Consider the following 72089-nt stretch of genomic DNA (forward strand, 5'->3'; position numbering starts at 1 on the left):
TCAGTTGGCAGTGAAGAAGAGGCAATCGTTTATTAACAAAAAAGGTTCTGCGCACAGGAGCCCCCTCGTCCACACCCAATCAGTGCGCCGAGAAGACTGCCGATTTACACATGAGACCAATGCTTTATACCCTAGTTACATTACATGAAATAACCATATTTGGCAACCTACCAATAGATCCGATATCTCAAGGAAGCACCATGTATGGCATACAAAGCCTGCTCTGAAGTCTGTTTATGCTATTATGGGGAAGGTCAGAAAGGGTAACTCCCTTTCGTCTCTGTACAGGGGAGTAACAGCCCAGCACCGGCAAGAATGTGCTTATCACCTTTAAAGCCAGATGCGACCTTGGGCCTTAGAGCAGAGAGAACATTATGAATTCAGCTGTTTTGCAACTCAACTAATTGGGGCTTGCTTTGTAACAGGAAAACAACACGTGATCACTACCCAGGCCAGAGACGACAAATATAAAATGGCGTTAGTGTGGTTTCTCTAACTACTGTGCAACTTTACCTACATGTGAATAACAAAAACTACTTTCCGTTTCTAACATCAAATGATATATAAACTAGGACTATACGTGTATGCAGCTACATCATGCTAACAATTATCATGTTAGCAATTCCGGTAAAAGGAATTCTGTTCCACAACCTCAACTGGCCAGGAATGTCCCAGAAGGTGAATGAGTTTTGCATCTCATGTGCTACCTGTCAGGCCATTGGCAAGACAGATAGCCACCTGAAGGCTCTCTTAATTCCACTTTGAGTGGTTGGAGTACTCTTTGGAAAGGTAGGAACTAACATTGCTGGTTTCCTTGACCCTCCAATAGCATCAGGGAATATATTTATTCAGGTGGTAGTGCATCATGCCACCAGGTACCATGAGGCAATTCCTCTAAGGACCACTAATACACCTGCCATTTCCAAGGCCCTCTATGCTATTTTTGCTAGGTTGGCTTTCGTAAGGAGGTAGTATCAGACAGAGGTACAAACCCATGTAATATGCAAGAAGCACACCTCGGTCCCAATTGGGATAAATCATGCCACATTTTATGTGGGTGAGAGCCATATATTTCTCATAGGTTGCTCTGTTTGAGTTGCGATGATATTGGTCCTGAGAAAACGTAGATTTTGATGTGTGATGTATAGTTTTGTGTTTTGAGGGGTTAATGGCTATGCATTTCTTTCTCCTCTGCTCAGTTGTGAGGTACTAAAAATACCCACATGCAAAAGAGTAAGCAAATTGCAGTCTACAAGCTACATTTCTGATGTTACTAGAGCCCTAAAGGTGACAGTAATTTACTAAATCTCAACCTTGGAGAATGTCAAGCACCACACAGGGCCACTCATGGATACTGCAAAACCTCTATGGAAATTAAAAGTCAGGAATTGAAAATAACACCCAAAGTAAATAATGTCAGCTAAATAAAGTTTAAAAATACCTTAACAAAATCTAAATACATATTACATTAAAAAAGATATTGCTACTCTATGTGGGATTTTGTAAAGAAATTGTTTTAGAAATTGTATTTAATAATTAAATAAATATATATTCAAATGAATGAATTATTAAATACACATCTAATTCAATGAAACGGTGTGCTGTAACATTTCTTTTCTTAGGTCTATGTTGATAATACCTATTTTAATTCTTTTAAGAATAATAAACTTCGACAATTTTCTATACTTATGCCATCGAGAGACCTCCAATACAGGGGTCCAGATGTCCACAACTTTACTCTAGTAAATTCATTCGTAGTTGTCTCTAAACCCTGAAGACAGGATATGGAGACTTATAAGACAAATTCTAGGTATAAATTTACACAAGGACATGATGAATGGAATAAAGAATTACAGCTAAGTCCAAGAGTAAATTTACATGTGAGTAAATCTACAGATTTGAATTTACATTTGTGAAGAGGGCCATAACTAAGTACCTTTTTATAAAGTCTGTACCAAAATCTTCCTTGGCTCTCAACAACTATAAAATAGTCATTTATTCTTTATGATTTCAATAGATATTCTTGATTCAGCCAGTCTACCAATAACTATAGACTGTGTCTTTGGAAATGTATACCCAGTAACACAAATGTGGCAGCATGTGTTGCTCTTGATATTGTTTGATGAGTTAAGTTGTGGACAATCGTAGATTTCAAAGAACCACAAATACAGCTTACACATGTTTCATTATATCTGTGTTTTTCATGCCTCTAAAGACAATAAGTTTTATATGTTACAATGAGAAAGGAATAGAAAGAAAGAGATATGTAATGTCAAAGAAAGAAATAATGGCAAAGTTGACATGCGTGTTCATGCACAAAAGCTTTTCAGGTTGTGTAAAAAAACATTTGTGGGTACACATCATCACATATAATGTATTAGAATTCATTTTTGGGAAACAATGTATTCATACCAATAAAGAGTATTTACTGTCTTATGATTAATAATAGACATTTAAAATAAAAATGTCATATTGTTGGAGCAACAACGTATACTATACTAACATGATTGTTATCTAGGCACTTGGCTTATATGTACAATTAAATGGTTAGCAGGCAACTTGCAGATTGTGATGCAAGGTATTTATTTAGTGTTAAAAGACAGAGAATTAAAAAATTAAATATGTGTAGATCTATTGATATTTTACAGATTATATAACTATTGTTGGCTTAAACAAATAACAAGTAAGATTGTAGTACTTTCTGTACTATACAGACACAAATTGTGTTCCCGACATTTATTAATATGTCTGATTGGTGATGCTCCTGCAATCACCCATAGTATACTTTCAGGTAGGAAACGTGTAGGAGGTTGCAGAAACAGCTCAATCCTGTAATACTTGGTACTATCTATAAACCAAACACTGACATTTAAGGATGTGTGGTTAATAGAACCACTGCGATCATAATAATAGTGTTAATAATGTGAGGTATTCATTATATTAATGCAACACACTCAACAAAAACTCACTGTATAGGTTTCAAAGATCAGAAGAGAGTAGTATAAAACACCTCTCTGGTGAGTGCACAAATGATTGAACTAAAGATATAGTTCTCTTTTATGTTAAATAAGTACTAGATAAAGATAACTTTTGCTTTCACTGGTACAGAAATTCAGATTTGTAAGCAGTGTATTAAGTGGACTGCCATTCCTAAAAATGCAAACCGTAGGGAGATCTCCACCTGAGTGGCAGAGATCTAGCTATTGTAAAGTATATTGAAAAATAATTAAAAAAATTAAAATGTTTTTGGGTGTTAAATATTAGTGTAAAATTGTTTTATATGTTTACTCCAAACGAGGAACAAAGTAAAAACAGCTAAAATACTAACTTTAAGTTAAATTTAATATTTAGGTTAAATATACTAAATTTAAATATTTTTTTTGAAGAGCTATTTAAAAAATCCCAACTAAACTAAAAGGTTTTTTACTTACTTATTATGTAGTAAGCATGGCAAAACATTATTCACAGAATTAATTTAATTTAAATTAATTTTTTAACAAAAAACACACTTTTTTATTGAAAAAGGTTATTAAGATATTTTCTGTGGGAGAGTGTTGCAGTGCAAGTTGTTTTTAATTTTTTTAAATTGTTTGTCCTGATTTTTCATCATATGGGGCCAGGGAACTCTAGGACTATGTCTGCGGCCCCAGTCATAAAGTCGATAGATGGGAGATTTAGCCATAAACGCCAACCTGGCTCACTCTTAACCAAGGTTGCGTTGGTGTTTAATCATTGGACGGGTAGATTTTACACACAAGACAATAGTTAAAGTTTCCTGCTAGAAGGCCGTGGTTCATGGCAGTCTTCCCAAATATCGCAGAATTTTGTTCTTTTGGTACCGGGCACTCTGATTTAAGTTGCATACCCTTTGTGCTGTGCTTAGCCATTCCCACACCATGGGGGGACTGGGGAGAAACCACTTTAGGCATAAGTCTTCGTGCAAGCAAGAACATTACAAAGATTAGTGATTTTTCTGTTTTCAGCAGTTTCAGTGAGTCCCCTACCTCATTGACAACCCAGAAAATAACCAATGATAGGCTTACATTAATCTCTTGGCCCATTATCTCTGAGACCACCTTACCCACTTCTTGCCAGAGATCTCAATTGAAGGGCACTGCAGTAACCTATGGACATCATCTGATTTTTCCTCACCACACTTGGAGCACTTCATTCCCTCCCAGGTTCCCAGCTTCGGCAGCTGCCTTGGCGTCCAGTAAGTATTTTGGACAATAAACAGATGATTTTTCCTGAGAGACACAGATTTTGGATATAACCACAAAGAAGATATGGATACTTGCCAGAGGGATTCAACATCTTGGTTTGCAGGTCCCTCTTCCAGATCTCAGTGGGCAGGGTAAACTCTTCCTCTCCAGCCTGGACTAACATCCAGTATCACTCTGAGATTTATTTTTGCTGGAGTGGTCTTTTCTGTATCCTTACCTCCCAACATTGGTTGCCATTGCTGTTTCTAATTAACCCCTTTGCCCAAATTGATAGCAACTTTCGCGTAAACACACGCTGATCACTGTGCCCTTTGTGACATTGTAAGATGGTAGCAATAATTTTTGAAACTTCATATTGAGTGGATTGTTCACTTTTTATGTCTATTTGGGAGCGCACTCATAGCGCGACCAGTGTTGCGAAATCGGGCTATTTCCTGCACAAATGGACAACATTTTACCCATTTGTGCGGGGAAAACCCATACCTGGTTAGGGCTACTTTTTGGGTGGATATAAGCCCAATGTGTGCAAAATACTGGCTGGAATGACGCTGACCATAACGAGTCCGTGGCCATGCTGTGGCATGCCTATCACTGTGGTGCACTGTGTTGCCAAGGTGCAGACTGGCAAATGAGCGCGAAGCGCGCTGAGATCACGGAGGTATAATTGGAGGAGGATGCCCGACTGGGCCATCCTGTGCGCACAGCACTGTGCATGACTGACCCTGTCGATCCTACACACACGGCAGGCCCCTAGCCCCAACCCCCTCCATAAACACACGTGAGGTGGGCCGAGGCCTAGGGGCAGCAGCACACGGGTATATGTAAGTACAAGCACACCTGCTTGCACATGCCCAGCACTGCACACCCACCCTAGCTTACTAGTACTGTAGAGCGGCCGGGGTGGCGCATGTGGGTCCCCAGGGCGGTCAATCTTGTAGCACGCTCAAAAGCGCTTCCAATGGGCATCATTTTCGGCCCGCCGGGGACTGTCAGACAGGACTCTCACTGTGTGATGTTGTGGCCCGGGGCCACAGGCAGACTTGCTCTTCTGGTGGGCCCTGCATTTGCCTCTCTTGCCGCGGGCGCACAGTAGACTAGGAGTGCTGTGGTCTGGACCAGAGCTCGAGAGAGGAAGTGTCACGACAAAGAGTGTCAAGGCAGGGCTGATTGGCCAATCCTGCCGCCTGCTTCTGTTGCACGTTGAAGTCCTTAGGTGCCAGCCGGAGTAAATCACAACAGTGATACCTCGGCACTCAATTATGTATAGATCATGGGAACAAGTGCTACCATGAAAAAATTATGTAAACATGACCTTTGTTATAGAATCAAGAATAGATCACAACTGTAATGTAACATTCAACAAAAAAGAACATAAGGAGAACATCCAAGACAATTAGATGGCTTGCTTAATTTAATGTCAAGTTTTAGTTTTTGTATTCAATCAAACATAGTCCATCCCGTGAAGTTTATTGATACAATTTACAGAATTTGGGCAGTAGGAGTTCTTCAATACATATGTCCAAGTCAGAAATGCAGTGGGCAGCCGACACGTGTTTCGTTACTCAAAAGTAACTTTCTCAAGGCTGCAAACAAAAGACATACAATAATCAACAATCCAATTTCTGTCATCCTTGGAGTAAATCGATTTGGTGAAATGTGGCTGAGAAAACTAGTTTATTAATACCAAATGAAAGAAGCCCAGTAGTGATGTTCTCAAAGAAGTGAAAAGGTTTTCGTGAGACATTGGCCCATGAACAGGAATCCGAATGGGTGTTAGAAAAAAGAAGAAAAGGAAGGGAAAAGGCAGAAGAAGAATTCAAATGAAAAGCTTCTCAAGCGGAACAGAAAATATTTATGCATGCATAACGAAAGACTAGTGATAAAAGAAGAGAGGTTTGTGCCCCCTTCTCCAGCCAGCCACATTCTAAGTGAAAAGGGGAGGGAAAGAGAGTATCTGTTTATACCTTTCTTACTACGAACACATTAGAGTAGAATCTATTCGGCTTGTGAATTGATGAGAAATAATATAGCATGTGGATAAAGAGAAATTTCTTTAAATCTAGGATCTGATGTTGGCATAGCTTTTAATAAAAGCACAAAGTTATCACAATATTGATACCTTGTCATGTGACGAGACAGAAGATTTTATAAGATCAAAAAGTCACCAAGGTCACGAATTTGGACTCCGAAATTTCTCAGTCTGAAAATCTGAAGGAATAATTTATAAAAATCAATATAATAAACTGTGAGTTCGTTAAGTGAGCGCAACAAATGCTAAGATAGAGACATACAAGATAATTACCCAAAAATTGTGTACTAAGTGGATAATTTAAACTTGATATATGTTGAAAATCGGTCTCAATGATTGGATCCACAATCAAAATATAAGTCCAACGGACCTATATTAAAAAGCAAAATAAGAACAAACATAGGTAGTTGATTTTATAAGTAGACAGCATAATGACTATATAGCATTAATACTAGAAGACACTAGTAGCCAGGTGGTACCTCAAAAGTAAAACAGGTAGTACTCATTATGATTTCCAGACTAAAACATTCTAATAGAAGCTTCGACTTGTCCTTGATAAGTATTGGAAGCCTTATCTGTGTATGAAAAAACAGAAATTCATTCATTAAGAGTTATTCTAACCAAAAAATTAAACATGATGGCACCATATTCTGTGTGTGACATTAAAAAAGGTGTGCATCACATAGTTTGGAACTCATATTGCTATACTAGCACCTTTAAAAATCCCCTTGCAAAGGTTTGGAAATGGTCCTATTCTTCTCGTAATGTAGATCAGGGTAAGGGAACGTGAGCTATGATGTGCTCCTGAGAAAAATGAGATAAGAAAAACGAAATCTCTGAATCGGTCCCAGCTCGATATGTCTCAAGAAATGATTTATTTTATAGGCCTTAACAGTCGGTTCAAGCATGGGATGAAGAGAGGACAGTGGGCAACAGAAAATGGCCGCAGTTCAAAGAGTAATAGTAACAGCCATGCTGTACCCTAAAAAGAAAACTTTAAAAGGTCAGGTTCACTATCTTAACCAGATAATTGCCAGTGTCTTTGACTGATTTATTAGTAACTAAAAAACAATGCTGGGATAAGCATATAATCCATTAAGGTGGTGAGCTAAAAATGCCCTGGTACATTGATTTACTTTAATATCTGTGTTACTCTTGGCTTAGACACAGAAACCCGTGAAAGCACACAGTTGAGTAATCAATTGAGGTGGTAAGCTAAGCATGCCCTGGTACATCGACTTGCCTTGATATCTGTGTTACTCTTAGCCTAAACACAGAAGCCCATAAAAGCACACAGTTAAATAGTGTGTCGTATCATAAAGTGGCTCCATTAAAAGTCCTCATATTAAAGTAGAAGTAAATGGCATGATCACATTGGCCCATACACTTGTTATGCTACATCCTTATTTCCGGACCAAAATTGAAAATGAAATAAAATAAAAAGCGTCAAGTTTTCCAAGGATATGTTACCATAATTCCGTGATGAGAGAAGGCGTTGTGAGCTCTGATATGCTCCTAGGATAAGTAAAAAGAAAACGACATATAAATTCCATTCGTAACAATATGTCTATTTTAATTTGCCTCCAAACGATATTAAAGAAGTTGTCACTTGATTGGGCTTACAAGATATATGCAAAATGAGCCAATGATTTTGTAACCTCAGTCATGTAGTATTGGCTACAATTTTTTACCACAACACAGTGAGTTAAGGAGAACAGACACTAAAAGGTACGAGGTTTTGCCGATAAGCTGAAAAAGAACAACGAGCCAGTGATGGCGTTCGTGTTTGACCAACAACTGCTTGTGTAATCAACAATGGCGTGTGCATTTCTTTGCCGATAAATTCGAGGTACGGAGCAAAGCTTAGTCTACTCTAGACATTAAACCAATAATTTCGAGATACAGAGATTGAAAACCTACATCAGTACTTACTTAAATAAGTGGAAGCATTATTTCTCAAATGCCGAAGCGTCTCCGCAAATATGTTGGCGTGAAGAGACGCCCGTCAAACAGCGTGCATTTTTAAGCTAATTACGCTAGTGAAAACATAAAGGAAGGACTGGAAAAAGGGACAGAGCAGCATGGTACATGAGCGGACATTTTGGAGTGGAGTATCCTTATCCGGTTATGTGTCATAATCAAAGTTAAAATACGAGTGTGTGAAAGTTAGTAAAAGAAAAGGAAAGAAGAACAGTTAAAAAGGCGGAAAGAAATAGATCAATTCCGCTTCCAGTATATAAAGCCAAATATCACTTTCAATAGTACATATTTTTTTTACATTGAGAGCAAGAGGAGGAACAGTAGCAGCATACAATATTACCTAATACTTGAGCATGTGAAAGGACAATTATGAACAGTAATATGTTAAGAACAAAAATCATATTTGTATACATGGCTAAAGAATATCACACAGTTGTATGTGTGGAGAAATAACGACATGGAAAACAGCAAATGATACGAATAGGCCCATTAATCCTCAAAGTCATGATGGTAAGTGTTGTATTGGTAAGATGACCAGTATGACTCTCATATCTAATCCCTGAGGAAAACATGTAATTCCTTGTCAAAATTAGGACCCAACTCAACCGCCCGTAAGCAAATGATCCATTCTGCTTCCAATTTTCTAAGAGATGCAGTGCGGTTCCCTCCCCTGGGATAATTTTAGGCCTGGGCTATTGCATGAAATCTAATTTTTGTTATGCTAGTGCTCTGGTGTGTTCCATTAAAATGCACTGCAGAATGGATCATTCGCTTACGGGCGGTTGAGTTGGGTCTTAATTTTGACAAGGAATTACATGTTTTCCTCAGGGATTAGATATGAGAATCATACTGGTCATCTTACCAATACAACACTTACCATCATGACTTTGAGTATTTTAGGGGGGCCTATTCGTATCATTTGCTGTTTTCCATGTCGTTATTTCTCCATATATACAACTGTGTGAGATTATTTAGCCATGTATAGAAATATGTTTTTTGTTCTTAACATATTACCGTTCATAATTGTCCTTTCACATGCTCAAGTATTAGGTAATATCGTATGCTGCTACTGTTCCTCCTCTTGCTCTCAATGTAAAAAGAATATGTACTATTGAAAGTGACATTTGGCTTTATATACTGGAAGCGGAATTGATCTATTTCTTTCCGCCTTTTTAACTGTTCTTCTTTCCTTTTCTTTTACTAACTTTCACACACTCTCATTTTAACTTTGATTATGACACATATCCGGATAAGGATACTCCACTCCAAAATGTCCGCTCATGTACCATGCTGCTCTGTCCCTTTTTCCAGCCCTTTCTTTATGTTTTCACTAGCGTAATTAGCTTAAAAATGCACGCTGTTTGACGGGCGTCTCTTCACGCCAACATATTTGCGGAGACGCTTCGGCATTTGAGAAATAATGCTTTCACTTATTTAAGTAAGTACTGATGTCAGTTTTCAATCTCTGTATCTCGAAATTATTGGTTTAATGTCTAGAGTAGACTAAGCTTTGCTCCCTACCTCGAATTTATCGGCAAAGAAATGCACATGCCATTGTTGATTATACAAGCAGTTGTTGGTCAAACACGAACGCAATTACTGGCTCGTTGTTCTTTTTCAGCTTATCGGCAAAACATCGTACCTTTTAGTGGCTGTTCTCCTTAACTCACTGTGTTGTGGTACAAAATTGTAGCCAACACTATATGACTGAGGTTACAAAATCATTGGCTCATTTTGCATATATCTTGTAAGCCCAACAAAGTCACAACTTCTTTAATATCGTTTGGAGGCAAATTAAAATAGACATACTGTTACGAATGGAATTTATATGTTGTTTTCTTTTTACTTATCCTATGAGCATATCAGAGCTCACAACGCCTTCTCTCATCATGGAATTATGGTGACATATCCTTGGGAAACTTGACGCTTTTTATTTTATTCCATTTTCAATTTTGGTCCGGAAATAAGGATGTAGCATAACAAGTGTTTAGGCCAATGTGATCATGCCATTTACTTCTACTTTAATATGAGGTCTTTTAATGGGGTCACTTTAGGATATGACACACTATTTAACTGTGTGCTTTTATGGGCTTCTGTGTTTAGGCTAAGAGTAACACAGATATCAAGGCAAGTCGATGTACCAGGGCATGCTTAGCTTACCACGTCAATGGATTACTCAACTGTGTGCTTTCACGGGTTTCTGTGTCTAGGCCAAGAGTAACACAGATATTAAAGTAAATCAATGTACCAGGGCATTTTTAGCTCACCACCTTAATGGATTATATGCTTATCCCAGCATTGTTTTTTAGTTACTAATAAATCAGTTGTAGACACTGGCAATTATCTGGTTAACATAGTGAACCGGACCTTTTAAAGTTTTCTTTTAAGGGCACAGCATGGCTGTTACTATTACTCTTTGAACTGCGGCAATTTTCTGTTGCGCACTGTCCTCTCTTCATCCCGTGCTTGAACCGACTGTTGAGGCCTATTAAATAAATCATTTCTTGAGACACATCGAACTGGAACCAATACAGAGATTTTGTTTTTCTTATCTCATTTTTCACAGGAGCACATCATAGCTCACGTCTCCTTACCCTGATCTACATTACGAGAAGAATAGGACCATTTCCAAACCTTTGCAAGAGGATTTTTAAAGGTGCTAGTATAGCAATATGAGTTCCAAACTATGTGATGCACACCTTTTTTAATGTCACGCACAGAATATGGTTTCATCATGTTTAATTTTTTGGTTAGAATAAATCTTAATGAATTAATTTCTGCTTTTTCATACACAGATAAAGCTTCCAATACTTATCAAGGACAAGTCGAAGCTTCTATTAGAATGTTTTAGTCTGGAAATCATAACGAGTACTACCTGTTTTACTTTGGAGGTACCACCTGGCTACTAGTGTCTTCTAATATTAATACTATATAGTCAATATGCTGTCTACTCATAAAATCAACTACCTATATTTGTTCCTATTTTGCTCTTTATTGGACTTATATTTTGATTTTGATTTTGATTGTGGATCCAATCATTGAGACCGATTTTCAACATATATCAAGTTTAAATTATCCACTTAGTACACAATTTTTGGGTAATTATCTTGTATGTCTCTATCTGAGCATTTTTTGCTCTCACTTAACAAACTCACAGTTTATTATATTGATTTGTATATATTATTCCTTCAGATTTTCAGACTTAGAAATTTCGGAGTCCAAATTCGTGACCTTGGTGACTTTTTGATCTTATAACATCTTCTGTCTCGTCACATGACAAGGTACCAATATTGTGATAACTTTGTGCTTTATTTGACTTCTTGGATATTCATACCAAGAATGATTAAAAGCTATGCCAGTATCAGATCCTAGATTTAAAGAAATTTCTCTTTATCCACAGGCTATATAATTTCTCATCAATTAACAAGCCGAATAGATCATGTGTTCATAGTAAGAAAGGTATAAACAGATACTCTCTTTCCCTCCCTTTTTCACTTAGACTGTGGCTGGATGGGGAATGGGGCACAAACCTCTCTTCTTTTATCACTAGTCTTTCGTTATGCATGCAAAAATATTTTTTGTTCCACTTGAGAAGCTTTTCATTTGAATTCTTCTTCTGCCTTTTCCCTTCCTTTTCTTCTTTTTTCTAACACCCATTCGGATTCCTGTCCATGGACCAATGTCTCCCGAAACCCTTTTCACTTCTTTGAGAACATCACTACTGGGCTTCTTTCTTGGTGATTTGGTATTAATAAACTAGTTTTTCACCAAATCGAATTACTCCAAGGATGACAGAAATTGGATTGTTGATTATTGTATGTCTTTTGTTTGCAGCCTTGAGAAAGTTACTTTTGAGTAACGAAACACGTGTCAGCTGCCCACTGCATTTCTGACTTGGACATATGTACTGAAGAACTCCTACTGCCCAAATTCTGTAAACTGTATCAAAAAACTTCACGGGATGGACTATGTTTGGTTGAATACAAAAACTAAAACTTGACATTAAATTAAGCAAGCCATCTAATTGTCTAGGATGTTCTCCTTATGTTCTTTTTTGTTGAATGTTACATTACAGTTGTTATCTATTCATGATTCTATAACAAAGGTCATGTTTACATAATTTTTTCATGGTAGCACTTGTTCCCATGATCTATACATAATTGAGTGCAGAGGTATCACTGTTGTGATTTACTTATTTTGTCTAATTCTTTGGGATTTTGACATTTGCTGACATCTGCGGTAGTGGGATGTTATTGTTACCTCTATTGGCACCACTCTATTTCAAATAGAAACAATTTTTAGGACTGAAATTAAAGCACTTGGGAAATCACAATCTCACACATTGAATGGTGTTGCAACTCTCTATGCCATCGCTACTGTCTTGCCTCTATTGTGCCAGTCGGAGTATTAAGGTAAGATTACTGGTCGAAGTCTCCACTTTTCCTGCTTTGCTGCTGTCAGCTGTCAGCTGCACCCCTCTCTTTCTTCCTCTTATTCTCTTCCTTTCTGTCTCTCTCTCACTGCTCTTCACTTGATGAAAACCGTGCTTCATTAAATGTCACTTACCCTCTGTTTCCTCTACTTTTCTTCATTTGTTCACCTGTGAAATGGATCCAAAGAAGAAAGAAAAACTTTTGTTGGAAATGTCCTCTTTTTCTTACATTTTTCATTTCCCAAATTGCAGCCTCAGGACCGAGATAAAAATAGGTGCAAAATACAAAAAATAAGTAACTAAATAAAGCATTACAGAGCGGTCGCAAAGTTGCCAGTTTGGTTTTATTCACACCCAAACACCTTAATGCCACTTTACAGAGTTTGCCAGTGAAGCACTACTTTCTTTTTCTCGTCATTCTTTGAACAGCATTGTTTTTCCTGGGTGTGAAAGTGCACCAGTTCTGGACGTTCTGCAATACCTGGTTGATGACTGGAGTGGAAAACATTTAATGTGATCCTTATCAGCTGTTTTCCGTATTTTAGTTTATAAAATGTGTACTGCTGCTCTGTGTTCAGGGATGTTGTCTTTTTAAACTATACTTCTTATGTTTTGTAAGGATTTAAGCAATGGGCATTGAAACAGATCTCTTCTGGGCTCTGTAGTCATGTGCGTAACGTTTCTGCCAAAAAAACTCATTGATTTCTGAATTATGAGAGCAAAAGTGTTATGGTAATCATGTTCTGCTTACATTACACATGCTTTACTTAATCTTGAAATCCCTATGAGGGTTTGCATTTTCAAGGATGTTGTTAATTTTTTTTCAGGCAGCATATTACTCTTGTCCATAATTTGAATTGAGTTGCATGGCGGTGCTAATAGCGGGACACAATTGGGTTATACTTGAAGGCAGTGCTAGTTTCTCTCACTGGCACAGTTAGGTGTTCAGTGGGAAAGGATGTAGTACTATGGCCAGAGCCGTCAAAATTGGTAATGGGGAACCAGTTTCAACCTTCATAACCAGTTCACCAGACCATTCTCCTGATGGAGCACCTTCCCAGGCTAGTCCTTAGAAACCATAGCTAGACCTTAGAAGTCCTTTGTGCCTTAGCACCTTGAAGGTTTGTCAACCACAATCCATACTGAAAATTTCCCCCAAACTTGCAGACAAGCATACGAGGCAGCACACCTTAGAGCAAAGGTGACTCTGTCACTGAGGTCACAGGTCCCTTGAGGCCAGTCCGCCTCAAGACTGGTACCTCCATTGGCCTTGTTTCAGCAGGAGTAGTGCAACTCACTAGGGATCGGCAATGCAGGATTTGCATGCACACCAAACTAAGAGGCATATTTGCAAGGGAATGGCGAAGAGTGGCGTTGGGCAAACAATCTAATACCATGCTCCGCCAATCTGAAACCACAAGGATGCGCTGTATTTACAATGATGCAGCACATCCCTGCATTTTCCCTAGTGCTGGCGCTAAACTTAGCTGCATAGCGCCAAAGCAGGACCCCTTGCACCCTTGCAAGGGTGCCAGCATTAAGGGAATGATTGTTTATGTGCGGAAAGTTGTCCATTCCTGCACATAAACAATCAAGAATGGTGAATTGTAACTTTATATGTGTGCTGCTTTGAGCAGCACATACAGAAGTTGCAAATCATCATTTTTTAAATGATTGTTTATATGCAGGAAAGAATACCTTCCTGCACATGAGCAATCATTCATGGCGCTTAGCTGTTTCTGTGTGTGCTGCACAATGCAGAACACATAGAAACAGCAAAAACAAGAAGAAATTAAGCATTTTAACCCTCGTTTCGCCATGTAAAGACCAGGTTTTCCCTGGTCTTAATTTTGGCAATGCCTCATGTTTACACCGCCCTTGTAAATAGGGGGCAGCATCAAATTCAGTGGGTGTTTCAGAAGAACAAAGGCAAGCCTGACAGACACTCTTATCAAATCTAAAGAAACATGGACTGCTTTGCTGGCATGGATTATCTTAGGGTGTTTACAGCCTTTGCTGAGAATTTAAAGTTAAGAGCACGAATAATTTAAAGCCCTGGCTGGGTGCTAGGAGTAAAGGAGCTTCATGAGAGGGCCCAAGCCAATGGTGGTATGAGAGTGGGACAGTGCTAATGATGAAGGGGAATGGAGTGGGATGGAACGCAACCGGTATGACAGTATCAGTAGAGTTGAGGGAGTGTCAGTGTTCAGGGTGTCACCAAAAGTTCTAGGAAATTGGTATAGTTTCCTTTTTTGCTTCTACAGCCTTGCTTTCATCTGTACAGCAAACAAACCCATCTGCTGCTTGCCAAGACTAGGAGCTTTAGTCAAGCTCTTGCTGCAACACAATGAAAACAACAATGTTCTCTATACGTTTTAGTGCCAGAGTAAGTGGTCACGGGGAAGGACTTTAGAACAGAGGGCAGGGAATCGGTCAAAATACATGACTGTGTCTGTTTCAGGCCTGTCCTTATATTATAACTGGAAAAGTGTGGCACTCTCTTCTTACTGTAGCAGCCCTTAGTTTTCACACTTTTGCTTCATATTTCCGTACACTTGTTTTGCACAAAAACTGTTTCAGATTTGTCTGCTGCGGTTTACTTTTGCTGTTTTCCCATACTGTAATTGAGAAAGAGTTTTTTGTTGTTGAATATCTTCAGACGAGTACATAGAATGGTAAGCCATGCCAAACCAGCTGTGTTGTCATTACTTTATTACAAGGGGATTTGCGGGAAAATTAAAGAGTGGGCGGGCTGCTTCAGCCATTGGACATGCGCAGCATCAGCGAGGAAGTGCTTGTGTCAGAGAACGGGTTAATATGTAGATCATTGTGTGGTGTTAATTCTTCATAACCTTTGCAGCATTTGTTTGGGGAGCCACATTGTTGAAATACTATTGAAATCCCATTTCATAGTCAAAAAGTTGTTTATAATCTGCTTTTATCGAGGTGATTAATGAATGCAAGGTTTGGGTTTGGTTCTATGGTGACAGAACTACAAGGTGAAAAGTCAAAGTGGTGAATGGTCTTGCAAATGAATATTTATTAACAACAAGTGCCCAGTTAACCTCCTCCCACTATCTATATATTGAATAGATTCTAGATTCAAACTTCAAATGTTTTCTGAAGACCACTTTTGCAAAATTTGGGAGTTTCGACTTCGTGCTCGTATTTGGGCTGACAATGGTCTGAGTTGAGCTGAATTTTGACATACCCTTGAACGTCTTTGGGCTTGGGAGGGGTCTCAAAATCTGACGACACAGAGCATGTCTAGCCACCTAGTTCTGTCATGTATTATGAAGTATGGAGGATATCCAGTCTATTAAATACTTTTGTTGCATTGACTTTCTAGCACATACATTTTGATTGTTCCGATATATAGTACATAAATATCACAATTACAGTTACTTTTTGGTAAACACATCCTGGTTACTGCATTTGATCATTGATACAGTATAAGATGGGCACACTAGTTTCATAACTTTTTGTTGAAAGGGAGTTCTGCTGTCTATTTTGATTTGGGAACACACTTATATCGTGACTTGCAGCTCAGTCCGACTCCGTTGGATTTTGGACCCGGCATATGCTGACGGCATTCACATGATTTTTAGAGGTAGGATTTTTCTATATGAACGCCTCATACCCTAATGTATAATGTACTGGTAGGGTATTGAGCGACTCCCCTTTCTATATATATATTTTTTGTTGTTGCAGGAGCTTGTCAAGTCTACTTCATGAGAAGTGCCTTATATTAATTTGCCCTCACTTACTATAAACTACTAACATGGACATTGCTTAGTGGTATGACATGTTGGCATGAATGTTCTATTTTATGTTATAATTTGGAAGAATATTGCGGTACCGTCCTTTCTCTATACAGGCTCTCTTTTTGTTGTTACAGCGGCCTACCTGATCTCCCAAAGAGAGGTACAAACTATTTATTGACTCTCATTAAATTTAAACTGGTGTTTCCCTTACTGCAGGCACAACTTTATCTGGAAATGTGCGACTGATGGAAATGTTTGAGGATGGGCTGCAGAATTTAAAAAGCTTTACTACGTTCAAAGTAAAAGTAATATTATATGAGTGAACCAATGATACTTACAGTTTCATATGTTTTCTCGGGAGTGTCTTACACATACTTTGGTTCCTGTAGACCCTATCAGCATACTTCACTGATGGTGTCAGGTGAATGCATGGCTACATTTAGGTGACTACCTCACTACTGGGCTTTATGTAATGATATGTACAAATTCCGAACATCTTTCGAAACTGTATAAACGTGGGGCGCTACTGTCTATACAAGATTGTGGATGTTTTTCTCACTTTTGTCCATCACTCTAAGTGGGTTCAATGGGGTTCGCACTGCATTATGTACCCTAATGAAGGTCTAACAGCAGTGTCTCATTATTTACGTTCCAATTTGACTTTTTATCATGTGCACACTTGGCGGACACTTGTCCACATTTCGTACAACTTGAGCTTTTGTTGGTTTCATTTGGGCATTGACCTCACCTTATTTATTGACAACCATTGACTGGCCACTTTTTTATCAATGTAAGCCTTATATAACTTCAGGGCTTGGAATTCCTTTTCATATATGATGTGACTGAACACTTTGGTTACTACCGTATTGCTTACATATTTTTTCTTGAAACTTCCAGAGACTTTTCTTTGACACTCCATCGTATACAGAACAAATGAACCTATAGACCTTAAATATCCTTTGTTGTCTGGACTACATCTTCACATTCAAGAGGTGTGGGTTGTTGTTTATAGGCTGTCACCATACTTAGTTGATGAATGCACAATATATTATCTTTTGTTACCCAATCTAAATGTTATTACTTGGTGATCAGTGGGCACATCTTCCTAAAGGATATATTAGTGATTTTCAAATACTAATTTAAGCCAGCTCCCCCTACTATCCATCCATCATCCTTCTACTTTATACTGTGTATTTGTTACACTAGTGAGTTGAATCATTCTTTTTATGTATCTTGGCTTTCTTGTATTTTCTGTTCCCTGTTTTTCTCATCTTTTTTGTTCTGTTTCATCTGCACAGTCGAGTGACATTTTCTTAGGCACCTCTCCTCATGTACTTACTCATAGGAGACCCTTAGAAAGGAGCCACTGCGGGAGCTCACAGCCATGAAAAAGGTCGCAGTGAGGAAGCTCGTAATATGCTTGGTGCACCGCTGTGGCACCACCAGCATATTACAACCTCATACCACTGCACCACCACTGCAGGATCAGGGATCCCCAACAGTTGTGGTGGTCCTTTGGCGGTCCCACCATCGTAGTTGTTATATGGTGGATGACCACTAGTCTGGCGGTCCAGTGACCACTACCACAGACTCGGCGGTCACAGTCGTAATTTAGCCCTTAGTCATTTGTACTAAGCTTTGGGAATGATTCTGATTTTACATTATAACTTTTTGCAGCATTGAAGAAGTCACTTGCATTGCCAAACAAATGTTGGCTTTGTATTACAACATGACATATTCTTTGCAGTGTTGAAGGGTTTATCTCTATACAGTAAACAAAGGAGAAGTATTTTCCTGTTGCCGGTGTGCAGTTCTTTTGAGTGGGAGTTTGCAGCGAGTGAAGGACGGAACAATTAAAAGCGCCGTAGCCGCCTCAGTGCATCTGATTGAAAAAGCGCACTTTGGCAGCGCTCTCTGAAAATCCCTGGCAGCGCATTTTGGCAGCGCTATCTTCAAACTACAGCTCGCGTTTCCCGCTTCGCGGGAAACACTCGCCTTGGTGTGCCAGTGAAAGGCAGGTCTGCACCAAACTACACTGACCAGAAGCCTCGACGGACAGGACCAGTCCCTGCCACGCCCCCCTCACCTGGCTTCATTAACTCCAGAAGCCGCCATAGAGGTGGAGAAGTATTTTCCTGTTGCCGGTGTGCAGTTCTTTTGAGTGGGAGTTTGCAGCGAGTGAAGGACGGAACAATTAAAAGCGCCGTAGCCGCCTCAGTGCATCTGATTGAAAAAGCGCACTTTGGCAGCGCTCTCTGAAAATCCCTGGCAGCGCATTTTGGCAGCGCTATCTTCAAACTACAGCTCGCGTTTCCCGCTTCGCGGGAAACACTCGCCTTGGTGTGCCAGTGAAAGGCAGGTCTGCACCAAACTACACTGACCAGAAGCCTCGACGGACAGGACCAGTCCCTGCCACGCCCCCCTCACCTGGCTTCATTAACTCCAGAAGCCGCCATAGATGTGGAGAAGTATTTTCCTGTTGCCGGTGTGCAGTTCTTTTGAGTGGGAGTTTGCAGCGAGTGAAGGACGGAACAATTAAAAGCGCCGTAGCCGCCTCAGTGCATCTGATTGAAAAAGCGCACTTTGGCAGCGCTCTCTGAAAATCCCTGGCAGCGCATTTTGGCAGCGCTATCTTCAAACTACAGCTCGCGTTTCCCGCTTCGCGGGAAACACTCGCCTTGGTGTGCCAGTGAAAGGCAGGTCTGCACCAAACTACACTGACCAGAAGCCTCGACGGACAGGACCAGTCCCTGCCACGCCCCCCTCACCTGGCTTCATTAACTCCAGAAGCCGCCATAGAGGTGGAGAAGTATTTTCCTGTTGCCGGTGTGCAGTTCTTTTGAGTGGGAGTTTGCAGCGAGTGAAGGACGGAACAATTAAAAGCGCCGTAGCCGCCTCAGTGCATCTGATTGAAAAAGCGCACTTTGGCAGCGCTCTCTGAAAATCCCTGGCAGCACATTTTGGCAGCGCTATCTTCAAACTACAGCTCGCGTTTCCCGCTTCGCGGGAAACACTCGCCTTGGTGTGCCAGTGAAAGGCAGGTCTGCACCAAACTACACTGACCAGAAGCCTCGACGGACAGGACCAGTCCCTGCCACGCCCCCCTCACCTGGCTTCATTAACTCCAGAAGATCCCGCATCGCGGGACGCGCGCGGGCGACGCCGGGCTAAGCCTGGGCAAAGGGCGGGCCCTCTGTGGCCCTCAGTGGCCGAGGTAGGCTGGGCTGGGCCCGGTTACTTACATTGACTGCGCTATTTTAATTGTGTATTCTCGAGACTTTTTGATTTTGGCTGGTCGGCCAGAGGAAGAGTTACCTATTGAAATTGTGCCGCCATCTTCTTGAACTGTTTATTTCGTCAGCCTCTATTGGATCTCCAGGACTATTTGTTTTATTGTGGAGTACTATCTTAAATATTTTATATTAACTCTTCTGGAGGTTTAGCATTTTTTGTTCCACTAGTTTGTGAGTTACTTTTTTACAAGATGTCTAAAAAATTGCGCTCTGGGAGGGAAGTTGGAGGCATATTAGCCTCACAAACAAAACCTGTTCGCATAAGAAACAAATCTGTAAATAACCCCCCATTGAAGGGTCAATGCCAACTATTTGATCTCTGGGATTTCCCGACTCACAAGATCGCTAATCTGTCCACGAATAAAGCCACTGGTGTGACGGCCCAGGAGGTTTTTACCTCTGTTTCTACGTCTCCCCCGCCCATTTTGGTGCAGCCTTCTGTCTTACAATCTGCACTAGTGGTGTCTTCTCCTCTTGTTCTTGCTGAGGGGAAGGGAGAAAGTAGGGTTGATCTTGTTGAACCTGAAGGGGATCCCAGGAACCATCGATTGCTGTCTCATACTCCGCAGAATGATAGGTCGGGCGGGGGCTCGTTATGTCTATCGAACGACCGCGCACTCTGTGGTCGATATGTAAATACAGCTAAAGTGGAAAGTCAGGCCCCTATTAGATTGTCGGGGGGTGCGACTCCTTCTGGGCTTATGCTGTATAGTAGTACCCCCTCTTTAAATGGTCAGGACATGTCTAATTTGTTAGATGCTTCTGGGTCTTTGGGTCTTAATCTATCGGGTATATGCCATCCTCAGGAGGCGTGTGAAAAACCTATTTCTGAATCCATGATTGCCTTGGAACAATTATTATCCTCGATTTTAGCCCTATTGGGGAAATTTGTTGGCAGCTCAGATTGCATCTTGGATTCAGTTACCCAAATCTTGAAGGCTCTGTTGCAAAAATCATCTGATATGAGAGGTGTTCTTCCTCCTATGACTGAACACAGTCAGCCAGTGGGAGAAATAAATGCCCCTTTAGAAGTCGCTAACACAAAGGATGTGGCGGCATCTTTGCAAATGCATACTGTAGCTATCCCCTTAACTGCAGCACCAAATTGCATTAAGAACTCAGTTTTAGAGATTGAGGAAGAAAATAAATCCATCTCTGGGTCTAAAGGGGTTCAAGATCTTTTTCCCATCTTTACGTCTGAGAATAGAAAAGACGCGATTGACACTAAACAAGAGGTAAAGGTAAAAATTGCTAAACATGGAAACAATAAAGGGAATAGAAAGAAACCAATTCGAAAGTATAGGAAGAAAAGGCAGCGTCGAATAATTTTCCAAAATTGTTCGACCGAAGTGGAGAATGAAGTAGTGGCTTTGGAATCCTGCTCATTATCCGCAAAGGTGGATGCTGAGTGGAACTCCATCATTTCTTCACCTTTAAAAAGTGATAGTGTACCGTGTCCATCAACATCTCTGGAAGTTTTGTCCCAAATAGGGGGTCATTCTCCACGTCAGACTCTACCGCCTGCGAGTGGAGATCCAAATTATTGTCCATCTGGCCTTCTAAACCCCTTGGCTCCTCCTTTCTCTATAGTTCTAGAGACGGATGATGGCCTTATAGCGGATCGCCCCCAAATAACATTAAAAGCTCCAGTGGACACTCTTGTTTTAGACTTTCTTCCTCTATTTGATGTGGACCTTCCCCTAAACAGAGCTTGGCTACTTAAGCGCTTCAGTGAGAGTGAAAGTCTCCACCATATCCAAACTAGGGATATTGAGTTGGTCACCCTGTTTGGGGAAGTCAAGGTCTCTAGTATAAGGGTTACATTTTATTCACCTATTATTGTAGACCTGATACTGCAGCAAGCTGAGTTCTTCCAACGTACAGGTATTGATATTCTCCCGATCTGTAACCTGGGAAATATTAATCACTCCTCTGGGGAGGTACTAGGAAGAGATAAGATTAAGGGGGTAGCCTCTTCCCTTGAGGATCTGAAGATTCGGGTCTCCAAGGGAAAACGCTCGGTCCTGCAAGTAAAGCCACTTCTGCTAACGCAGACTGCCTCTCTTACAGAGGATAATGATCGGTGGAACTGGCTGCATAGTGCCTTAACTACAAAAACTAAAGATAACCCCAGATTGTTTCAGCATCTTTAACACCTCGCTGAAAATTATTTCCTGGAACGCGTCAGGGATTCATAGCAGCCCAGAGAAATTTGGACTCCTTTTTTCGTTAGGAGCTAATGTGATTTGTTTACAGGAAACTTGGTGTGTCAATATGTTGAATGTTTCTAAGGACTATTATGTCTTGGAAGTGCCTGCTGCCCCTTCCAAGAAAGGGCACGCCAGGGGGGGAATCGCCTGTTTATTATCTAATAAATTCCAATGGAGATTCTCCCATTATATTGATTCCAGTAAACTTTTCCATGCTATAACTATTGAAAACCTGTTTAATGTTGGCATAAAAGCGCCCATCGTGATTTTAAATGTGTATATTCCTCCAGAAGAGCGTTTTAATGTGTTAATGAAGCAGGTGTTTCGTTATGTTGACCAAATTAAAAATGTTCCACTTCCCCCGGAAGTTATGATTGTGGGCGATCTGAATTGTAAGATTTCCAACGTTAGTCTGGAGCTCTTTAGGAATAAGTCCAAGGAAGAGGGGTATTTTGTTCCTCAAGCTCTCTTTCCTGAAAAGTCAGTGACAAATAAAAGAGGGAAGATCCTGTTAAAAGAATTATTGGCTGTCGATGGGCTTATACTAAATGGGAGATTCCCGTCGGACGTCCCTGCAAAATGCACTCACAAGTCTCCCTTTGGGTCTTCCATCTTAGACTATGTCATTGCTGACTATGGCCTGTTTCCATTTATTCTTGACCTTAAGACTATACCTACCCCTCTGAGTGATCATACAATACTATTTGTAACTATTTCCTTAAATTCCCTGCCTACTGCACCATGGTCCCTTATAGGCAGTGATCCTGCCTTTCATGTTTCATCGGGAAGGTGCTTTTGGAATTCATCAGCCATTAATGGGGTGCAGGACTTGCTATCCGATACCCTTTTAGTTTTAAATGAGTGGCGTGGAAATGAAATAGTATTCTTTGAAGAATTTTTGCGGAAGATTATTTCTTGTGCTAATAAATCTTCAAGATCGAGAAGAGGGGTTGCAGTTCCTAGTACACTGTGTATCTTAAATAAAGAAATCAACAATTTAGTCCGGGAACAATATCTAGATCGAGGTACGGAACGTGGAAAAGAGATCTCCAGGCTAAAAAGAAAGAGAAGCAGACTTAAGTCAAAACTAAAAAAGGGCAAGGAAGACAAAGTCTGGATTGACTTAAGGGAATCTGTTGCTCACGGTAGGATTAGAGATTTTTGGGCAATAATTGGTAAGGGGTGTGGGTCTAGATTGAGCCCCTCCCCTATCCCTATAGCGGAAGAGGTATGGTCCATTTATATCCGGGACCTTTATGCAGGGAATTGTTCTTCTGATATTATCGCCTTTGATGATATTATAGGTGATGATATCACTATCGGTTTAACTGCAGATGGCCTCATGAACTATCCTTCTGAAAAGGAAATTGAGATCGCCATAAAAAATATGCGTGCCTCCGGGGCAATGGGCCCAGATGAACTCCCCATGACGGTGCTCAAACAGGATCCTGTAAGGTGGAGTAAAATTCTGTACCCTTTGTATAAAGCTTGCTTTATGTCTAGAACGGTACCCGCCTCTTGGAGGGGGAGTGTCCTGGTCCCCATTTTTAAGAAGGGAACTAGGGATTGCCCAAGTAATTACCGGTTGATTGCTCTCCTCGATTCAATCGGAAAGGTTTTTGCGAAATGTCTTTTAGTATCCCTTTCCGCTTGGGTTGAGGAAAATAATATCCTGCCGCTTGAACAGACTGGCTTCCGTAGGAACCACGGAACGCTGGATAATCTTACCGCTCTTCATGTGGTTACGGATAAATATGTACAGGTGAGGCGGGGGGCAGTGTATGCAGCTTTTATAGATTTCTCCACGGCATTCGACAAAGTGGACCGTGGAATCCTGTGGAGAAAATTGGCTGCGCTTGGTCTTCCGCCTCATCTGTTGGAGTTGGTGCGGGCTCTCCATACAGAGACTTGGTGTAGGGTCCTGCTCGGGGGTGAAGGGGGGCTATCTGACCCAATTCCATCGGGTAATGGCCTTAAACAAGGATGTTTATTAGCCCCCCTCTTGTTCTCCTTATATACGGCTGACCTGCCCGCCGCTTTATCTGCCACAGAGGGCATCGCCCCACTGGTGGGGGGGACCCCAATATCTTGTTTGATGTATGCCGATGATGTTCTTATTCTTGATTTAACTCCCAAAGGACTCTCAAATCGGCTGCACGCTCTCCATAGTTATGATGTGGCTCATTGCATGAAGATTAACATAACCAAAAGTAAAGTCATGTGTATAGTAGGCAAGAAGAGGTGTCGAGCGGCAGATTTTGGTTGGTTTATCGGGGGGCAAAAATTGGAGGTTGTAAAGTCTTATATTTTTTTGGGGAAAATCGTTACGGCTAATTTGAGTGAGAAGCTGCACATAGAGCATTGCTCTCGTAAAGCTCTAGCCCATGGCAAAAGTTTAAACTCTTTATACCATGCAACGGGGAAACTGCACTTTCCGATTCTATTGGAAGTGTACAGATCAAAAATCCCCGCAACTATTCTTTATGGTATTGAGTTAATAGAGGTGAAAAAGTGGGACTTTTGCCATAAGAATGAGGGGAAACTCTTAAGATCGCTTTCTTCCTTAAATACTGCTTGCTCTCTGTCTGCCTGCAGGCTCGACTATGGTCTAAGGAGCAGTTGGGTACAGGGATTATGTGCCCTAGTAAGATGGGTGGCCTGTCTTGCGAGAGCAGAAGTCGGGACATTGAGAGCTCTCCTCAAAAGTGAATTATTGGGTAATTTCAAAGAGTTTTCTCAACTGGTTCGTAATTTTAGAAAAGCCGTAACTCTTTTAAAATTAGATGAAACCACTCTTTTTGTGTATTCCCCTTTACAGTTAAAACTTGTTTTAAAAGCAGCCTCTTGGGACCTTTGCTTTCAATCGGATAAAAAGTTAATTCGTGGAAAAAGGAATGCAGATATCCTTTTCGACACTTATCTGATGAAGCAGCCACAATTTTATGTGCGTTGGTCCCTTCCTCACGGTATTCGTAGATTTTGGTTTCTGCTACGCTACGACCTAATACCATTAAATCTTTTGTTATCTAAATGGTATGGCACCCCCTCTTTGTGCAATCTATGTAATTTGAATACTCAGGACTGTATGCATGTTTTACTGATTTGCCCGGCGCTATGTAAATTGCGCACTAGATGGTTAAAAGTTATTTGTCTCCGTCTGGGCATTCTCACATTGAATGATTTTGTTCATGCACTTTATTGTCCCCCCAATGAAATGTTCTGCTTCCACATTTTTAAATTTTTTAAAGGTTTTTTAGCTATTTATTAATAATCCATGGAGATGTTTTTTGGCTTGTCAATTTTCTCAGTTCTGTTGTGTATGTTAGCTTGTATTCAATGCAGGTATTTTTAGGGCAGATTTTGTTTGTATAATGCATTATATTGCTTGTATCTTTGTACATTTTATGTGGCCCTCGGTTGAGAGCCAAAACATAATAAACAATTTGAATTATAAAAAAAAACAGTAAACAAAATTGGACTGAATCTACTAGAATCATTACTCAATGGATCAATATACTGTTCATCGGACTGTGTGAGTGCTTTGATATTTTCTGTATAAGATAAGTATGTGTAGGTAAGTATAGATTTACTATTCTTAACTCATCTATGTATATTAAAGCTAATATGGTCATGTTACATGTATATACAGTAACAAATCACCAGTATCTTTCCAACGGGCTATAATGTTCCATTGTGTGATATATTAAAGCAATAATTCTGCATTGTATAATATAATATATCTTCTGCAACAATATTTTAAAAGGGCCGCACATTATAATGGCATTCAAATAAAGAGCTCCCTAATATCTGGTGATTATAGTGGCACATTGTATCAGGCATGTGGCATTAGTATTTGACAATTGTACATCCTGTGTTGTCCTGTGTCCCGTGTGGTGCACGATTTTTTTAAGGTTTGCTCTAATAGATAAATTATATTTTGGGGCAACATGGCACAATCAAAGACTTATGCCCATATATTTGGGAAATGTGTTGAAAATACAAGATGTATTTCAGTTGTCCTCACAACTCTTGAGGAAAGAAAACTTCTTTTTAATGTCAGTATTTTTTATTAGAACATTTGTTATCCAACAATACAGACATATAACAACCCCACCAGAAATAAATAATGCAGAAAAGAAAGTCGTATGCCAACTCCGTTCTGTCAGTCTATAAAACGATGGTTCCTACCACGTCGCAACACAGAGCTGAGGAAAAAAAACAACTGTGCCCTCTTTAAACTTTTATGAAATCTGCTGTATTCTGTCCTAGCAACATTCACATTTAAAATTGATACCTGTTCAGACTTGTTAATATTTATGTATCTAAGTAGGTTACAATGTCGGTCATAGTGTACACAAGTTCTGAAAAGCATTCTCATTAATCCACTAGTCCTCACAAAATCATTGTAAGAGCTTAAGTGCCCTCACCTTTAGACATGAAAAACATAAACAAAATAATGCCAGACAATGCTTGCTTCTATTAGAAAATCGTTTTATAAAAAGGCCCATCGTAAAAACATGGTTTTCCTATGAAAAAGAGCAATTCATGTACAACAATTTAATCTAGACACACGCTTGTGAAGAATGTGGAATAATTTGACGTGGTTAATTTTTGACCTTATTCGCCTCTTTGGTCTGAGAAGCAAATTCATGATATTTGAACTCCGCAGCTTTGGGGAAGGCCACACTGCGCTAGAATAACCTGGTGGTGTGTTTTTTAATTCGAGTTTGTTTTTGTTTTTTCACTAAGCCGACAATTACACACTTTAGAGGGCACCTTGAACGTATATGCCAAATGGGTTTTAAACGCGTGAGAGTGGCCGTTTAAGGAATGTTTAATGTCACCATTAGGCATCGGAGAATCATCGAAGTGGAATATGGGACATTTCTCATGTCATCCTACAACGACAGTAGGTGGCATGGGGCACTGTTCTTATTTATTGTTAATGGTAGGGAAGTCTCCATTGGGTTCTTTTACGAATGGACATAGCTGGAGAGTTACGATGTGTCACACAATGCCATGAAGCTTTATGACCTATGAAGCCATTCACCTTGTTATATGGCAGTCACTGTAATTGCAGCCGCGTAAATGCCACCCACTATAGCTGTTAACTAAAACGAATTACCCTCTTTGTACACGCTAAAGGGAAATCACGGGATAGACAGGAAGTGACAAGTTGCAATGAGGAAGAGAAACGGGGCTGAACCGACACAGGTCAATGCCCACGAATCCCGAGTGTAGATAATTGCGTCCCTGTCACTAGTCTGTATTGACTGACTGAATCTCTGACATAACAGCGAAGACCTACATTTTGGAAATGATTAAAAAAAAAAAAAAGGACACTACTTTCATTTGTCAAGGAGTATCTTATCTAACGTCTCGCATTCGAGGGTACATAGTGCTAAACATTTCAGTGGGATAATTCCGCATGAAGTCTGCATTCGAAGACATTGCTGTAAATTATGAAAGAAGTACAGTGTGTATTTATGAAATGCTCGTACAATGTTTAAGGTGTTTGAGATATTGGTTTGCAGTGCTCCGCATCGGCACTTGATGGTCTACACCGATGCTTGTGACAGTCTGCCACAAGGTGGTACTGTCTCAATTAGTAACTCCGTATACATTGAAAAATACTATTACCTGCCGCCCAAGCCATTCTTATAGCTTTGGGGGCCTGGAATAGCACGAATTGTTACATTTGTAGGAGTGAGATGGTTTGTAGTTGTGCTGTTACCACCATTGGCAGCACTAGTGGGAACAATGGTTGGTACAAGCAGCAGTGGCTTCCTGACAGGAGCATTTATTATTTTACAAATGAAGCACTGGAAAGGAACATAGGGAACATATAACATCCTTTAATGTTAGATATTTTAAAACAAGGGTAGTAAAATGTCTCTTTTGAAAGGTCACCCCCATTATTTTTGTGGACTGATACTGCTGGTTTCTTGTCTTTATTCTGGGACTCTGGTAACCAAGCCTCAGAACAGGTGCTCTGACCCCTAAAACATGTTAAAATTAGTTATATTCCCAACTGATATATTTAAATTACCTATAAGCCCTTATTACATGGTAGAAAGTTTACCTAGGGACTGCAAGTTAAATTTCACTAGTGCACTGCAGCATCTACTGTGCCATCCACTACAGTGATAGTGTAAACATAGCTTAAGGCTTACCTTTGAAGCCTGACTAAGTTAATTTAAAAACTGCAATTTGACTGGTCAAAGTAAACCCTTTTAACAGGTCAAAACCTTACTTTAATATTGATAAGTCACCCCTAGGTAGGCCTTCCTTACTAAAAGGCAGAGTGCATGGTATTAAAAAGTAGTACAAAAGGGGGTGGTGATGGATGGAGCATCTGCCCAATCATACACTCACACCCAGTCAACAGATCTGGGTTTAATCCCTCACCTTTCTTTAGCCCACTCTGCCACCCAGTTCAGAAATGGCCATATGCAAATCAGTCTGACCCTGTGCCTCATGGGAACAGTCCAGCCCGAACTGCCAAGCCATGCCTTCCCTGGACTGGAAACAAGCTTACTAGGACCGGTTTCTGGCATTTCAGCCGTCTTCAGCCAGGCTTGCTTGAAGCCCGTGGCAAATGTTATGATGTGTGGCGGCTCCAGAACGCATCCAGGATTTCGAGCCCATTTTCCACGAATGCCGCGCAAATGCCTTGCCCATCGCTGTATGCCCACGCCCCCGGCAGAAGAAACCCACCCACAAGGAAGTAGTGTGAAGGCTTTGTTTTTCCAGGAATGCCGCGCAAATGCCTTGACCATCGCTGTATGGCCACGCCACCGGCAGAACGCACACGCCCACAAAGAAGTAGTGTGAAGGCTTTGTTTTTCTGAATGCCGTTTTAATGTCAGAATGCCACGCCCATTGCTGTATGCACACGCCCCCAGCACAACGCCCCGAGCAAAACGCCAACGCCCACAAGGGACTACTTTGCCCCTAAGGTTCTTTTACCTTTCTAATGTATATGGTGGGCAGCTGTATAGCCTATGTCCATCTGCTGCAACTGTCCTTTCCAATGCTGTATTGGGTGTTGTGATTGGTGCTGTGGCTCCTGAGATTACCCACCTCAAAGGTTTGGGCTCTCTATTTATAATATTAGTATAGATAGATAAACAACTAGATAGTCATTCTTCGACTATTCTTTCTAATATTTATCCAGAAACGATCTAAGGTTCTGGGACCCAATATTTATACAACATTTTCCTTCGTTCTCTGGTGGCAGAGAGGCTCTGTGCTCAGTCAAAACCAGTTCCGTCCTCACTGGCTCCCCGTCAACAAGAGGATCACGTTCAGGCTCCTCACCCACGCCCACAAGTCTCTCCACGACCAGGGCCCCAAATACCTCAACGACCGCCTGACCTTCTACATTCCCACCCGCCAGCTACGATCGACCCACCACGCCCTCACCGCCGTTCCACGCATCCGCAGAGCCACCGCCGGAGGAAGATCCTTCTCCTACCTGGCGGCCAAAACTTGGTACTCCCTCCCCATCCACCTTCGACTGACCCAGGACCATCTCGCCTTCAGGAGACAACTCAAGACCTGGCTGTTCGAGCAGTAGCGGACCCCCCCCCCCAAGCGCCTTGAGACCCTTCAGGGTGAGTAGCGCGCTATACAAATGCTATGATTGATTGATTGATTGATTGAATTCATGAGGAACCTTTGTCTAGGAGAAGAGATGGAGAAATTGAAGGAGAAGTACTGCCCCTTTGCTGTGTGCTGTCTGGGGTTGGCATGCAGTGGCTATTTCTGGCAAGGAAAGGGCAAGGACTTTGCTGTGTGCTACGCCCCCTGCTTGAGGAAGATCTCCAAGGGCCTGAAGTAGTGCTTGCCTCCTGTTTTGAAGTCTCTGGGACACAAAGGCTTCACTCCTGCTCCCCTGAACTTCCTTGCTGTCAAGCCAAGTCTACATGGACACCTGGGGGGGCAGTAAGACACTGATGCATCAACTCCCCACACAGTAAGAAACCGATGAATCACCTCCCCTTCAGTAAGGTACCAACGCATCACCTCCCCTGGAGTAAGGAACCAACGCATCACCTTTCCTGTGCGCAAGGAACTGACGCATCACCTTCCCTGAGGCTTTTTTGATTATGATTTTGACGGATCAAAGGTACTTTTTGTGATAAAAGTGTTGCATCTATAGTTTGCTATGGACATAACAGTTTTTACCTTCTAAGAAGTATATTTTGATTAGTGTATTGTGGATTTTTGTTATTTTGGTCTTGTTTGGTGTAGATAAAGGTTACTTATTTTTCTAAACTCGTGTGGTGTCCATTTGTACTGTTTTAACTGTATCACTGTATGTGTGCACAAATGCTTTACACACTGCTTTTGAGATAAGTTTGTATGCTCATGCCAAGCTAATAAGGGGGGAGAGGGGGCGGGTTATTTTAGAAGGGTATCCACCTTACCCTGACTAGGAAGAAGGGTCCCTACTTGGACAATGGTACAAACCCTAGGCTACTATAGACCCCTATTTTTAACACTCAGCAAGGCAAGGCAGACAGTGGTGCTCAATGATGAGATGTCATCACCAGGGTGCTGCAGCACAAAGTTGCCGTTAAGATTCTTCATTTCAAAATAGTCTCATTATTGGAAGTTGAAGACCTCAAGTGGGACAAAGCTACAGGCTGTATCAAATGAGGGATCCAGAAGGCCGGATACTCTTCCAGAAATGAACTGCGGAGAAGAACCTAGTGGGAGCTACTGTAAAGTCTGGCTGACCGACGATGCAACTTGGGCAGATCGGCAAGCATGTAGGTACTGGTCCCCTCTCAGTTCTCAGAGCACTTTTAAGTAGAACATTTTCAAAGTCCAAAGTTTAGGATTTTGGCTGGTTCAGCAGCTTTAGCACCACTTCTGATGAGCCAGAAATGGGGGGACACCATTAGGAGGATCAGGACTCATTCCAGACTGGTTCAAGGTGAACCTTAAAAGTAATTGGAGCTGTTTGAGTCCTATAGCTCTGAAATGGAGGCCAGAAAACCAGCCCTTGACGTTACTCTGGTGATCCCGGGATCAAGCAGAACTGCAGGTTTCAAGCAGCAGGCAGTTCTCTGGGGACGCAGGGCAGTACTCTGGGGACACAGGTAAGGCTCCAGGCAGCAGGGCTTTCCTCTGAAGTACACAGAATATCACAGGCAGCAATGCAGTCCTCTGCGAGTCCTCTGCAGGTCCAGAAGTGAATTAAGTTTGGGTCTGTGGGACCTATCATTAAGCCAGATGCCAACTTTGAAGTGAAAGAAACCTCTAGAGTTTTCCCCCCAACAGATGCTTGTGGAATTTCCTGCCTCCCTGCCAAGGCTCTACTGGGTCTCGGATCATAAAAGGCAACTGTGAAGTTCTTTGTGTGTGTGCTGAGGCTGTTCCTTTGAAATGTAAATTAGGCTGTGCACATTTCCACCCTTCGCACCCTGCCAACAACTAGCCATCCTTTGTGTTACTGTATGGAAGGAATATTCAAAGCCAACAACCAACCACACCTAGTCTTGCGACCCAGTAAACAGTCTCCTGGCACCAAATGGTTAGGACAAGAAAATGCCAAATTTTAAAAAGTGGTATTTTCAGAACTGTGATTTATAATCCAACTTTTCCACTAAAAAGTGTTTTAAATTACAATTCAAACATGATGTTTCCACCTTTTCCCCAACAAAAGTTATCACTTATGAAATGTTATATGGTAGCGTACTGTTTGAGAGGTCGGTTTTTACAACCAGGACATGTAAAACATAAAAGTATGTGCCCAGCCTTTTAATTACAATGTATCCTGCGTTAAAGACTGTTTAGGGACTACCCTGCGGTGAATTATCTGTATTAAAAAGGGAGTTTATTTGAGCATTGCAAGCGGCCTATTTTGACAGGTTGAATGGCAGTTTAAAAATGCACACATAGGCTACAATGACAGGCCTGAAACTTATTTTATGGGGCTACTTAAGTGAGTGAGACAATACGTGCTCCAGGCCCACTAGTAGCATTTAATTTGCTGACCCTGGGTATATGGTATATCACTTTACAAGGGACTGATAAGTAAATAAAATATGTAAATTTGGTGTAAGTCAATTTTAGCATGTTTTGTCCTATGGCCAACAATTCATTTTGAGCAAAACAGAAGAAGAGAAGGCAAAATGTTTGGGGGAAAGGCCACCCTAAAGATGGCAGGTCTAACAATCATCCCATCCCAAGGGTCATGCATCAAAATAAGGGATGAAAAGGACATGGAGAAACCATGTGTTTTCCTGCATACCAAGCTACAAAACAGAAAATCGGGTCTTGTTTCTATGAGCAATTTTGTTTGTGCAAGATACATTTGGATTAACATGAAATTACTGGTCCACTACAACCTGAAATTGCATAAAAAAATGCTTGCACTTGATTTCAGATTCCTTGTGCATATAAAAATTAGACTGCTTTTCATAAAGTAAGGATAAACATGTTATCAATGTTAAATTTGCAACTCATGATTTTTACATGGAAATGACAAAGCAAAAAACTTTGCAACTTTTGTGAATGTTTCCATATGCCTTCACAAACTTTGTTAAACAAAACCTTTTCAACTTTGTTCTTCCCTAGAATGAGCGGAATATATTTACAAGGGGATAGCACCACCAAAACGTAACTAAGCGACATTCTATACCCTTCTCCATGTTCATAAAGCAGCGTTAAACTACTTTATGTGGCTTAATGCTACCATGTACATACTGCCCCTTCACACGCATCACTTAGTGTGAAAGGGGCGTGCAATGGGTGTTGCTGTGGGCATTCCACCACAACACCCATTGCTTCGTGACGCTGTCCCAGATTTACAAGGATGTGTAAATCTGTGGCACCACCAAAGACTAATGCCATGCAAGAGCAGGCAATAAAATGGCAAAATTAGGTGAAATGCTTTTATTTCTCCTCGTTGCCTTTTTTATGTGTGCATCACTTTTTTTTATGCTCCGGTTGCACAGAGCCATTTTCCATGTTTCCACTTTGCATGGCTTAATGCCACCTTGTAAATATTTCCTTTTTTGCCGCCTTTCCACCGTAGTCCTCTGCAGCAAAGGGGCGTGCAATGGGTTTTGCATGAAATACAAGGGGGCCTATTAGGATGGCGGGCTGACGCACCCTTGTGGTGCTGGGACCGGCCGCCAGTGGTGCGGTGGTCCCGCACCGGCAATTATGATGCCTCCGCCATGGTGGTGGTGGCATCCCCCATCCACATCATTGTGGGGGGCGGTGCACACAGCACCACCCGCCACAATGCTGTGGCTGCACACTGTGCATTAGCATGCACAACGTTGGCAGGCACCGTGCGGTGCCTGCCACATTGTGCATGCAAATGCAGGGTGGGTACCATCGGTACCCCCTATGTGCCTCCCCTGCCCCCAACATCCCAGGGGCCTGCAACGGGCCCCGAACTGCGAAATCCGCATGCACTTTCCGTGGCGGCAACGCCACCACGGAAAGGCTGATCCTTGCATGCATTGTAATATGGATGGCAGTGTCTAACAGACACCCTGCACCATATTCAAACCTTTTCCGCTCGGTCGACTCACCGACCAGGCGGCAAAGTGGCGGACGGGAAGAGCGTGCGCCGCGGTAACCCTCGTCAACATAATCAGTTGGGGAGTAAATTGCATGCGGGCGGTGGATACTGGCAGGCAAATCGCCACTGCCATACGGGCAGTGGCAATTCACCCGCCATTATAATCAACCCCAAGGTGTTAGAATGGCGCAACTAGGAGAAATTATTAATCTCTCCCCGTTTTATTGCTCTATCCATGTGTGCTGCATAGAATGTGTAAATCACCATTATAAAATGGTTATGTGCAGGAATGGACACCTCCTGCACAGAAACTATGGTTTCTGCAGGCCAAGCACCTTGGCAACATGGCGGTAGGGTACCTGCTCTGGTGCTAGGCAGCTTTTGTTGCACCAGCGCTAGGGGAAACACAGGGGTGTGCTGGATTCTTGTGTATAGGGCACATCCCTGCATTTTGAAAATGTCACAGTGCGGCGCCTAATTTGGCGCAGCCCTGTGCGCCGTCATTTCCTTGTAAATATGCACCTGCATTTTGTACTCTACTCCTTTTGTGAATGACAGGATCACAAACAGGAAACCTGTGTATTGCCACATACCTGTCACACTAAATGATGAGCTCATTCTAAATCATGCGTTGATGTGCTATTATGCACCCCATATTTTTGCCCTTTCAGAGCATTGAGAACAAGGTAGTAACATTGCCAGAGGATGCATAACAGTTTGGTAATTAAACAAACGGCTTCCTCCACAAGACAATACCAGAGACTAATCACAAACAAAAGTGAACGAACAGACTGTTTTTGCAAGTTAGTTCCCATTTACTTTCACTGAGCGTACAATCGGGAAGCATGATGAGCAGTAGTTTTACAAAACAAACAATTGATGGACGGAATGCTGGTCAATGCAAACATTCACCCCCAGTCACAAGGATCTGGGTTTAATCCATCATTTTTTTGCTCACCACACCACCCAGTTTGGACCCAGCTATATGCAAATCAGTCTTGGCCCTGTTCCTTGTGGGAACAGTGCAGCCCGAACTGCCAAGCCAGGTCCTCCCTGGACCGTAAACAAGCATACTGGGACCGTTTCTTGGGCATCGCCCTTCATCAGCCAGGCTAGCTTAAATCCAGTGGTGTAGTGAGCACAGGACCCACGTCTGGGCATACCCTTCCGACTTGGGGCGACATATGCAAAAGAAACAATTGATGGATGGAATGCTGGAAAATTAACTGAGCGCAGGGTCAGGACTGATTTGCATATAGCTGGGTCCAAACTGGAATGTCATGGAAATTTAGGCCCAGATCTGTAATGGGGTGAACATATGACATTGTTTTGCATTCTGTCCATCAATTGTTCTTTTTGCAGCAGTAGTGTTACAACAGCTCTCGCCCATTTTTTCTAGATTTTCCACCTACTCTAAAATTAGCTTATGAGGCCACAGGGTAAAGCAGGAAAGAATCAAGTAGTAAATATTATCATTGAATGGGGACTGTCCGCCACAGTTGAGGAGCTCATTAAAAAAGCCTCCAAAGCCATTATTTTTCCTTGTAATACAACAATTATTTTGACTGAAAAATCTATGCTGTTATAGCTTTTACCTAATGTTAGACATCTAATTAATTGAACACACATAGGATTTCATTTAAGCAAGGCGCTTTAGAAGAAATCAATCTCACCATGCTTAAAAATCATTAGTCTCTTACCACCACACAGAAAAAGAGGACACAGCCTTGAACATCCATCTGTAAATGGTGTTGTTTATTATTATCTTGCCTGATTGTTTTCTTTCACATTTCATAATGAGGAATGTTCTCTGGAGGCTTTGGTGGCAGCACGTTGTCCCTCTGATTGCACCTAATACTAAGATAATGATCAAGTTAAAAATAGCTGAACTGACTGAATGTCTGCAATGGGAGATAATGGACTAGGGTTGTAGCGGTAGATTTTTTCTTTTATAAATTGACACCGGCCGAATCATTTCTTCTCGAATGACACGAGCATCAATGTTAAAAAAAAGATTAGCATTTAAAGATGGTTTCCTGACATAAAACGTGATTGTCAGTATGAGAAACACGATCAGTAATACCTCATCGTGAGTTATTTGGACCCATTGTGATATTAAACATGCCTTTATAACAATGAATACATGAAATAGATACCCACCATTGAAAAACGGTTAAACCCATTTTTCCAGACACTATTCTGTTACACAAATTAGTCAAGAAAGTGATACTGCATAGTAATCTAATTTTAAAACCTGCAAGTACTTGTGCAATTTCCTTTGTAACAAATTGGTAAAGCTTTAGAATATAACTTTATTTCACAAGGCATTGCACACATCTCTTCCCTGTGTGACTCTTTTTACACAGCCTGTAAAAATTACACCACTTTTCAACATTTTTATGGCTTCTCACCTACAATTGGAAATATCATGGCCACTTTACATGTTCTGATATCAGAGACCCTTAGCGTTTGTTCCAACCAGTAAGCACTCTCTCTACCTCTCTTTCTTCCCTCTCGCTCCTAAAAAGATCAGAAAGTTGCGGAAGAGATGATCTAAGGATTCTTTCTTACATTCACACAGTCTACAGGTTTCTAAGAGAAGAAACAAAGTTCAGCCAGCTGAACCTGAGTTCAGCCAATGGAAATTGCAAGAATCTAAAGTGGATACATTAATGACTGATGTTCTTGGTCAAAATTCACGTGAATGTAATGGAAGGTGACCTTGTAAGTACCAGTTAATAGCATAACTGCAGTGCTTCCTAACAGAGACATCCATAATCACCATCACATATGATTTAAATCTCACTGTTGCTTTAAGCTAGGATTTGAAGATGGAATGAGAAGCTAGACACAATAAGATACTTTTTTTTATTCTACATTAGATCATAATATAATTAATTGTACTAAAGCAAATAGTCCCAAGATCATTACAGTATCTATTGAAACAATAACGCACATAGAGAGAGAAAGTAAAATGGTCAGCATAAACCAAAATATATCTGACTCAGCCACTGAAGTCTTTAATGAATTTCCAACATCGTTGATCAGTGTGCAAGCTAAAGGAAAAGTGGCAAACTCCCTTTCAAGAACAGACACCTTTAATTCAGGAAACTCCACAAACCGATGGCAGCAGTATTTATATTCAACACCGTCTCCCACCGCACCCTCTGAACCAGACTCCACAATGCCAGCATCCATGATAAAGCCCTAGAATGGATCCACTCCTTTCTCACCGGCTGAACACAGAGAGTAAGACTTCCACCGTTCAACTTAGAACCTACAGAAATCAGCTGCGGAGTACCTCAGGGGTCCTCCCTGAGCTTCAACCACTTCAGCATCTACATGGCCCCGCTTGCTGCCATTATTGCAAGTAGCGCTATAGTTGTGTACCAGCACATATTGGTAAATAACCCACTTGGAACTTATTCCACAGTATAAACACCAGAGGCGATATTAATCACCTGCTTTAAAGTTCAGCATTGCTATTTACCACATGTGGTAATGGATATCTGTTACAAACACTGATAATATATACCACGGGTGATAATTTATTTCTTGGATAACTACTGTCAGAACCCAGTTCAGTGGACATCAGGGCAAGTGGGAGCTGCTGGGCCAAAATGTAAGGGTTGAGGCCTTGTACTCCTGATGTCTTGAGGTCTGGCCTACTATGGATTCTGAGAAACTGAGCAGGTAACAGTTCAGCACTTTAATCTAAGTGGTAGCACAGGTCGAGCAGTCCAAGGCTTCTTGGGAGGGATGTAAACACATGGGCGGGAACATAGGCTCACAACTTAAAATACGATTAAAAGCAACAGTAAAGGATTGTCGTGTCAAATACTTGAAAAAAAGGAGTATTTATATACCAAAATAAACGTAAAATACGGCATTCACAAACAATACACACAGTCACCACAGGGCAGGGCTCTGGTGGTTGAATAGGCGGTTCCTGAGTGCCACTCCCCTCTTGCTAGTGGTAGTGGTTATTACCCATTCACTATAGGTGATATTCAGGTTAAGCCCCACAAGTAGTGCAAGTCTCATGAGTCCCATTCTGACTCCAAATAGAGTCAACGTGTTCCAATGCCGAAGCACTATATGGTAGGCAGGTTCCCATAGGGCCTTCTGGTCTGGTAATCAGTCCTACCCACACCAGCAGGACCTGCACAAATGAAGTCTCTGGACACACCCCTCTTTCAGTTGCTGAAACTATGATAGCTGGCTCCTGTGAGTACCGCACATGGGGCCCTGCAGGGGCTTCAGTCGGTTGTGCTTGAGTTCATGCATGGGCAGTGGCTTGGTGTCCTCGATGCTCCTCTATTGCCAGTAAGTTTCCTTGTCTTCTCCCTACAAGTGGTGGAGGTGTGGTTTCGTCGCTCCTGGTGCAGATACCAAGTTGAGGCTTGGGCTCACACTGTTCACCACGGTGGTCTCTTCTTCTCAATAATGGGCTCGACCGAATCACGCTCCTTGACATTTTCCTAAGAGCCCTATGTAGAAATGGGGTCACCAACTTCAATACGATGCGCCTAAGGCCCAATTGGCACAGAAGCAATCTTCAAGTTATCCCCACCTGGAATAAGGGGTTGCCAACTTCACACCCCACACAGGCAACGGCCCAGTGGGCACAGCAGTAATCTGTGGAGCAGCCCCACCTGGCATACAGACATGGGCTATGGCCTGTATACCAGGTCACACCTGGCATACTGGATCACCTACTTCAAGCCACACATGGACAAATTACCCAATCGGCACAGAAGCAATCTTTACGGTGGCCCCACCTAACATACAGGGTCGCCAGCTTTATTCAACACACAGGCTATGTCTTGATTGGAACAGCAGTACGCCGACCCCTCTGCACACGGGCTCTGACCCGATCAGTGCAAAAGGAATCTATTCATACCTCACTTCCAAGTTCAAATTGCCAATATTGCCCACTGGACTGGACTTTGTTCCCAGCGCTCTCATCCTCCTCACAGGATGTACTAATATTGGCAAGCAAGCAGGCACTGGTGCTCCATGCAAAAGGGACAGATGATCTTGGATTCCCTGTGTGATGTCCTCTCTACCAGCTTGGAGACTAGTAGGCCTTAGCCTCTTTTCCTGGTCACAGGCAGAAGTCTTGAAGAGCTTCTCCACCTCACTGATTGTCTGCTTGATTTATTATTATTATATTTGTTTTTATAGAGCGCACAGCTACCCTAGGGTTTCCCGGCGCTAAACGACATAAAGAGCGAAAATACAGAGGGGGGCAGAGGGCTATTGAAAACAAAGTTATTGGTTAAACAACCATGTTTTTAAGTTCTTACGGAATTGGAGGTAGCAATCGTACGTGCGAAGCTGAATAGCGAGAGAGTTCCAGAGAGAGGGGGCCAGGTAGGAAAAGGAACGACCTTCCTGTCTAACTCGGTTGATCCTGGGTATCTGAAACTTATGTTGGTAAGAGGAACGTAAGGTTCTTGGGGGGAAGTATTGATGGACAAGGGTGCTCAGATAGGAAGGGGCTTTGCCTGCCTTGATTCTGTGCATAAAACACAGAGCTTTAAATTTTGCTCGGTGTTCGATACGGAGCCAATGAATACTCCGAAGACCAGATGAAGTTGAGGATTCTTTAGGTAGCATGCATATCAACCTAACTGCTTCGTTTTGCACTGTTTGAAGTTTCCTGGTGACTTCTTTACATGCCCCCAGATATAAGATGTTGCCGTAGTCCAGTCTAGATGTAATTAGAGCTTGGACTATGGTTTTTAGTGTGTTCTGGGGGAGCATCCACCTGATTTTCTTGAGCCACTTGAGTATGGTAAAGCAAGTGGCTGCCACTCTTACCGCTTGTTGTTTCATGGACAGGTGTTCATCAAAGATGATGCCCAGATTGCGAGCGGTTTTGGAGGGGGTGGGTGTAGGTCCCATCTGAGGAGGCCAATGTTGGGGGCCCCATAGGGTAGTGTGTTTCCCAAACAGAAGCAGTTTGGTCTTTCCTCCGTTGAGTTTTAGTTTGTTATCAAACATCCATTTGGCAATGTTATTCAGACCAGAACAGAGGGTGGACGGGTTGGAATGTGCGTTCGCAGAGAGTGAATAAATAATCTGGGTGTCGTCAGCGTATGAGTAGATTGTCAACCCAGATTTTTCAGCTAAAGTGGCAAGGGGACCGATGTACAAGTTAAATAAGATGGGGCTGAGAGTCGAACCCTGGGGAACCCCAAATAGTGATTTTTGAGGTTTGGAAGAGGATGTAGAGGAGAAGACTTGAAAGGTTATATCGGTAAGGAAACTTTTTAGCCATGCCAGGGCAGGTCCAGTTATGCCACAGGTATGCAAGGTGTTAAGGAGGATGGTATGGGAGACCGTGTCAAATGCGGCACTAAGATCGAGTAACATGAGTGCCACGGTCTCCCCCTCATCAACTTGCAGGCGTATAGTTTCTGAAACTCCTAGTAGGGTAGACTCGGTTGAAAAACCAGCCCTAAATCCCGACTGGGATGTGTGAAGGAGGTTATTGATTTCTGTGAAGTGAGTAAGTTGGGTAATAATATGTTTCTCCAAGATTTTGGAGAATATGGGTAGAAGCGAAATTGGACGGAAATTAGCGGGGTCATGTGGATCTGCGGTGGCTTTCTTCAGTAGTGGTGAGACCATGGCATGTTTCCATGTCTTAGGAACTATGGCATCTCTTAGGGAAGAGTTCAGTAGCTCCAGAATGAGCGTGAGGGAAGGGGTGTCAAGTGAAAGGAGGATTTGTGGGGGAAAGGGATCAAGGGGGGAGCCAGATTTGATAGTTTTTATGATATCAAGTAATGATGACAGGTTGAGCGGGTCCCAGTTGACGAGAAGCTGAGGGGAGCCACCTAAGAAAGCATCTGGTCTAGCATCTTCACAATTGGAAATAATTTTAGGAGAATCCGGGACTAATGGAATAGAGGTTGAATCTTTGAAGTCATCATAAATTTTGTCTATTTTGTTTATGAAGAATTCTGCCAGGGCATTGCACTGTGCGGAGTCCAGACAGGGGGCTTTCGGTTGGCAGGAAGAGCCAGAGAGTTCCTGCACTATTTTGAAAAGTGCTTTGGGCCGGTTTTGAGCATTCTCAATGGTTGTTTTGGCATATTCAGCTCTAGCTGATGAACAATTAGCATGATATTTCAGTAGGGCTGCTTTATATAATAACTTTCGTGCAGGGTCATAGTGGGCACGCCATCTGCGCTCTAGATTTTTACAAGCCGTTTTTTCAAGTTTGAGTTCATCTGTAAACCAAGGGGCTGGGGGATGAAGTGGGGTTTGTTTTTTGTTTCTTTGTGGAAGACATACATTAATGGCAGAGCTGAGCCAATTTTGAATGACTCCGGCTTCCTCGATGTTTGTTATATTAGTGAGGGGCCTGGTGTCGTTAAGATGTGCATTCAGCTGGGTAGTGTCCAGTTTTTTCCAATTTCTCAGTACCCTTGGTCCGGAAGGGGCCTTCTGAGAGGTAGCCAGTCGGGGCACGGCTATAGTAAATTCCACCAGGTAATGATCAGACCAAGGGATAGGAATAGGTGGTTTACAAACAATATTGTCGTGGTTGAAGAAGATTGGATCAAGTAAGTTGCCGGCCTTATGGGTAGGACCCTCGTTATAGAGGGTGAGGTTTAGGGCAGAAAGATCCGCAATAAAGTTAGTACTGGTGTGACATGAGGTATAATTGAGATGGATATTTAGGTCTCCAACTATCAGAAAGTTGGTGGCATCTAGCAGAAACGGTGCAATGAGCTCCGGAAAAGAGGGTGCCCAGGTGCTGGCTGTGCCAGGAGCACGATATATTAAAGCACCAGATAAAGTGAAGTTTGGGGATAATAGGAGCTTGAAGGATCCCACTTCACAGTTAGGGATGTCAAGATCTATCCATTGGTATGTATATATGGTTTGAAAAATGATAGCGATTCCACCTCCCTCTTTAAGGAGTCTATTTTTACTAATGTAGCTGTAGTTAACGGGCAGCGCTGCTGATATGTCTGGTCCCGAGCTATTGTTCAGCCAGGTCTCCGTGAGGAAAAGTGCAGCTGGTTGTGATGACGTGAGTAAATCAAAGATGTCCCTTTTATGTTTAGGTAGTGACCTACAATTCAGGCTGATGAAAGAGAGGTCATTTAAGGGTGGAGTAGAAGTTTTTATATGCCGTGCCGATGGAAAGTCGGCAGTTTCCAGATCAATTGCAGAAGATAAGGAATGAAGACAAAGATTGCAATTGGTGCATGTGAAAGGGGTGTACATGCAATTTATGATCTTGCCTCGTGAGCATAGAGGGGGAATACATGCCAGAAGGGACTCTTTAGAGTAGGTAATGGGGGGGTTAATGGTTATAATAGAGTTTGAGGCCCCTGGCCCCGTCTGGTCGCGGACGGGCGCAGACGGGCTGGACTTTGGCTTGACTTCGGCGCAACATCGGCGCGCCCGCTGCGCGCGTCCGCTGCGCGGCCGAGGACACATGGGTTATATGGATAGGGGCGGAGTCAGCTGCAAATCGCTGATTGGTTGGGCACAGGAAGTTGCAATCACTTCCTCCGTGGTGGGTGTGGCGCCGTCCCTCCACACAAACCAAACTTTTGGCGGTGGACCGGGGAACAAGAGCGCTGTACAAATAAATCAAGTGAGTGCTCACAAAGGTTTAAAATCACATTATTTTCACATTTAAAATCGTGTGCATAGAGTTTTTTACCGGCGCTCGAGATAGCGTCGTCTCCTTGCTTGTCTCTGCGCTCAAAGAGTCAACAGAGAACGATGGTGGGAGCGGTTTAAGAGCCTGTGGGGAGTCAGCTGCAAATCGCTGATTGGTTGGGCACAGGAAGTTGCAATCACTTCCTCCGTGGTGGGCGTGGCGCCGTCCCTCCACACAAACCAAACTTTTGGCGGTGGACCGGGGAACAAGAGCGTTGTACAAATAAATCAAGTGAGTGCTCACAAAGGTTTAAAATCACATTATTTTCACATTTAAAATCGTGTGCATAGAGTTTTTTACCGGCGCTCGAGATAGCGTCGTCTCCTTGCTTGTCTCTGCGCTCAAAGAGTCACAGTAGACTATAGTGGACTATTGTGACTGGTCTCAAACTCCCCTTCTCATGGGGGTCTCAAACTCCCCTTCTCATAGTCACTTTCCAGACACTGAATGTGATTTAGGGTCCTGGGGCCAGATGTAGGTGGCCAATTACCGGTCGGTAACGGCCGAATTCGGCCGTTACCGACCGGTAATTGGATTTTGAGATGTAGGGCATGTATTTACAGAATCGGTATTTTACCGAATCTGTATTTACCGATTCGGTAAAATTACCGAATCGGTAAATACAGACTCGGTAAAATACCGATTCTGTAAATGCAGATGTAGCTGGCACATGTCAGAGTGCCACAGGGCTTTAAGAATCGGTATTTTACCACCCAATCCAATTGGGTGGTAAAATACCGAATCCAGGTGTGCATGCACATGTGTGCATGCACACCTGTGCCATGTGACACACAGACATGCCCTTAGGGCATGTCTGTGTGCCACATGGCGCACATGCCTATTTTTGGGGTGCCAGAGGGTGTCAAAGTGACACCCCCTGCACCCTTGCTAAAATCGGTATTTACAGATTCTGTAATTACAGAATCGGTATTGCCCATTGATTCCTATGGGCTGCAAGGCCCATAGGAATCAATGGGCAATACCGAATCGGTATTTACAGAATCGGTAAATACCGAATCTTAACGATTCGGTATTTACCGAATCTGAAATACCTACATCTCCCCCCCTCTATTTTACCACCTCTTAAATACCGATTCGGTATGAATCGGTATTTAAGAGGTGGTAAATTAAAATTACCTACATCTGGCCCTTAGTCTCTCAAGTTTCTGCTGAGGGTCTGCTTCCTTTTGAACTGCCCTCTCCTCTGAGCTGTCCTTTATCCAGAAAGCAGTCAGTCACAGCAGGAGTGACTCCAAATCTTGTAGCCTCACAATATAGGCCATGGGAGTGACTAGATGTTCACACCTTGATGTCAAGCATAGAAGCATGTGTTTCAAAAGGCTACTGTCTTATGATTATGTTATCAGGCCCATCCCCTTCCTGAGATGTACTGAAGAACCTGATAGTATTCCCCCATATCCGTTTCAATCCAATTTAGAGGTTTGGGCCCCACTTTGACCCAGGTCCTGAATGCAGCTGTCCGGAAGGGGATGTTACCCTCCTGGTCCACAGCTGTGATCATTCCTATTTTCAAGAAGGGGCATAAACACAACCCACAATGTTGTTGCCCTATATCTTTACTGGATGCAATGGTCAGGGTAGTGGGAGGGTGATTTGAAATAGGCTGAGAGACCGGACAGAGGAAAATAACATTCTGAGTGAAGTTCAACATGGTTTTAGCGCGGGGAGGTCCACCTCAGTTCAGTGTCTGAACCTCCATGTAATTATCAATAATTACATAGTTGCCTAGCAGCCAGAGAAGATGGGCGCACATTAGTGCAGCTCTGGCGTCCTTCGCTTTTCCCCCTAATATGTGGCATTAATCCACAAAAACTGGGCAGGCACTCGATCGCACGTGCTCCGGGTGTGACACTTCATCTCAACAGATGAAAAAGAACCGCTCCCGAGCCAAGCGGTGCCTACGGGACATTGCAGCCTGTAGAGACAGTGGAGCCGAGAGTTGAGGTCGAAGTGTTCCCAAAGCGGTGACAGCTGACCCGGTCGCAGCATGGGTGTGCACCCTGAGGAACCAATGAGAGAGGCTTTCCACCAACTGCCACACTGCACTCAGGGAGGACCGGTCTTGCAATACCAGCAGCGGGGGAGCGGCGCTCCTGATTGAGCACTCCTAGCCAGAGACAGGACCCGCTGACAGACACAGAGAGGCAAGTGCTCAGCTTGCCCAGGACTTAATTCAGTGTATTCTGGAGTGCCAGTGAGGAGGGAGATGGGAATCCATGGGCTGGTGGTGGATGTATGTGCACACATATGGACATGCTGCAGAGCCTGACAGCAGAGGCATAGGGCATATAACAGACATCACGGTGCCAGGGGGTACAGGGCTACACAAACTGATAGCATTTAGTGGGACAGCTGACACTCCCCAAAAATATTGCAACCCCTCACTTACTCTCTGTCACAAGAAAACACATGCAGACCAAACACAGTGCCCTACAGCAGCAACTGCCACATTCAACAGCCAGCACTGGCACTCACCACAGTGGCATGAGAGACCTTTAGGGGAAACCAACAGGACACGTGGGAAGGTCCCTGGCAGGTGGCAATGATTGCCCTGCGACTATACACCAACAATTGCGTAATTGATTGCAAAACCCACCAGTATCAAAACTATGTCAAAGGTTGGCATGGCTCGCATCAGCCAAAACTCGACAATACTCTTGGCAAAAAGCACAAGATGGGGCTGCAGTGCAACCAGACACTGAACAAGAGACACAGCAGAAACAGGCTGAGCAGGCTCCCCCACTTTGCAGGAAATAATGGCAGCCATCACCAGCGTGCATACCTCCCTTAAGGATTGCTTGGACTCCGTGTCCGCCGACATTTCCTGTTAACGCGCAGACCTAAGGAAAATGGACACTAGCATCAAGGAAGTGGAGGATGTGTCTCATGGTCTGGGTCGCAGACACAAAGACATTAGAAAAACAAGTCTCAGAACTTCAAGGTCCTCCGTTACAACGAAGGGTGGGCGACGGGCAGTCTGCAAGGTAGGGGAGACAGGCATTTCTGGAAAAGTCATTAAGGGAGGTAGGGAGGTGGGAGTAACACTTTATGGGGTATGTTAGTTGTAGGTTATGTTATATTGTTCAATGGCAACAGCTGTTGCACCGTGGACCGTGATTCGGCCCCTGGTGCTGCCCACTTCTTTGTCATGGGCCACGATACAGCCCAAGGCACCTCCCTCTTTTCTTCGGGCACGTCGCGGTGCTGCGCAGCAGCCTGCTGTTGCCATTTTGGTATCGCGGGTACGTCCTGAGGAGCCTGCTCTCTTTCTGTGCAAGGTAAGGGTGGTGTATTGTCAATAGCATACACTAGAACATGGTTAAGAACAATTAAACAAAAAAATAAATTTAAGAAATTTCTGGATTGGTAATGGTGATTTATTACCAAAAACTGCGTAATTGTCAGTAACAGTAACAATACATACATTTTATATTTAGCAAGCCCCGAAGGGGGAGGGGAAACAAGGGGAAAGGGAAAGGAGTGCTCAAAAGAGTGATGAGAACATAGAAAGTTAACACAGTATAAAAAGGTAACCAAAGTATTGCAAGTTTAGTGACAATATAAGGGTAATTATAATGCAAAGGCCAAATTATCAGGCCAAAATCACAACATTGTCAATAGATCACATTCACCAGGCACATCTGATTGCTAGATTAATCGGGGGTGTGCCGGAATATCAACAAAGAAAGGTCGACGTTTCGACCCCTAGCAGCAGGCTGATTAAAGTCCTTTCACGGGGTCTTCATCAGGACGTCACATATGGGGGGGAGGAAGGGGCCAGTCTGTGAGAGAAAATATTTACTTTAGTACATGGTAAGGACGACAATTCATCCTATTATCTATACCAAGGAGTGAATTAAAAACAAAAACAAAAGTTCGAATTGAATTACCATGGGGTACGGCCAAAAGGGGGGGCTCTGTACATGGAAGGGACGCCACGCTAGGAAGTCGTGGTCTATCGCTTGTGGTGGAAGCCTCCACTAAAGAGGAGATAAATAATCAGTTAGATCTGCATTTTGGAAAAGTCAACAAGCTATTCTAGCAAATAAATATATACGGGTACTAAGACCCTCTGATGGAAAATAAGGCATCAACCCAAAGGGTGACCGAACCTTATTACCAAAACGTCCCACTAAAGGATTAGTCACAATAAATAGAGTTGTACCTCTACGTTCTGAAAAAGAATCCACCAAAGATCAACGAATATTGCACACTGAGGAAGAGATGGCAGCTTGAGTCGCCCTTAGTGAGCTGAACACAGTAAATAAAATACTCAATTTACCAGACACGCGAATCTTATACCTTCAAAAATCCCTTTCGGAGCCGCGTTGAGGGAAGGCAGGCAAATTGCTTATGCAGTAACCGTCCTTTCTAAGCAGGAAGGAGGGATCCCCAATATACGCTTAGGCTCATGAGGTCTTATATTTTAGAATTCTAAGTTCTTTCGCCAACTGGGCGCAACTGCATTCGCTAACACTTAAAACACTGTTAGGAATATTACACATTGTGGTAATTTTGTAATTTTTTTAATACACTTTAACATTCTGCATGTGAGTAAGGGGAGGGTAAGTGCATAACCCTTGTCCTGAAGAAGGAGGCTGTGACCTCCGAAACATGTTGACACTTTACTAGTGGTTCTCGATACCTTAACTCGTATCTATTTAACCACGCCCTGCACTTCTTTTTAACAATACCAGCCGGGGATTAAATTAAAATATTTTTTCCTCCCACGTGCCAGGTATTTTTTAACCTTTCACCTCACCTCACTCACATTTTTGATCCTATATACACACACACCCCCACACATAGTCCACTTCAAAGTGCTCCTGCGTATCCGCGAGTCGTAGCACGCCGCATCCCGTAGAGGGGTGCGAAGGCCCCGATGATGAAGCATGACACCAAGGGGCCTGTTGGTGTGTGAGGGGCATTTAAACAACACTGTGTGCTTCCCCAACACTTTAGGGATCACCACCACCTTGAGTGGATTCCACTTTGTTTATGTATACATTCAGGGAGACTGAATCCACTGACCCTCTCTCTCCCCCCTTCTGTTACAATTCGTATATATTTCTTTCTTCATTTACTCTTGGGATCATCTTGCCTTCCCATGATTCCATAGTCTTCTTGCCATAAGGCCTTGGGAGGTATCTGCTCTACCAATTCAAGATAGCGACTTTCCTATTCCATCAACTATCCTTTTCCTTATCCAAGATGGTTAAGTAGTCTTATACAGCGCACAGCTGCCCCAGTAAAGGGGCGTCCCAGCGCTAATAGCAACAAAAAGGCAGCAGACGGCAGACAAAGGCCTATAGTCACCAATGGAGGGGACTCTAAAAACCTAATAAAAGCCAAGGTTGCAAACAGAAGGAAGTAAACTGCAAAAGGGGCCTATAGTGAAGGGAAGAGGTGTATTTTAATAGACTAACAGAAAGCCAGATAATTATCTATGCACCGAATGTGTACAGGGAGTGCACGACTCAAGGTAGCAAGCCCCCAATGTTCACTCTGCAGCTCAAGATCTTTCCCTCACAAGCAAGACCTCAGACTTGCTGACATTGAGCTGGAGGCAGTTGGCAGTCATCCAATCTGCGACATCAGCAAAACTACTCCGAAACTTCACAGCGTCATGTAGACAGTCATCGGAGAGTGCAACTAGAACTTCATATCTTCTGCATATGAAACTATTGTCAGCCCTCTGCTCTCGGCCAATGCAGCTAGAGGCTGAACATACAAATTAAAAAGTGTTGGACTCAAAGCTGAGCCTTGCGGCACTTTAGAGGTGAAGGGGGGTCCAATACCTGAAAGGTCCTTTCCGAAAAAAAGGAAGTGAACCAACTAAGTGCAGGGCCCATGATTGGTTTGTTTCCTTTTTTTTGGTGGTTTCTTAGTTTTTGTTTTGTCACTTCCTGTTCCTCTTTGGTCACTTCCTGTTCCTGTTTTGTCACTTCCTATTCATGGGTATTTAAAGGGCTGAATCCTTAATTTCCATGCGTTGCAACACTCTTTGTTCCTTTTGGTGTGTCCTCTCTCCTGCTGGTATCCTGTGCTCCTGCCTGGTGTATCTGTGATTCCTGCTTGTGTACCTTGTTCCTGATTATAGTTTTCTATTCCGCTTTGGATTCCTTGCCTGCTAATTACTCCTTACTGGTAGCTTCTTTCCTTCCTTTTTCGTTCCTGGAGTCACCACTTCCATCAAAGGTTTTTCCCTACAGGTTTTTTTCTTCTTGGGACTCCTTTTGGAAGTCACGGTCTGCTTTGGCCATTTTCCTTTTAGGCAGCACCGCGGCTACCAGAAGGGGTCACCCTTACCTCGGACAGACAAGAATCCTCAAGAACTGAAGTTGAGAATCTCTCCAACACGCCATAACTGGTAAGAACACTACAAGTCATGACGACAGCAGAATATCTCTTTAATGACACTCAAGAAACAACACCCAATACTGCATCTAATGATGTAGCTTGAGCACCTTATAAAACAATCTTCCACCACAGGAACTACACGTCCAGTAACTAAAAACACCCCCACCCGCCAGCTCTGCTCCACCGACCTCGCCTCAGTCCCCCACACTAGAAGAGCGGCTTCCGGCGGCAGTTCATACTCCCACCTTGCTGCTAAGACATGAAAAACTCTCCCCATCCACCTACGGCAAGACCAAGACCTGCCGACCTTCAGAAAACGCCTCAAGACCTGGCTTTTCGAGCAGTAGCAGCATTCCTCACCCCCTAGCACCTTGAGACCCTCACGGGTAAGTAGTGCGCTTTACAAATTATATGATTGATTGATTGATTGATTGATTGATCGGTGACTGACATGTCCACAATGTGCGGGAGGGCAGAGACGTCATTTAAGATGCTCTCTTGGAATGTTAATGGACTAGGGGGCAAACTTAAGAGGTGTATAGTGCTCCAATACATTAAAAGGCACTTACCAGATGTGGTCCTGCTCCAGGAAACCCACCTGGGTGGTAATACAAGTGAGGTGCTTAACAGATGGGAATACAATCTTATTGTGCATTCAGGTTTTACCTCAGGGTCCAGGGGGTGGGGATATTGATGTGCAAACAATTCCCCTTCATAGTGACACACACAAGGATACGCAAGGTATATTTGCGACAATGACCAGATATTGGGAGGACAGAAGTGTCAATATCATGTCAGCCTACATACCCCCTGCACTGCACAACGTGGCATGACTGGACATGAGAAAAATGATCCTAGATTTTCCTGTGAGGCGCTCATGATAAGAGGGGATTTAAATATGACGCTATGTAACCAGATAGATTCCTGCCAAGAAACACCCACCTGTACCCAAAACACTATGGCCGATTTCATGAGTGCCCTTGGCCTAGTAGATGTTTGGCGGGAAGCCCACCCTTATTATTATTATTATTATATTTAATTTTATACAGTGCGCAGCTACCCGGAGGTTTCCCGGCACTAAACAAAAGAGGGAGGACGAGGTAGTTGTAAAAAGACGGTCTCTAGAAGGCATAGAGGAACTAGAGGTTAAATAACCAGGTCTTGAGGTCTCTGCGAAACCTTAGATAGCAAGATTCAGAGCGTAAGGGAAGAGGTAGGGCATTCCACAGGGAAGGAGCCAAGTAAGCGAATGAGCGGCAGACCATTCTGGCTCTCCTAATACGAGGCACCTGATATCTATGTTGGGTAGATGAATGAAGAGTGCGGGAGGGACAATAGTGTTGAACAAGAGAGCTTAAATAAGAAGGGGCATTACCTGACTTGATACGGTGCATAATACAGAGGGCCTTAAATTTAGAACGGTTTTCAATACGGAGCCAATGTAGGCTACGCAGAGAAGCAGAAGTGGAAAAGGTTCTGGGGAGATTACAGAGTAATCGAACAGCCATGTTTTGAATCATCTGAAGTTTACGAGTCACCTCCTTGCATGCACCCAGAAAAAGAACATTCCCATAGTCCAGCCGAGATGTAATTAACGCTTGGACTATGGTTTTCTGGGTGTCATGGGGAAGCATCCATATGATCTTTCTCAGCCACTTGATGAAGGTAATACAGGTGGCAGAGACCTTGATCACATGTTGCCTCATCGACAGCTGATCATCAAATATGATGCCTAGGTTACGAGCTGTCTTGGAGGGAACAGGTAGGGGACCCATTTGCTGTGGCCAATGGTGGGGACCCCAGAGTGTGGTATTGTGGCCAAACAAGAGAAGCTCGGTCTTATCCCCATTTAATTTTAATTTGTTGTCGTGCATCCAATTAGCTATGTTATTGAGACCAGAAAGAAGGGAATATGTAGTGGAGTTTTGACCTGTGGAAAGTGAATAGATGATCTGAGTATCATCGGCGTAAGAATAGATGGTAAGTCCAGCTTGCTCCGCAATGGTAGCTAGGGGTCTTACATACAAGTTGAAGAACAGTGGACTCAAGATAGAGCCCTGAGGGATGCCATGAGTGGAGTGATGGATTTTGGAAGCTGAGGAAGGGGAGAAAACTTGGAACGTGCGGTCAGATAGATAGCTGGCCACACAACCGAGAGCTGAGCCACTGATGCCGATGGACTTAATGGCAGTAAGAAGGATGGAATGGGAAACAGTGTCGAAAGCGGCACTCAAATCCAGTAGGATGAGTGCCACAGTTTCCCCTCTGTCAACCTGGCACTGGATGGTCTCAGAGACCCCAAGGAGAGTAGACTCGGTAGAGAAGCCAGACCTAAAACCAGACTGAGACTGATGGAGAAAGTTGCCTGCTTCAATGTAAGTGGTGAGCTGTTTGTTAATGTGCTTTTCTAGAATTTTGGAGCAGACCGGAAGGAGTGAGATGGGGCGAAAATTAGCTGGATTATTGGGATCAGCATTAGCTTTCTTTAGTAGGGGCACAATCATCACGTGCTTCCATGTACTCGGGACCTGAGCTTCTCTGAGTGAGGCATTAAGGAGTTCTAAAATTAAAGTGAATGCATGGAAATCAAGAGTTAGAAGGATTTGTGGGGGCATGGGATCCAAGGGGGAACCAGATTTAATGCAACCCAGGATATTCTGCAGAGAAGTAATAGTAAGAGGGTCTCATGCAGTCAGCTGAAGCGGGGAGGGCGGACACATTTGCGCCTTTGTTTCTGATTCATACAAAGATGCAGACATGACCGGCTCAGGAGAGGATGCAATGTGAGTAGGAACTCCAAAGTTAGTATAGATGGTCTTAATCTTGGCAGTGAAAAATTCTGCCAAAGAGTTGCATTGCGTTTCATCCAGGCAGGGAGCTTTGGGCAGGCAGGACATGCCCGAAAGTTCCTGCACAGCTTTAAATAAGGCTTTAGGTCGGTTCTGAGCATTTAGAATGGTTAGATTAACATGTTCCGCCTTGGCTATGTTACAAAGGGAATGGTATTTAGTAAGAGCATCTTTGTAGGTTTGTTTGGCCCCAGGATCGTAATAGGCGCGCCATTTCCGTTCCAACTTTTTGCACATAGATTTCTCATTTTTTCATTGCTCAGTGAACCATGGAGCAGGGGGATGATGTAAGTTGTGTTTATATTTGCGCAGGGGGAGACATGTATTGACCGCAGAGGTAAGCCAGTTATGTATAACTGCCTCATCCTCATTAGTGGCCATATTAATAGAAGGTCTGGTATTCTCAAGACAGGAATTCAGTTTTTGGGACTCTAGATTCTTCCAATTTCTACCAGTCCTAGGTAGCGTGGAGTTTCCAGGGATTTTCGGTGCACAGTCAATTTTTATAGAGAAACTAATTATGTAATGATCGGACCAAGGAATGGGCCTGGGGGGCTTACATGTTATGGTGCCTAAGTTAGAAAAAATGGGTTCCAGTAAGTTTCCTGTCTTGTGAGTGGAACCAGAGTTATGAAGAGAAATGTTAAGTGCTGCTAAATCTTGTATAAGGTGTGTACTGGTGGGGCAGGATACGTCGTTAAAATGTAGGTTAAGGTCTCCAAGGACCAGGAAGTTAGTTGAGTGCAAGAGTAGTGGGGCAATATATTCAGGAAATGAAGAGGCCCAAGTACTGGCCATGCCGGGTGGACGGTAAATGAGAGCGCCAGAAAGAGTGTACTTAGGGGAGAGCAGAAGTTTAAACAGGCCGGCTTCCTTCACAATTAGGAATAGCTAAGTCTTCCCACTTGCAAGAATACATTCTTTTAAAAATGATTTCTATACCGCCTCCCTCCTTTCCCACTCTATTTTTACCTACGTAAGTGTAGTCATCGGGGAGAGCAGAGGCTATGTCGGGACCAGAGCTGTCGTTCAGCCAGGTCTCCGTAAGAAACATAGCAGCTGGTTGAGCGGAAATGAGAAGGTCGAAGATGTCACTCCTGTGCTTCGGTAAGGACCTACAATTTAGGCTGATGAAAGTAAGGTCAACAGGGGAATTAGGGGGTTTGCGCCATAATGAAGTTTGCAGAAAATTAGAAGAGGTTATATCAAGCACAGAGGGGAGAGATGATAAGGATAAATTGCACTCCGGGCAGCTTAGGGGGGCAAGGTGGCAAGACAGAAGGGGGTGGCGCAAACATTGTAATGTCCTGAGACTCATCAGGGTCTCACTGGAGTAAAAAAAAGTGGCTTTTGGAGAGGCAAGGAGAGTGGCCCCTGGTCCCGTCTGGTCGCGGACGGGCGCAGACGGGCAGGACTCTGGCACGACTCCGGCGCGCCACCGCCGCCCCCCCCGCTGCGCGCGTACGCTGCGCGTCGGCCAGCACATCAGTTATGTAGGGAGGAGGAGGCAGGAAGACTAGACCGCTCCCCCCGCTTCTGCCGGAAGTGAGTGCGAAAGAGAAAGTAAGACCTCCCTCCACACCACGAGGTCGGCTCAGGGGGGAACGGGGAGTGGGAATACACCAAATAATACCGTGACAATAGCACAAGATTAAGGACACATAAGGAATTTAAAATATACACACAGTGCAGGCACCTGGTGAAGTGCCCCCCTGCCCTCTCACAGCAGCGTACACCCCAGGAGCTAGCAATGCTCAGGAAACAGTTTTAAAATCAATGGGTCGCAGTGCGCTCACCTCAATCGTGCCCCCTGCCTGAAAAGCAACAAGAATTAAAAGCGAACACAGGGCAGAGTGACACCTAAATCGTGCCCCTGCACATGAGTAATTAGGCATTTTCAATAATCTGGTAGAGTGCAGCAACACACGTACACTCTCTCAGTAGGTCCAGTGCCTACTGAATTAAACAATGCAATTTACATTTCACTCAGGAGCACACAATAGCCTGACCCGAATTTACCACATCCTTACTGTGGCAGAAGATATGCAACATTTCACGGATGTGAAACACTTATCTAGGGAGATTTAGGACCATACACAATTGTAGGCAAAATATATCCTGGGTATAACATCAACTCGTAGATCCATATTGATTAATCCATGTTACCGTACAATCCCACATATTAGAGCCAGCCTTATCAAATCTACGGATGATTACTTTAATGAAAATGTGGGACCAGTCCAGTCTCCTCAAACTATTTTGGAAGCGTATAAGACAGTCCTAAAGGGACAGGCTCTCTCCCTCATGGTGTGGCATAGGAAAGAGAAGGTGGAAAACCTGGTCAGTCTGCAAAAAGATATATTGGCTATGGAGCAATCCCCACATCCATAATGGACAAGAATGCCAGACACACACTAGAAGTAATGCGGTAGGAGTACAGGAATCTAATAATGGAAATAGCAAGGGGTAGACTTTGGGTGACGCAGCATAGATTTTGCGAACTCAGAGACCGGGCAGGTAAATATTTGCTTGGCTGGATAAGTAGGAAAGGGGGCATGGATGGGTAATGACTTTACGGGGAGAAAAGGGGCTGTGGCTACTGACTCATAAGAAAAAACAGTGCCCTTTGCGGCACATTTCACACACCTCTACATACCGGCAGCTTCGGCCATGGCAGGGGAGTGCAGAGAGTTGTTAGCAGATATACCTACTCCGACCCTGTCATGCAAAGACAGGCAAACGCTCAAAGAAGACTTCACAAATGAGAAAATAATTGCAGCTATGAAGAGCATCTAGGCAGAGAATGCCATGAGGCCAAATTACATCCCAAAATAACTTCTCAAGATAACCACTTCCAAAGTGGTGCCACATCTACTCAATATGTATGAAGAAAGCAAACAAATGGCTATATTACCCAGAGATCAGAGACTGGCCTCTACTGTGGTGATCTATGAGAAGGGCAAGCCAGTGGAGGAGTGTACCTCCTATCGACCTATTTCTCTGCTTAATGCGGAGGGCACATTTCTGGCTAAGATCTTAGTGAGATGGCTGCTCCTCGTAGTGACCAAACTAGTACATCTGGATCAGTCCGGATTCATGCCGGGTCGTAATACTGCTCTCAACTATATGCGGTTGAATAGTGTGTTAGGGCGAAGAGTCATCATTCAAGAGGATGCAGCAATACTGTTGGTAGATGCCCACATGGCCTTCAACACCATTGAATGGCCTTATATGTTTGCCGTCCTGAAGTGCATGGGACTGGGCAAAAATGTATCACTTGGATTCAACTCATATATACCAAACCACTCGCTCAAGTGGTAGTAAATGGACAAACATCAAATACATTCACTTTAAACCAGGGAACACAACAGGGTGTCCACTATCTCCAGTTTTGTTTCCTTTGATCCTAGAGTCCTCAGTGAGTTGGAAAGGGGGAGATCCAATGATCCGGGGGCTGAGATGGACAGCGGGGTGAGAAGACAGACTCTCGCTCTTTGCAGATGACATACTGTTGTCTGTGGCGTTGCCTTGGTCCTCCATAGGTAGGGTACTTCAGATTTTCCAACTTCGGGAAGTACTCTTGTTATACTATGTATTGGTCCAAGTCGGTGGTGTACCCCCTATGGTGTCCAGCCTCTGTCTTGCCTGCTGACTGTGAAGCAAAGATTGCAATGGAAGGGTTCATCTATGTAGGAATTTACGTCCCTATCAGCGTGGAACTTTCATGAGTGCAATCTCCTCACTTCACTGGCCCTTTTTCAGGGAGATGTGCAGCACTGTCGATCTCTGCGACTTTCCCTGCTGCGAAGAGCAGCATTATTCAAAATGATGGCTCTACCACAATTTCTCTACGCTCTGCAAAATACTCCTCATAAAGTTGCTGAAGCATACTTCCAATTAATAGACGGAGAAGTTAGAAACCTACTGTGGGATGGCAGGCAAACTAGGAATGCAACCCATAAATTCACTAGAGGATGGTACGATGGGGGAATCGCTTTACCTAACATCTGAGCATACTATTGGGCAGCTCAGTTAGTGGTCATAAATAAGTGGGTACATCGTACACAGGAGAACCTGTTCAGTCATATGGATAATTGGTTGATGGGAGCGGGGGATACAGAGAAGCATTATACACTAACCCAAAAATGAAGAAACTCACAGGGCCCACGGCCAAACAGTTGCCCTCTGGGACAGAGTTACAAAACAACTTGGTGGAATAAAAGAGTAACATTTGCCATGACCCTTTGGCGGGTAGAGCTGCTGGGGAGAATAGCCTGTTACCAGAGCTTCAATAAATGGGATATCAAAGGCATTTCAAAAGTGGGTGATTTATGGGCAAGGGGGGAAATAAACCCATTTGTGGCTCTACAGAAAGTATATGAGTTGTCTGAAGGAGAAACTTTTAGATACTCACAAATATGACACACACACCGAGGGGTCATTCCCAGTTGGGGAGGAAATGCCAGAGAATTCACCATTGGAGGACAGGCTCCTGACCGAATATATAAACTGCAGGACCATCTCCTTGACCTACCCAAAAATTATTAATAACTTACCTGACCCACTTCTGAGTCTCCGTGAGCGCTGGCAGGCTGATATCGGGAACCTAGAGGAAGAGGATTGGCGGGATGCTCTGGCTTCACCACGAGAAGTCGCAATATCATTGCGGCTGAGACCAATTCAACTAAAAATACTCCACAGATCAAACATTTCATGTACCACACTGGTTAAAATGAGTAAGAATGAGGAGGCAGGTTGCAGAAGGTTATGTGGGGGGAACAGCACTTTTTATCACATTATTTGGGAATGTCCGGTGGTCAGGGTATACCGGGAGGCAATAATCACAAGTATGAAAGATGCCAGTGGTGGGGTCCTCTGGTTATCCCCTGAGCTGTGCCTGCTAAATATATGGAAAGCAACTGAAATGAACTGTGCAGAGCAGTTTTGGAACACTATGGGACTCATAATTGCAAAACGTAATATGGCAGGAGGTGGGGAGTGGCGAAGTCACCAAACCTAGTAGAGTGGGGGAGGGACATAGATTGGTGCATTATTGCAGAAATAGAATTCTACAAAAACAGAGGATGCCCCCGGAAGTGGAACGGAGTGTGAGGTAAATGGAACACATACAGAGGGAATATATGTAAGCCCCCCTCAACGGGGGGTGTTACATATATTCCCAGACAGGTGGAGAAGTTAATTTCATGAAGGTCCAAGACGAGGATATGTGATGGGGGTTTTTTAAAGCCTGAGATTATAGGGGGATTTTAGAGCTGTAATATTTTGACCTGTCTTATTTGGTGTTGGTCGTGCACTGCTGCTGTATTTTTGTATAATCAATAAAAAAATCCCTCCCTAAAAAATACATGGTTGTCCAATCTGAATCTCTAAACTTAGCCTTTATGGACTTGATGTCTGCATTTGATTGGGTGAATAGAGTGAAACTCTGTGCCTTGCTCAGTGAGATGGTGGTTGATCCTACTATTGTAGCCCTTTTAGCCTATCTGTACTCAAAGACCTCGGCTTTGGTGCGTTTCTCTGAGGGCGCTGCCTGTTCTCTACTAGCTTTGGTGTTCGTCAAGGGTACATATTGGTCCCTTTTTTGTTTACCCTTTATTTGAATGGGCTTGAGTCTGTGCTGTTATCAGGTTTGGCGGATTACCCTAAAGTTGGCAATAGATCTCTCCCTGTAATATTATACGTGGATGATGCGGTCCTCATGGCTCGGACTGCTTATGGGCTGGATCTACTATTGGCTATGTAGGTATCTTTTCTGGGAAACCTTTATTTGTCAGTCAACTTCTCGAAGATGTATGTGATGATAGTGGGCTCTAAGTCTATAAGGAGAAGGACCTTAAAGGTTGCTGATTCTACTCTGGGCAAAGTCATGGCGTACCCTTACATGGGTGTCTTATTTGATGTTAAAACTGTTGGAAGCCTTTGGTTGAGGCAAAAAGATCAGAATTTGTTAAAACTATGGGGGAGGTTTCTAGTTTCGTAAATAGATTAGGCTCCAGGGTGCCAAGGGACCTCCTAAAAATCTATCAGGCCAAATGTATTTCAAAGCTTCAATATGGCAGTGAGGTACGGCGGTATGTCAAGTTGGATAGGATTCAATTGGCGGAAAATACATTTCTTCACCAGATGGTTCAGGTTCTACATTCCATCTCAGCTTTTTCGGTGCAGGCGGAGCTTGGACTTGTACAAGGGTCGGACCTGATGTCCCTAAGCCCGCTTTTGTGCTGGATTAAGATCTGGAGTACTGCTGAGTTGAAATTAAATTGGTTGATCCTTGCAGACTGTTTACTTTTTGATCGGGCCCATAGAATAAGTTGGATACTCTACGTTAAGGTTGCTTTCACTTCTATAGGTAAGCCCGATATCTATGAGGACTCCACTTCCCTCTCCATGCCTGAGCTGGAGAGTGCTAAAAGGTTGTTTTTAGAACGTTCTTGCTTGGAGAGAGACTGTTTAGAGATTCAGAATCCATCAAATTGGGGTCATAGGCTGTTAAAATCCATCCCTGGAATGGAGCCGTATCTTGCCAAGGTCCGCTCACAGCATGATAGGTTTTTACTGGCCAGGTTTAGGAACAACCAATTGCATAATCTTTTGCCATCTTCATGTGGGTGGGAAATGCCCAAAGCTGGGTTACCCTGCAGCTGCGCCAATAAGTCTCAGCAGCACACTCTGTATTTTGTAATGTTTTGCTTGTATTTTAGTTTGATGAGGAAGCGTTTTTTCATTCCCCTGCTGAAATCTTTGAATTTTTACCAAGTTAGGCTAGCTTTGATGTATCTTCAGATGCTCCCCACCGACTATGTTATGTTTACTATTCTATTCTTCTTGCAAGCTGCCTTGGTGTCCAGTAGACCGGACTAATTGACTAGGTTCTTAATGTTATTTGTTGATCCTTATCATTCTATGTTATATATTAGCTATACATTTGATGCTGATGACTATGTATGTATTCTTTTATGGTGAATTTATCAACCAAATAAAGATTTATGAATGAATGACAGTGGCTCGTGTTAAAAGGAAATTACTAACCAGTACACATAACCAGGACACTTACACAATTCTATGCTGGTTGATAAAAAAATTGGAAATACATACCAAACCAGCAATGGATGTGACGACCCAAACAAGCTAAAGACTGTAGGGTGTTTACCCAGAGGCCACTTTCTATATACTTGGGGATATTGATGACATGAGCTCAGCCACAGCTAAAGTTGCCTGCAGCCAGAATGAAAAATGGCAGACAGGGAAAGTACTTCAAAACATTTTGAAAGCTGAGCCACTCATGGCCGACACTATTAAAATTCTGCTGTACCAACTGTCTCCAAAATATGCTCTGTCCATGTCACTGTATCCCAGTTTTGTATTCCTTTTTTCACTGTTGAGTTGTGATGTTAGTATCACTTTTTTAATGCATAGTTTTCCATTTTTATGGTTTTGCAGTACTTCTGGTAGTTAGCAGTTACCTTTGTATTATGATTGCTGTACTGCAGGGGCCTCAAACTCTGACTGCTGCACAATAGTGAAAATGAAAAACAGGAGCCTTAAAAAAAGACCATCATGCACACTATAAGTTATTTATTTTTATACAAATAAAAGAAGAGTACATCATGTTTCAAATAATTATATTCCAACCCACCTTCCATTCATTGTACTGGAAAGTGAAAGTAAACCACTAGTTAATGATTCCTGGGAGGTATCAGTACGGTAAACCAATGATTACTTCATTTGATCATTTGTTTTTATAACATGATTATGAGCCCAGTCTCATTTTTAGCTCCTTGGTGGTAGCAAGCAGTGAAATACCTCGCAGGCTCTTAGACTATTTTTTTAAATCAGAAAGCACTGGTGGGGATGCTCTGATCTTGGTTCCAGGAGGGCTAGGAAGATGATGCCTCTTCTTTAGGTAAGTGGCGATTAATAATCGACACTTTGCGTCATTAAAAACCCACGTAGCAATGCTTGAATAAGTTGAGGGAGAGGTGTTAGAATTACTAATAACATTGACCTTCTAAGCAGATTTTGTTGCTCTGTTAGCGTCACTAAGCGCCGTGGTTAATTAATAAAACGAAGATTAATCCTCTCCAATTCAAAAAAGGTAGAACAGCCGCTTGTTTTGGATTATCTGATTAAACCATATGAATAATGGATACAATGTGCTTCTTTTTCCCTTTTTTGTGTGCGTGTGCGGTTGCATACTTTCAGGGGACTCGTTGTCAAGGAGAATTGAAAATAGGGTGATTGATGCGATAGTGTAGAAAGGGAGAGATTTAATCTGTGTCCCGGGAGGCTTCTTGTTTTACATCGGCTGTTTTACAAGACAAGGATTAGAGCAGATTGCTTAGTTATTTATGTATGAGGTGGAATACGCCCCTTGAATTCACCAAGTGAATACACAGCATCGATGTGCATTATTTCTTTGGTAAATCCAGTAAGCAATTTGTGAAATTGATATGTGACAAATGAGACTCGCGCAGTCCGTAGGCCAGCCCTTAATTGAGCTACTTCGTCCTTGCAAACCACTGGGAAGGAAGCATGTGCTTCCGCCACGGAGTGATTGGCGCTATCTTTCCACTATGGATGGAAAATATTCATAGTGAAAAAGAAATGTTTTTTTTTTACTTTTAGAATCAACATTTGACGAACATCCACGTTATGAATCCCTTCATTTTTCTCTTGCTTCGCTTATTCACAGTTCCATCTAGCATTGGTCCCCGTTCTGCATTTAATGAATAGCCTTGGATTACAATGACATTCTTTTTGCGGAGATGTAAAATAGATGGCTCAAGCTTGCCCTGGGCTAAGACATGATTGAGCAGAAGGAAGACTTCAGCTACAAAGCGGAGCCACTAAAATGCAGGAAACTGAAGTTGTCAAGCCCTGGTCTTCTAAAGTGCGAGGAGCAGGGGCTTCTATGATAGACTGAATACAATGGTGATATCAGTAGCCAGAGGAATGACCTTAACCAAAGGTCAGCAGCCTCCTGGGCAACGCACCCACAGGATTGTGGAGGAATAGAGTAAGAAACGACTGCAGATGGCGCAATAGTTTCAAGAAGCATCTATCACATGCGTTCTAATCATTTAATAGCTGAATAGGATGTTGGAATGACTTGCGTCCGCCAGACACTGTATCGGTCTGGAACGGCCCGACCATAGGTCGGCGGATCCAAAGGCGCAATTTGGAGCAAACCGCTCATAGGACGGTCAGAAACATCCATTTCATTATGGCAGCTTGTGTGGCGGGTGGAAAAGGCCATAGTTAAATGGATGTTTCTAAACATCCCTGCACCGTGTGGCGTGCACCACGGGGCAGGGATGTTTAGAGGACACCATAGGTTCCCTCCAGGGCCCATAGTGGGGGCCCTGCTAAGGGCCTCCAAAGTCATTTTGTGACAGCCTTTCCATGTCGGAACGGCCGACATGGAAAGGCTGTCAGAAAATGACATCATAATCCCAATGGCGGAGCCACTGTCATTAGGGGATTATGGTGTCTTTCCGATGCACCAATGGGCTCAAGAGCCGTGGACAGTCCCTCAGCCCAATTCGTCCACGTGCTGCATGGTAATGCACCTGGCGGACCACAGGGACAGATGTTAGGAGGTCCAACACCGACATTATAATCAGCCCATAAGTGTTAAATCAGAGTACAGATAGATTCAGGTGAGGAAGCAATGGAAAGTTAATACTCTGTATCAGATAAATGCATGTTCTACTTATAGTGGGGCATGAAGGGCATACTGCTGCAAATATTATTATGTTCTTTTAAGACCATATGCCTTTACCCAGCAGGCATAACAATGTGTTTAACTTTACAAGACCTCCTGGAATCTGAAGTGTCCTTTTATCGGAGGTACACAGAAACTTATTTATAGCTAGTTTATAGGAAAGTATCAAATCACTACTTTTGCCCATCTAGGTGATGAATTTACAGAGTTCCTACATTCATTCTCTAGCTGGATGTCCTCATAAGGTCCTTATCTTAGACAGTTTTACTGTGAGATAGGTGAAGACTCAAGTACAGAGCTCATCTGGGCACGTATTCATCTTGCCTTTCATTATTGTTTGACCTCATATAATTGATGTACTCTGTAACCCACCATTTACAAAGGTTAACACTGTTTGTACCCTTATAGGCTATGTAAGCACCATTTGTTATTGGTGTTTGTCATGTGTCATGTATGGTGCTCTGCTACCCTCTGGTCATATATGCACTGTACATATAACTCTCCGAAAAAATAAGAAATGTATATATATATATTTATATATTTAGTTTTTTCACAAAAAAACTAAGGTCACAGGGATGTTATAGTTGTGTGTGAGTGGCTGCATGGGTCTCTGAGTGGGTGTGTTAGTCGGTTTGTGGGTGAGTGAGTGGTTGTATGGGTCTGTGGGTTGGTGTTTGAGTGACTGTATGGGTGTGTATATGGCTGGGTAAGGGGGTGTTGGAGTACCTCTTTAGATCTGTGAGTGTGTGTGTGTGTGTGTCTGAGTGGGTCTGCAAGTGGGTGCATGAGTGTCTGAGTACGTCTGTGACTGGATGTGTGAGTGTCTGAGTGAGACTGTGAGTGGGTGCATGAGTGTCTTTGTGAGTCAGCGCATAAAGTATCTGACTGGGATTGTGAGTGGGTGCATGAGTGTCTTTGAAGTTCTGTGAGTGGATGGATGAATTTCTGAGTGAGTGAATGGATGTGTGAGTGTCTGACTGGGTCTGTGAATGGTTGTGTGAGTCCATGAGTGGGAATGTGAGTGGGTGACTAAGTGTCTGAGCCGGTCAGTCATTGGGTGCATGAGTCTCTGAGTGGCTCTGTGAGTAGACACATGAGTTTCTTTGTGGGTATGTGAATGGGAACACGAGTCCCGGAGTGGGTCTGTGAGTGGTTGGATGTGTGTCCAAGTAGCTCAATGAGTGGATGTGTGTCTCTCAGTCAGTTTGGGAGTGGATGCATATGCAGGTGAGTGGTTGTATGAGTCACTCTGAGTGGGTCTGTGAGTGTGTGTGTTTGAATCTTACAGTGGGTCTGTGACTGTGTGAATGAGTGCTTGAATGAATCTGTGAGAGAGTGCATCAGTGTTTGAGTGTGTCTGTTAGTGGGTGTGTAAGTCTCTTAGTGGGTCTGTGAGTGAGTGTATGACTGGGTCTGTCAGTGGAATCATGATAAAAAGTAGGCGGGACCACAGGTGCAGGTCCTCATGTCAGCTCCCCCTGTGATTGTCCCCCTGTCCAGCGTGCCAGCAGTTCGCTACCCGCAGTTGGCTTCAGTTTTGTGCTTCCTCTGCTCATTTTCTGCTAGTTTTTTGGCCTTCTCTCTCCTCTCTCCTGCCCTCTATGTTGCCACTTTCTGCTCATTCTTCTTCCTTCTCGCTTCAGACCATTCTTTCACCTTGTCTGTTAATTTCTGACCTCTATTTTGCCTCTTGCTGCGTATTTCCCATCTTTCTGCTCATACTCCCATAATTTTGCCTTTTTCTGCTCCCTCCTGATCTTTATTTTGCCTCTTTCTGCTGGTTTCTGACATTTATTCTGCCTTTTACTGCTGGTTTCTGGCCTCTGTTTTGCCTCTTTCTGCTCATTTCTGACCCTTATTCTGCCTCTTTTTGCTTCCTTTCAGTTAGATTCTGTCTTTTATTTTACCTCCCTCTTTCTGTTCATTTCTGAACTTTATTCTGCCACTTGCTGATAGTTTCTGACCTCTATTTTGCCTCTTTCTACTCATTTCAGATCCTTATTTTGCCCCTTTCTGACCATTTCTCACCTTTATGTTGCCTCTTTCTGCTCATTTCTGACCTTTATTTTGCCTCTTGCTGCTGGATTCTGACCTCTATTTTGCCTTTTTCTGCCCATTTCACACCTATATTTTACTTATATCTTGTTATTCTCACCATTATTTTGCCTTTGCGGCTCATTTCTCACCTTTATTCTGTCTCTTTCTGCTCATTTCTCACCTTTATTTTTCCTCTTACAGCTCATTTCTCACATTTATTTCCCATCTTGCTTCTGGTTTCTGACCTCTATTTGACCTCTTTCTACTCATTTCTCATTGTTATTTTGGGGCCGATTACGATTCAGTAAAATGCCCTCCGAATAGCCGTACGGAGCTTTTTTCCCATACGAATCTTATGCGGAACCGTACCCGTACGTACGGTGTAGTACGATGTGACCCCCCGGGTACGGTGCATACACCCCATGATTGCAGGGGTACGGTGCATCGGGGAACGGTGCTTTCACCCCTGGATTTCAGGGGTACGGTGCGTATGTCCCAGTGCATACACCCCATGATCGTAGGTGTACAGACCGTAGGGGTAAGGTTCGTACATCCCAAGGTCGTAGGTGTATGGTGCGTACACCCCGTGTGTACATCCCTTGATTTTAGGGGTACGGTGCATATGTGATAGTGTTGCCCTCCGTACGAATTGCTCATATGCAACGTTTTCTGTACGAATCGCGTACTCATTCCCCGGTCCGGATCGTACTTGGTGGGTCGTATGGCATTTTTACGAATTGTACGGTTCACTGTGCGGGTCGATGTCATACGGATTTACCCTTCATTTTCATACAGTTCACAATGATTCGGACGGATTTTCTCGCAACGGATCGTACTACACGATTTGGACGGATTCGTACGATTCGTACGGAAACGGCTACGAATACGAATTGACGTACATATTCGTTTCCCGAATCGGAACCAACCCCTTTGTCTTTTTCTGCTTATTTCTGAACTTATTCTGCCCATTTCTGACCTTTTAGTTTTCCTCTAGCTTCTTATTTGTCACGTTTATTTTGCCTCTTTCAGTCATTGCTGACTTTTAGTTTTTCTATTTCTGCTAATTTCTCAACTTTATTTTGCCTCCTTCTGCTCGTTTCTGACCTTTACTCTATCCCTGACTCCTCGTTTCTGACCTTTATTCTGCCTGTTGCTGCTCATTTGTACCTCTATTTTGCCTCTTTCTTTTAGTTTCTGACTTCAAAACTGCCTCTTTTTGCTCGTTACTTACCTTTATGTAGTCTTTCTCTGCTTGATGCTGACCATTATTTTGCCTCTTTCTGCTAGTTTCCCACTTTTATTTTGCCTCTGTTCATTTCCGACCATTATTCTGCTCTTACTGCTCATTCCTGACCTTTACACTTCCTCTTTCTGCTCCCTTCTCTTTCTGCTCATTTCTGACCTTTATTTTGCCTATTTATGCTTTTTGGTGACCTTTATTCTGGCCATTCTGCCCCTAATTTCCCTCTATATGCTCATTGCTAACCTTTATTTTACTACCTTCTTTTCGTTGCTGACCTTTACTCGATCTCTTACTGCTCGTTTCTGCCTCCTTCAGAATAAAGTTGAACTTTATTCTGCCTCTTTCTGCTCGCCTCTGACCTTTAATATGTCTATTTCTACTCGTTTCTCACCTGTATTTTGCCTTTTTCAGCTCGTTGCTGACTTTATTTTGCCTAGTTCTACTAATTTCGCACCTTTATTTTTCCTCCTTCTGGTTGTTTCTGAATTTTATTCTGCCTGTTTCCTCTGATTTCTCACCGTTATTCTGCCTTTTTCTGCCCTTTAATTTTTGTCTTTATGCACATGTCTCACCTTTATTTTGCCTCTTTCTGTTCTTAGCTGACCTTCATTTGCTTTTCTGCTAATTTCCCAACTTAACATTCCCCTCTTGCTGCTAGTTTCTGACCTTTCTTCCATCTCTTACTGCTTGTTTCTGATTTTTATTCTGCCTCTTGCTGCACCTTTTTTACCTCTATTTTGAACCTTCCTTCTAGTTTCTGACCTTTAATCTGCCTCTTTTTTTCACAATTATTTTGCTTCTCTCTGCTCATTTCTGAGCCCTTACTCTGTTCTTACTGCTCAGCCTGAACTTTATTCTGCCTATTTCTGCTCGCTTCCGGCATTTCATTCTGCCTCTTTCTGCTCATTGCTGACCTTTATTTTTTCCTCTTACTGCTCATTTCTCACCTTCATTATCCCTGTTGCTGCTGGTCTCTGACCTCTATTTTGCCTCTTTCGACGCATTGCTCACCTTTATTTGGCATCTTTCTGCTCTTTTCTTACATTTATTTTGCTTATCTCTGCTAATTTCTCATCTTTATTTTGCCTCTTTCCGCTCGTTGCTGACCTTTCTTTGGCCTCTATTTGCTTGTTTCTGAGCTCTATTTTGCCTTTTTCTACTCGCCTCTCACCTTTAGTTTGCCTATTTCTGCTCATTTCTCACCTTTATTTTGATTCCTTCTGTTCTTTGCTCCCCTTTATTTTGCCTATTTCTGCTAGTTTATTACCCTTATTTCACCTCTTGATCCTCGTTTCTGACCTTTATGTTGCCCTTCTGCTCATTTCTCACCTTCTTTTTGCCTCTTCTGTTGGTTGCTGACCTTTATTTTGCCTATTTATGCTTGTTTTCCACTGTTAGTTTGCCTCTTTCTGCTTATTGCTGACCTTTAGTTTGCCTCTTCCTGCTTATTTTCACACCTTTATTTTGCCTTTGCTGCTCATTTCTGACCTTCATTCTTGTTCTTTCTGCAAATTTCTGACATTTATTTTCCCTCTATCGGCTAGATACTGACTTCTATATTTCTTCGTTCTGCTTGTTTGTCACCTTTACTTTCCCTTTTGCTAATTGTTTCTGACCTCTATTTTGCCTCTTTCTACTTATTTCTCACCTTTATTTGACCTCTTTCCTCTCTTTTCTCACCTTTATTTTGCCTCATACTACTCGTTGCTGACCTTTATTTTGCCTCTTTTTGCTAATTTCTTACCTTTGCCTCTTGCTGATTGTTTCTGACCGCAATTTAGCCTCTTTCTGCTTGTTTATCACCTTAATTTTGCTTCATTCTGTTAGTTTCTCAACCTTTATTTTGCCTCTTGATGCTCATTTCTGACCTCAATTCGGCCTCTTTCTACCCGTTTCGCCATTTATTTTGGCTCTTTCTTCTGGTTTCTGACTTCTATATTGCCTCTTTCATCTCTTTTTTCACCTTTAGTTTGCCTCATGCTCCTCCGTCCCGACCTAGTCTGTCCATTTATCACCTATATTTGGTCTTTTTCTGCTAGATTCTGACCTTTATCCTGCCCGTTTCCAAACTTTATTTTGCCAATTTTGTACCACTTTGTTTGCCATAGGCTGGCAGGGTATGCTCAGACGTGAGTCCCTTGCTCGCTTTGCCATTGGATTCAAGCAAGCCGTGCTGAAGACGGCTGAAATGCCAGAAACCGGTCCTTGGAAGCTTGTTTCCGGTACAGGGAAGGCATGGCTTGGTAGTTCGGGCTGGACTGTTCCCATGAGGCACAAGGTCAGACTAATTTGCATATGGCCATGTCTGAACTGGGGTGGCAGAGTGGGCTAAAGAACGGTGATGGATAAACCCAGATCTGTTGACTGGGTGTGAGTGTTCGATTGGTTCAGATGCTCCGTCCATCACCACCCCCTTTTGTACCACTTTGTTTGCCATAGCTTGTAAGAGTATGCTCAGACGTGAGTCCCTTGCTCGCTTTGCCACTGGATTCAAGCAAGCCGGGCTGAAGACGGCTGAAATGCCAGAAACCGGTCCTCGGAAGCTTGTTTCCGGTCCAGGGAAGGCATGGCTTGGCAGTGTGGGCTGGACTGTTCCCATGAGGCACAGGGTCAGACTGATTTGCATATGGCCATGTCTGAACTGGGGTGGCAGAGTGGGCTAAAGAACGGTGATGGATTAAACCCAGATCTGTTGACTGGGTGTGAGTGTTTGATTGGTTTAGATGCTCGCTCCATCACCACCCCCTTTTGAACCACTTTGTTTGCCATAGCTTGTAAGAGTATGCTCAGACGTGAGTCCCTTGCTCGCTTTGCCACTGGATTCAAGCAAGCCGGGCTGAAGACGGCTGAAATGCCAGAAACCGGTCCTCGGAAGCTTGTTTCCGGTCCAGGGAAGGCATGGCTTGGCAGTTCGGGCTGGACTGTTCCCATGAGGCACAGGGTCAGACTGATTTGCATATGGCCATGTCTGAACTGGGGTGGCAGAGTGGGCTAAAGAACGGTGATGGATAAACCCAGATCTGTTGACTGGGTGTGAGTGTTTGATTGGTTCAGATGCTCCGTCCATCACCACCCCCTTTTGTACCACTTTGTTTGCCATAGGTTGGCATGGTATGCTCAGACGTGAGTCCCTTGCTCGCTTTGCCACTGGATTCAAGCAAGCCGGGCTGAAGACGGCTGAAATGCCAGAAACCGGTCCTCGGAAGTTTGTTTCCAGTCCAGGGAAGGCATGGCTTGGCAGTTCGGGCTGGACTGTTCCCATGAGGCACAGGGTCAGACTGATTTGCATATCGCCATGTCTGAACTGGGGTGGCAGAGTGGGCTAAAGAACGGTGATGGATTAAACCCAGATCTGTTGACTGGGTGTGAGTGTTTGATTGGTTCGGATGCTCCGTCCATCACCATTCCCTTTTGTACCACTTAGTAAAAAACATATAGTCACATACATTTCAAAGAAAGCAACTAAGTTCTATTTTTTCATTCAACCCGTGTGGATTAACTGTATTTAGAAAATAAATCCAATGGGTCTCCCGTTGTAATAAATGTTTAGTGTTGTCACGTCCTTGTTCAACAGATATTTGTTCAAGCACACAAAATAGAAGTTGGCTGATGTTATGATGGTATTGATTGAAGTGAACAGCTACCGGGGATTTCTGATTTCTGATTCTAATATTGCTTTTATGCTCATTGATCCGGATACGGATTTTTCGTTCGGTTTTACCAATGTAAACAAGTCCACAAGGACATTTCAGTAAGTATATCACGTTTTCACTGTTGCATGTCACAGTAACTTTCAATTTTACTGAAATCCCTGTGTGGGGATGTAGGAATGTGTCACCTTTAATATTGGCGTTGCAATTCCCACAATTTAAATATGGCAATGTGCCATTGAATTTCGTGGGTTTGCTTTTAGGTGTTTTTAACATCTGTTTCAAATTGCGGGTGTGTTGGTAAGCAAACCGTGGAGCTGATTCAAAAATACCATTAAAATCTGCTTCTGATATCAACATTGGCCAATATTTTAAAATTATTTTTTTCATTCTGTAGCTTTCTGTTGAATATTTAGATACAAATACCACTCTGTTGGTTTCCTGATTGTTAATTGCAGGTCTCAACAATTTTTTTCTGGTTTTCGTGTTGGCTTTTATTTTTGCCTCATTTGTTATGACTGTATGGTATCCTCTCTCCTTAAATTTGATACATTTATCAGCACTTGTCTCGTACAACTCATTGGAAGATGATATTCTTTTCAAACGAAGGAGTTGTGAATATGGAAGATGTTTTTTCAGTGATGGCTGATGGAATGAATGAAAATGTAAAAAATTATTGAGATCAGTTGGTTTGGTGTATACTTCAGTTGTCAAATGACCATTTGTAAGTTTAATGTGTACATCCAAAAATGTCATCAATGTATCTTTTGTAGACCAACAGATGTTTTTGCCAGGGTTCTTGATTGAGGATATTATCGATATTATCGATTTCAAAACGGTGCATTAACAAATTCGTATATGTGGGGGCAGCACAACTGCCCATTGAAGTACCAGATGATTGAATGTAGAATTTGTCTTGCCATTTGAAATATGAGTGGTATACCGTGAATTGTAGGAGTTCCATGAGAAATATATTCACTGCATTCTCCTTATCACTGGAAATTAAAAATTATTCTACGGCTATAATACCAAGGTTGTGCGGAATAGATGTGTATAACGCTTTAACATCGATGGTGCAAAGAACAGTGTGATCAGTGATTAGTTCTTTGGTTTATTCTAGGATGTTAAGAAAGTCGGTTGTGTCCTATCTCTCTCTCTCTCTCCTTTGATGGATGCATGACAAACAATCTTATCTTGCTTTTTGTCTAGCAGGCTGTGATTCACAGATTGACAACCCCCCACAAGGACTGCCAGCCACGAGGCGAAGACTTCAGTTCCACTGAGTTAGTGCCACCAGACCTGAGCACGTCTGCAGCCTGCGATGATGCATGGCTATCCTAGCAATCAACACCCACTTTGAATTGTCGGCTTGGCTTGACCGCATGTACACAACGGCTGAGGAGGTTGCTTTGGCACGTGGTGGACCCTTTTTGACACATGCCGGTGGCGGAAGGTGAGCAGAGAGGCTTGTTTGCACAGCAGCGGGCAGTCACCTCCGAGCAGTGGGAATGGATGGAGTGCAGCAGCCTGGGTGCGCAGCGGTGGGCAGACACCACTGGGCAGTGGGACTGGATGGGGTGCAGCAGCCTGGATGCACAAAGGATTTAAGCTTGTGCAGTTAGTATGTACTCTGCCATTAATGATTCCATAATATGTTTCAGATGACTAAGCTTGAGGGCTGCACTATATCCTGGCACATGGTTGGAGACACGCCGGTGGCAGAAAGGTAACCTGAGAGGATTTTATCCACAGTGTCAACACTCACTCTCCCTCTCCAATTCTTCCTTTCTGTCACTCACACTCTTCCTCTCTCTCTCACTCTCTATTTCTTCCTTTCTCTCTTTCACACTCTTTCTCTGTCTCTTCCTCTCTCACTCATTCTTTCTCTTTGTCTCTCTCTTTCTCTCTGTCTCACTCTTTCTTTCTCTCTCTTCCTCTCTCTCACACTGGTTCCCTCTTTATTTCTCTCTTCCTTGTATCTCACTCTTTCTCTCTTTCTTCCTCTCTCTCTCACTCTTTCTTTCTTTCTCTCTCTCTCTCTCTCTTCCTCTCAGCCTGGGTGCACAGGTGCAGGCAGACACCTCTAGGCAGTGGTAGTGGATGGGGTGCAGCAGTGTGGGTGCGCAGGAATGGGCAGTCACCTCTGGGTACTAGGAGTGGATGGGGTGCAGCAGCCTGGGTGGACAGCAGCGGGCATACACCTCTGGGCAGTGGGAGTGGATGGGGTACAACAGACTGAGTGCGCAGATGCGGGCAGACACCTCTGGGCGGCGGGAGTGGATGGGGTGCAGCAGTGTGGATGTGCAGAAATGGGCAGTCATCTCTGGGCAGTGGGAGTGGATGGGGTGCAGCAGCCTGGGTGCGCAGGGGCAAAACAGAGAATTTAGTGTGTGCAGTTGCATGTACTCTGCCATTACTGATTTTATATTATGTCTCAGATGACTAAACTTGAGGGCTGCACTATGTCCTGGCACGTGGTTGGAGACACACCGGTGGCATGAAGGTGAGCTGTGAGGATTTTCTCCACAGGGTCAACACTTACTCTCCCTCTCCATCTCTTCCTTTCTGTCACTCACACTCACACTCTTTCTTTTTCTCACTCTCTCTCTCTATCTCTTCCTTTCTCTCTCTCTCTCACACTCTTTCTCTCTTTCTCTAGCTCTCCCTCTACCTCTCATTCTTTCTCTCTCTCTTCCTCTCTCTCACACTGTTTCTCTCTTTCTCTCTCTCATCCTTGTATCTCGCTCTCTCTCTCTCTTTCTCTCTCTCTTCCTCTCTCTCACACTCTTTCTCTCTTTCTCTGTCTTCCTCTCTCTCTCTCACTGTTTCTTTCTTTCTCTTTCTCTTTCTCTTTCTCTTCCTCTCTCCCACACTTTGTCTCTTTCTCTCTCTCCTTTGATGGACGCATGATGCACAATCTTATTTTGCTTTTTGACTTGCAGGCTGTGATTGACAAATGGTCCACTAATGACACGCCATGGCTGTACATAGTTTTATTTGTTGTAGTTTTGTTTAAATAAAATGTTTTATATGTAAATCCAAACATGACTGTGATTCTTATTTGTCCAACCTCACAAGCATCTTCTTAATTGTAACTGTGCAACATTAGCCAATTACGTTCCAGATTTCCTAAGGTTGCCGTCACATTTGTTTGTGGAGGGGAGGAGAAGGGGGTGAGGGGGATATGGCGGACAAAGGGGCTGGTGGCGGGGGTGTTGGGTGTCCAAGCTGCATGGTTTTTGACTCCATTGCATCTGTTGTTGTTCAGGTGTGGCTCTGCGCTGGGCTCCCATTCGTGTTGCAGGTTGTAGTCCGAATCTACACCAGCTCAGAGCACGTGTAAACTTCGTGCTACTAACGCACCTTGTCACCTGTTTTGCACTCTCTTCAACGATCTTGCTGGCAGTTGAGAAACTTGCGAAGTGATATGTTCATTGCTTTTTGCACAGGAACGACTACTCTACATCTCATTAGCAATATTTGCCGGGGTCATCCGTGACGATGCTTTATGAGGCTGCTATCGCTGGTAAACTGGTGATATGGGCTGTTTGCTCCAGCTTGTGAATGGTGCGTTAAATGTATCACCATTATACCCCTTGGTGTTTGAAAGACTTAAGAAGTACTCGAGTGCCGCTCTGAGAGCCGTGCACCCATCGCTTTCACGGGGGGGCCCGCACTGAGAGCCGCAACTCAATTCCTTTTTTTTTTAAACATCCACTTTCACTAATTTACATTCGCCTCGGGACTCCATCCCCTGCAGCATGCTGACATGTTCATTATTTGAAAAAAAAATAAAAACGAGAAGAGGGCCGCGTTAGCCCCCCCTCCCATGGCCAATTCCAGCCCAGAGGAACCCATCCCCTGGGACCAGGCCTCACCGGTGGGGACCGTGGGGGGAGCCCCAATGCCCCTACAGTCCCGCCGGCTCCCTGCGTCCTGCTGGAGCCGGCATTGCTTTTCCACACGGGGAGCTGCTGACATGCACCTTCCTGTGTGGAAAAACAAACAGC

This window comes from Lissotriton helveticus, chromosome 2_1, assembly GCF_964261635.1.
Source record: "Lissotriton helveticus chromosome 2_1, aLisHel1.1, whole genome shotgun sequence".
NCBI classification, from domain to species: Eukaryota; Metazoa; Chordata; class Amphibia; order Caudata; family Salamandridae; genus Lissotriton; species Lissotriton helveticus.